General features: G+C 51.6%; 2 protein-coding genes and 1 pseudogene across 2 annotated transcripts in view; 2 read left to right on the plus strand and 1 right to left on the minus strand.

The window, feature by feature from the left end:
* MRPS5 (mitochondrial ribosomal protein S5) overlaps positions 1–5,890 on the plus strand; it is a 21,592-nt gene extending 15,702 nt beyond the window's left edge. Inside the window, exons 8-12 of the mRNA XM_004590752.4 lie at positions 3,381–3,427; positions 3,875–3,932; positions 4,183–4,245; positions 4,908–5,044; positions 5,511–5,890. Coding sequence (XP_004590809.1) covers positions 3,381–3,427; positions 3,875–3,932; positions 4,183–4,245; positions 4,908–5,044; positions 5,511–5,735 — 530 coding nt within the window. The 3' untranslated portion in view covers positions 5,736–5,890. The remainder of the gene's footprint in view (positions 1–3,380; positions 3,428–3,874; positions 3,933–4,182; positions 4,246–4,907; positions 5,045–5,510) is intronic.
* A 27,574-nt stretch (positions 5,891–33,464) lies between these two features.
* On the minus strand, positions 33,465–54,576 carry MAL (mal, T cell differentiation protein). The gene is made up of 4 exons (XM_004590748.2): positions 54,402–54,576; positions 36,782–36,949; positions 35,854–35,979; positions 33,465–33,665 (listed from the first exon to the last, which is right to left on the minus strand). The coding sequence occupies exons 1-4, from the start codon at positions 54,492–54,494 to the stop codon at positions 33,591–33,593; spliced, it is 462 nt and encodes a 153-aa protein (XP_004590805.1). The 5' UTR covers positions 54,495–54,576; the 3' UTR covers positions 33,465–33,590.
* Positions 54,577–67,356: 12,780 nt separating this feature from the next.
* Positions 67,357–67,776, plus strand: LOC131481051 (cytochrome b-c1 complex subunit 8-like; annotated as a pseudogene).
* The last annotated feature ends 2,658 nt before the right edge of the window (positions 67,777–70,434 follow it).

Raw genomic sequence — 70,434 nt, forward strand, 5'->3', positions numbered from 1 at the left:
TCAGAACCTAAGCAGTATGGTGACGTGGAGTGGGGGATCCATACCCTCATTGTCAGAACCTAAGCAGTATGGTGACGTGGAGTGGGGATCCATACCCTCATTGTCAGAACCTAAGCAGTATGGTGACGTGGAGTGGGGGATCCATACCCTCATTGTCAGAACCTTAGCAGTATGGTGACGTGGAGTGGGGATCCATACCCTCATTGTCAGAACCTAAGCAGTATGGTGACGTGGAGTGGGGGATCCATACCCTCACTGTCAGAACCAAAGCAGTACGGTGACATGGAGTGGGGGGTCCATACCCTCATTGTCAGAACCTTAGCAGTATGGTGACGTGGAGTGGGGGATCCATACCCTCACTGTCAGAACCTAAGCAGTATGGTGACGTGGAGTGGGGATCCATACCCTCACTGTCAGAACCTAAGCAGTATGGTGACGTGGAGTGGGGGGTCCATACCCTCATTGTCAGAACCTAAGCAGTATGGTGACGTGGAGTGGGGGATCCATACCCTCACTGTCAGAACCTTAGCAGTATGGTGACGTGGAGTGGGGATCCATACCCTCACTGTCAGAACCTAAGCAGTATGGTGACGTGGAGTGGGGGATCCATACCCTCATTGTCAGAACCTAAGCAGTATGGTGACGTGGAGTGGGGGGTCCATACCCTCACTGTCAGAACCTAAGCAGTATGGTGACGTGGAGTGGGGATCCATACCCTCATTGTCAGAACCTAAGCAGTATGGTGACGTGGAGTGGGGGATCCATACCCTCACTGTCAGAACCTAAGCAGTATGGTGACGTGGAGTGGGGGATCCATACCCTCATTGTCAGAACCTAAGCAGTATGGTGACGTGGAGTGGGGGGTCCATACCCTCACTGTCAGAACCTAAGCAGTATGGTGACGTGGAGTGGGGATCCATACCCTCATTGTCAGAACCTAAGCAGTATGGTGACGTGGAGTGGGGATCCATACCCTCATTGTCAGAACCTAAGCAGTATGGTGACGTGGAGTGGGCTGTCCATACCCTCACTGTCAGAACCTAAGCAGTATGGTGACGTGGAGTGGGGGGTCCATACCCTCACTGTCGAACCTAAGCAGTACGGTGACGTGGAGTGGGGGGTCCATACCCTCACTGTCAGAACCTTAGCAGTATGGTGACGTGGAGTGGGGGGTCCATACCCTCATTATCAGAACCTTAGCAGTATGGTGACGTGGAGTGGGGATCCATACCCTCACTGTCGAACCTAAGCAGTATGGTGACGTGGAGTGGGGGGTCCATACCCTCATTGTCAGAACCTAAGCAGTATGGTGACGTGGAGTGGGGGATCCATACCCTCATTGTCGAACCTAAGCAGTATGGTGACGTGGAGTGGGTGATCCATACCCTCATTGTCAGAACCTAAGCAGTATGGTGACGTGGAGTGGGGGATCCATACCCTCATTGTCAGAACCTAAGCAGTATGGTGACGTGGAGTGGGGGATCCATACCCTCATTGTCAGAACCTAAGCAGTATGGTGACGTGGAGTGGGGGATCCATACCCTCATTGTCAGAACCTAAGCAGTATGGTGACGTGGAGTGGGGGGTCCATACCCTCACTGTCAGAACCTAAGCAGTATGGTGACGTGGAGTGGGGGATCCATACCCTCACTGTCAGAACCTAAGCAGTATGGTGACGTGGAGTGGGGGATCCATACCCTCATTGTCAGAACCTAAGCAGTATGGTGACGTGGAGTGGGGGATCCATACCCTCATTGTCAGAACCTAAGCAGTATGGTGACGTGGAGTGGGGGATCCATACCCTCATTGTCAGAACCTAAGCAGTATGGTGACGTGGAGTGGGGGGTCCATACCCTCACTGTCGAACCTAAGCATTATGGTGACGTGGAGTGGGGGATCCATACCCTCACTGTCAGAACCAAAGCAGTATGGTGACGTGGGTTGCTAAAGGAAGCTATATTTAAGTTACTTTTGTGCCCTGCCAGAGGTTTGGTATTCATGTTCTCAGTGTATACCTTTTTCAGAAAGTTGAGAAATGCATCGTATAATAGCCATCACCTCACACCTTACTTTTCTTGCTTAGTATTGAGTATTGTACTCATGGATTTTCCTATTTTAGTATAAACAGATTCCGCCTGGTTCTTTACACTAGTGCTTGATGTTTCCTGGTATAATTTTTGTATCCTTATTCCTATTGCTGCATGTTGTTTCCTGTTTTTTACCGTCCATAAAGTACAATGAGCGTTTCTGTCATTTGTGGCGCTACTGCAAGCACAGCACTAGGGGAGGTTTGCTGTGGGATTGTTGTCTGGATCCCTGTGCATCGCAGACGGGGTGAGCGCACTGGATTGTCCCCTCACAGGGCAGCCGTCTGTGTTCCTCTGTCTTTCACCTCCCTGCAGACCTGGCTGTGAACCAGCCGTCACTGACTCACAATGATATGTGAAACTCCTCTCTTAGTTTCAATTTTATTCCTGTGAGAGTTTGGGCACCAATTTACATCCTTATTGGCCAGTATTCCTTTTTGAAATCTTGTAAGTTCATGTGTTTTGTCTATTTTAATTTTTTTATTTTTTGAGGTGATTGGCTTCTTAATGCCCAATATAAGTTCTTTGTAAGTTGCTCTTGTCCATCAGGTATGTTGATCAGTTTCACCTCCCCCTCCCCCCGCAGAAGTTTTAACCTTCATGGAGCAAGTGTGTCCGTCTTGCATTACTTCTGACTTTGTGTCTTGCGTAGGAGGCTGTCATTTGAAGGTTATAAACAAGTTCACCCATATTTTTCTCCAAGACTCCCTATGGTTTCATTTGTTTAGTTTAAACTAGAGCTGAATATGGTCTTCAAAATCAGTAGTGGTGGCCGCAAGTAATGGGGGCGTTTCTGTAACTGTGATAAAGCTCCGTTCATAGGGTCAGACATTCATAAGCTGGAGGATCATTGCTTCTATTTCCTGCTTAATAAGAATCTGACTTCCTTATAAAAGTTCAGTAAAACCATGGTTTTACACTGTAGCAGCATATAATTTTTTTCCTATTCTTTCTGGTTATTTTGATCGATTTAAAACTGTCTATTTGCCTTATTTTTTCATAGCATGTTTGATTTCTAAAATTGAGCATATTGAGTCTAAAGATTTATAAGAGATAATGTTATGTGTGTAACCTTGTATTTCATAAATTATCTAGTGTAATATTTCAGGAGTGCCCTGTAACAGATAAGCAAGTATTGTGCTCTTACTGGTTTTGGATGACCATTCTTTGGGGAGGCAGTAGAGAGATGAAGTGCTGTGAAATAGTGTAGGAGCCAAAACTTGGCATGTGATAAAATGTATATGATGTGTGAAATCTGTCTTCCTTTTCATGTTTTTGCACTTTGTCTTAAAGGTTTTGCTGTTGGGAAAGCCACTGAACGAATAGATGCCTTCAGAAAAGTATGTACACTTTTTTCTTTGTTGTCGCTCAAAAAAAGATCTATAAACTATGTGCTATACACCATGGGAACTGTAAAAAAATACAGTATTTTGTCCCATGAAGCATGCTGGTAAAGGTTATTATCTCATAAAAAAAAAAAAAAAAGAAACATTACAGAAATACTTGTGTTTTTTACATCATTTTTAAAATCAGATTTGTGGTTGCTTACTAAATCTATAAGACAGTTGTCTAAGTTAATACTGACCACATGCTCATGGTACTAAGGATTGTTCATTTTTTTAAGGTTTGATGGTGATACTATATTTACTTTTTAAAAATAACTCCTTTTAAAAGTATACCTTGACATTTTTGCATAGGCAAAATATGTTTTGTAAAAAGTACTTTGAAATATCTGCAACAACATCAATTTCAACGAGAGATTTAAACGACTGTTTTCCTTCTTTCAGGCGAAGAACAAAGCAATTCACTATTTACACTACATAGAACGATATGAAGACCATACAAGTAAGTGGGTAGTCTTTTAAACTCTGCTCAAGTGTGTGTGGCAGTCCAGCTCCGTGGGTACCTTTGTGTTTTCTTAGAAATCTCTAACACATGGAAACAAGCCGGAGCGTTGAGTGAGTGAGGGGGAACGTGCCCTTCAGCCTTGGCTGCTGTGTGCTGGCTGTCTAGGCGCGCGTGTGGCGCCCTTGTTCCTGTTCACACGGGCACTGAGGCCCCACTGAGTCGCTGTGTTTGTGCTTTTGCCCTGCAGTATTCCATGACATTTCTTTAAGATTTAAGAGGACGCATATCAGGATGAAGAAGCAGCCCAGAGGTAACTATGAACAGAATCCATTACCTGTTGTTGCAGGTAAAGTGGAGAGGTTAACAACAGTCCTGTCCTCTCCTCTGTTTTTGCTCATCCTGAAAGCACTAGAATGAAGAGGCCCAGGTTAGGGTTGAGCAGGGTCAGGGCCTTGGGGAGATACGAGATAGCCAAGCTGCACAAAGTGCCTGGAGCACCTGCAGCCTTCAGGATGACTGGTGGGGAAGAGCACAGTGTGAATGGGAGAGAGCTGAGGACCCGTTCTTCGTCGAGCATTCTCTGAGCTGTTACATGTCCCTTTTCTTACAGCTTGTGGCCCTTACCCCAGGCCTGCAGAAGTGACCCTTCCTGTCTGGTGGATGAACAGACAGGGTTTAGGGTCATGAGGCTGTGGCAAGAGATATCCAGCAGGCTCTGGGTATAGGATTCTTAAATGTCCTGATTTGCATTGACCCAAAGTTCTGTGGTTAAAAAGTGACTTCATGTAACCTCAGGTTATATAAAAATTTTGTTCCATTTAAATCCATGTCCTCTTGGAAGTATGGGAAGTTGTCAAGGGTCACGCCGGGGAGAAGTGGTCAAGCTGGAAGGTGAACCACTTTCCCACAACCCAGAGCTGAAGGCGGACGGGGTCTAGTGGCTGTGGTCTCACTTGGCCTTCCCTTTCCTAGGTTACGGCCTCCACTGCCACAGGGCCATCATCACCATCTGCCGGCTCATCGGGATCAAGGACATGTACGCCAAGGTCTCTGGGTCTGTCAACATGCTCAACCTCACCCGGGGCCTCTTCCACGCACTCTCCCACCAGGTAACCCTGTCCTAGCATCCGAAACAGAAGTTCTGTTTCTATACAATTGGAGTCAGGTGGCAGAAGAGGTCAATATGTTAGAAGCTTTTGCTGTGTCTTTAAAAGTCTTTTCTAATCTGGAGATACCTTTGTTTTTTTCCTTGCAGCTTCCTAAATTGAGAAATCGGGTTGTTTGTCCTAAGGTTTCCCAGCATGGTGCTGCCTGTGGCATCCCTAATGTCCCCATTTCCCTGCCTTTCCTGCCTGGGGAAAGGAGGCCCTGGGGGCCTCTGAGGACACAGCATGGCACATGTTGAGGGAGTTCAGAAGATGAGGGAGGCGCAGGCCTTTCCTGCGTGCCTGTGTTGCAGAGGGTGGGGGGCGGAGATGGGACTGCAGTGCTTGACGGCAGGTGAGCCACGTGATGCAGCCCTTGCCCAGCATCAGCTGAGGTGACAGAGAAATTTCTCCATTTCACCTTGCCCAGGAAACACACCAACAGCTGGCCAATAAGAAGGGCCTGCACGTCGTGGAGTTTCGCGAGGAATGTGGTCCTCTGCCCATCGTGGTGGCCTCCCCGCAGGGTCCCTTGAGGAAGGACCCCGAGCCGGAGGATGAGGTTCCTGACACCAAACTGGACTGGAAAGAAGTGAAGGCCGCACAGGGCATGCAGCGCTCTGTGTGGTCCAATGTAAAGAGAGCTGCCACCTAGCCTTCCTCTGGCCTCAGAGCCCGCGTCAGAGCGTCCAGCGCCAAGCAGAAATTCAGCCTTTCACCACTCTGGAGTGGTTTGCTTCTGTTTTTGTTTTAATTATTTGATGAGAGTCCAGCCTTGACTCCTTCATTTACAAATAAATAATGTTGGGCTTGGTTTATGGAACACATGGTCTGTGATAGATAAGGAAGGAAGGAGCTCCTTTTTTTTCTTTGGGTGATAGTTTGCTAGAAAAAGTCAGTTACCAAAGAAGTGTTCTGTCTTGCTAAGTTGCCCTCCTTCCTTATATATCTAACAAAGATGAAGACAGTGTACTTTAGAGGACAAAGCACAGTGATCCTTAAAGATGCGAACCAGAAGTCATCTCTCCCGAGTATTTGGCAGGTGCTCACGGCTCCAGGATGAGTGAGCTGCCTGAGTGGAGGACAGGCAGTGGGACCTGAGTTCACAGGAGAGGCCTGGGGCAGAGTGTTGTCTGCAGGTTTCCATCCTGTGCTCCAGTTGCGCGCTGCACTGGATGTATCTGTGAGGAAGGGACCCAAGACCAGGGAATGACCCCCCACCCAACAGGACTGCAGACACAGCATGGGAGCCGAAACTGGTGTCTGTGTTTCCCACAGTGGACAGCATGATCCCGGTGACTCTGACACAGTACCAAGAAGAGTGTTAGCCTAGTGGTGGAGAGATGAACCCTATAGCTCAAGTTCCAAGTCACCAAAGTTTATAAGCAAGTGTTCCGGTGACTGTTCTAGAACAAGGATCGAGAATGTGGGAATACAAAGATAGCTAACACCCAAGATGGTGTTTACAGCAGCTGATGTGATAAGCCATCAGGTGTGCAGGAAGCATGAGTAATGTGGGGATGACCAATCAGAAGTGACCCAGGAAGGACACACGGACATGAGTGCAAAGGATATTCAAGTGAGTTACCATGATTTTTCCATGTGTTTGAAAACGAGCCTAAGAAGCACCTGTTAAGATGGAAACTACCACATCCAAGCTGTAGACTTGGTAATCATTTGAGAGAGGACTCAGGCATTGGAGACCTGTGGGACAACTTTAAGAGTCACATCTTGTGTGATTGAAATTCCTACAAAAACAGGTGTGACACAGTCTTTAAGAAGTAATGGCTACAGTTTTTTCCCAGACTGAAAAAATTGTGTGGTCCAATGTAAAGTGCAGTGAGCTATGTTTTTTTTTTTTTTTTTAAACCAAGGACATCTTAAAAGCAAGAGAAGGGAAGACAAGGTATAGAGGAACTAAGATAACAGCAAATCTCCTGTTAGAAACAATCCCAGCCAGAAGATAGTGGCCCAGGGGCTGACCTGATGGCATAGCTGGTTGAACTGCCACCTGCAATACCAACATCCCATGTGGCACTGTTTCAAGTCTCAGCTGTTCCACCTCTGATCCTGTCCTCACAGGGGACACCCTGATGAAGCTCCTGGCTTCACTGTGCCCAGTCTGGCTGCTGTGGGCCACTTGGGCAACGAGCCAGCAGATGAATGAGCTCTCCCTCTTCCCCATGCTTGCTCTCTTTGTGACTCAGTCTTTTAAACAATTTTTTTAAAAAGACAGTGGCCAGGGCCCGGCACGATAGTCTAGCAGCTTAAGTCCTTGCCTTGCATGTGCTGGGATCCCACATGGGCACTGATTCATGTCCCCGCTGCCCTGCTTCCCATCCAGCTCCCTGCTTGACGGCCCAAAGCCTTGGAACCCTGCACCCGCGTGGGAGACCTCGAAGAAGCTCCAAGCTCCTGGCTCCTGGCTTCGGATTGGCTCCCACTGTTGCAGCCACTTGGGCAGTGACATCAGACAGAGGATCTTCTTCTCTGTCTTTGCTCCTCTCTGTGTATCTGACTTTCCAATAAAAATAAATCTTTTTTTTTTTAAGATTTATTTATTTTTATTACAAAGTTAGATAGACAGAGAGGAGGAGAGACAGAGAGGAAGATCTTCCGTCCAATGATTCATTCCCCAAGTGAGCCGCAATGGCTGGTGCTGCGCCGATCCAAAGCCGGGAACCAGGAACCTCTTCCAAGTCTCCCACGTGGGTGCAGGGTCCCAAAGCTTTGGGCTGTCCTCGACTGCTTTCCCAGGCCACAAGCAGGGAGCTGGATGGGAAGTGGAGCTGCCGGGATTAAAACTGGCGCTCATATGGGATCCCAGGGCGTTCAAGGCGAGAACTTTAGCTGCTAGGCCATGCCGCCGGGACGAATAAAAATAAATCTTAAGGGGAAAACAAAAAAGACAGTGCCAACATGTTTCAGTGCCAGTAGTTCTCCCTTATCCAAGGGATAGTTCCCTCCCCCAGGGATGCCTGATGTTTCAGTATTGATCATTAATACGCTATGTCTGTCTTAAACAAACATACCTACAATAAAGTGCAATTTACAAATTAGGCACAGTCGAGAGATTAACAGTAGTGTTAAAGCAACTAGTACTGTTGGAAATGCTAGTGAGAACTTATCAGTTGTTCATTTCTGAAATGCTTCATGAAATATTTTTGGACTACCAATGAGAGTGGGTAACTAAAAAGCAGAAAACAAAACCATGGATAAAGGAGTAACTATTGCTGTGGAAGAAAAGAATTGCCAAGTTAGAATTCTTTGCATATTAAAAATAACTTTAAAAATGAATACAAAATGGAGAATTTTGCAGACATACAATCTGAAAGCATTAGCCAGCAGATTTACAATACAAGGATTGTTAGAAGAAAATTTCCAAGCTGAGGAAAGCAGATGGAAAGGCAGACGTGCACGAAGGAACGAAGAACGCTGGCAACAGTAACCAGGTAGCTACCACTACAGACATTAATGATTGCATATGCATTTTCACCTTATCTAACTATCTTTAAAATGTTTACTGATAGTAGGCGTTTGGGTGGTGGTTAAGGTACCACCTAGGATCCCTGCATCCCATATTGGAGTGCCTGGATTCACGTCCCAGCTTCGCTTTAGCTCCAAAGTCCTTGGGGTGGGAGACCTGAATGAAGTTGCAGGTGCCTCGGCTCAGCCTGGCCCGGCAGGTGAATTTGCTCACTCTGTCATATGCCTTTCAAGTAGATAAAATATACCCTGAAAAAAGCAGGATGCAACTGTATGCAGGAAGCCCACTGTAAGTGTAGAGATGAGTAGGGATAGGTTTAAAGTGAAAGGACAAAAAAAAATCCCTGTTAACAATACTTAATAGAATGCAGGAATGTATGTACGTATACACTGTGGATTGCAGGACAAAGAGTATTACAAGAGATTAAAAAAAGGGGGGGGCCGTGTCCAAGACTTAATTCACCGAGATTACACAGCAATCCCAAACACTGAGGCACCTAAAAACAGAGCTTCGAATTCATGAAGCAAAAATTAACAGAACTGCAGTGAAAAGTACAGATCCTTGATTAATTAGATTTTTGTACTTCTCTCTCCAGCCATGAGTGTGCACAAGCCCAAGTACTTGGGCCATGGTCCACTACCTTCTAGACACGCAGGGAGCTGGACTGGAAATGGAGCAGGTGGGGCTCAAACCATTGACCCAATATGGGATGCTTGCTCTGCAAGCAGTGGCTTAACCGCATCTTTCAGCTGCAGCTCACTGCATTCAAACCCAGGCTTACCCCAAGCCCAATGCAAATCATGATTGGGAGACAGCTGCAGGAAACACGTGCCCTCTGGGGCCTGCCTCTCTGCCACCTGACTGTGCAAAGTCAGACCAGCGGCTTCACCTCTCCATTGCCCACCCGTCCCTGGTTCCAGCCTTCTAGAAGCGAGCCGTGATCTCCATCGCAGGAACTTTCTGCATGAGCCCCACTCTGCTCACCCCATGCATAGGCGCAGGTGCGGGTGCACGTGAGGAACAAGCTGTGGAGCCTTCCAGAGGGGATCCCCTCCTGACCCTATGGTTCCTGGCCCTGTGGTGCCTCTGCCCGGCAGCACACCTACCTGTCACATCCAATGACTATGGACCCTCCAGAGATTTGCTCACTGCTCGGGTGTTGATTGAAGTCTTTCCTGTTACTCAGACCATTGTCTAGTATGGGTCTATGCCTATGACTTTAGTTTTTTTGTTTGTTTGGTTTGGTTTGGTTTGGTATTGTGAGCACAGTGGTGACTGTCATTTAGTGAGCACTCACCACAGTCTAGACAGTGTTGTAATCCACATCCCACAGGTAAACTAGTACCCTAGAGAATCAAGATCCCTTGGCTGCATGGCTGGCTCCAGCTGAGGTCCAGGTGGGCACCCAGCCAGGCCAGCGGCTGCAGCCAACTCCGCAGATTCTAGCACTCCTGCAGGCTCCTCACTGGGGTGGCAGGAATTCCCTGGAAAGAGGGCAATCCCTCTCCACCAGGGGGCGTCCGCGGGCTGCCCATAGAACAGGGCCCCTCTGCTATAGCCTGATTATGTCCCTGCTCAGTGCATACAGTCCAGGAGCTGTGGTTAAATACCACATGTTTGCCTTAATTTAAGATGACACGATGTTATGTATAACATGTTATGTTAGGTATGTTATATGTTGTGTATGAACTAAAATTGAAATGTCAATGAGGTGGTCACAGAAGGTGGTTAAGAACTCGCATTTACTTTTACCATATTGGTTACTCATTACTATGTCAATTAATTCCATAATGTAAATTTTTGCTGATGGTATGTTGGAGCTTTTAATTGATCAGGATGATACTCTGCTGGCTCTGTCTTCAGACTAGAGAGGGTATACCTAAGAAGCCGTTGAACTTGACTGGACAATAAGATGCTGGACTCTATGTTTGGTATATGCTTGCAATGGGGGAATCTCAACTGAACTTGAGCTGTGGTTATGCAACAAGGTGGAGGAATCCATCATGGTGGGAGGGTTTGGGGAGGGGTGGGGAGAATCCAAGTACCTATGAAACTGTGTCACATAATACAATGTAATTAATGAATTAAAAATAATAAATAATTAAAAAAAAAAGAACTAGCATAGACTAGGGTGGCCAGGGTCTTCATTTCCCAAATGCAGGTGCTGCCAGGGAAGGGTCAGCTCCCCCGGACTCCCACCCCTGAGCACGTGTTTAAGTCACTGCCTCCCTGGGGGCCAGGCACAGCAGCCCAGAGTGAGTCCTCCCTGCCTCCTACAGACTGGAGAGGTCGTGCAGGCAGGTACTAGAAACCTCATCCAGGAGGGAGGAGACTGCCACCAGCATGGCTGTCATTTCTGGGTAGCTAACAGAAACCCAAACATGAGTCACGTTTTTCATGATGCTCGGGAAAGCCTCAGGGTCTTTGTCCTTTGAGAGGGGACTTGCAGGTCCCTTGGGCCCACCAGATCTCCAGCTGGCCAGGGCCAGCCCGCCCTGAGGCCGTCTCACCCTCCACTGCCACCTTGTAACCCTGTAGAGCTGTCCTTGTCCTTTCCACTGTCAGCCTTGTTTTTCCCAGTCCTGCCAGAATACTGAGGGAGCTCGGCTGCCCTACTCGCGGCTGCCCTTATGTCTTCCAGCCGCTCTGCCCGTGCCTCTAGCAACCCTCATTACCTTCTACTCCTGGGTTGGAAGGGGCATGGCGGGGATGGGGTGGGAAGGAGGCTGTGTCTCCCTCCCACCTGCCAGCCCCAGGCATCCCTCCCTCCCACCTCCTACCCCAGAGACTGGCAGCCTGCCCCAGAATGGGAGGAGCTATTGCCTCCCGCCCTTCCCTTCCTCCATTTGAAACGGAGCCGATCTGAGCCGCTGGCTTCCGAAGAAGCCGCTTCAAAGCACTGGAGCAGGGTAGGAGCCTCGCAGGACTGGGAGGTGGAAGCAGCCTGAGAACAAACAGCAAAACTTCTGAGAAGAGAAACACGGAGCTGTCAAGCACCTTAGAGCAAAACAGGATGCCGGCTGACGGGGGCCAGAACAAAGTGGCCCTGGAGGTGTTCTGGAGAAGGTAGCAGCCATTGTTTCTCTGAAACTGCGCAACTCCGAATCCACCTCCTGGGCTGAACAGGGCTTGGGAAAAGTGCTGTGAGGACGGGGGGTGAAGGGTGGTGGGGGAGTGGGGAGCTGGCTGGGTGGGGATCGGTGCATGTGTGCACTCCTACACCCCTCACACATGCCTTGACTATCCTGGATATGCTTTCAAGAGATAGGACGGCAGCCTCGGGGCTTCTCGTGCCCTCCGGATTGCCAGGAACAAAATCCACTTGTTCCCTCCCAGCTGGGAATGGCGGAATATGAGCCTCTGCATCCGACAACTTCCTGTGTGGGAATCCTGCTCATGCTGACACCTAGGGATGGGCCGTGAGGCGGTCAGGTTCACGGTGTCATTGTGGGTCTGCACAAAGTCAAGACCCAGCCACTCAATGTTGGGCGCAGAGAGAAATCTCCTGGGACCCTCCATGTCAGCCTCAGATGCTGAGGTGGAAAGGGTCCTAGTAGGCTTAGGGGTGCTGAAGGCCTCGTCCTTCATCCTAGTTGGTCCTGTGAGCAAAAGGCCCCCTCTGTCCCTGAGCCCTCCTCTCCCATGGAGCTCTCATTGTCACAGAATGGCATGGCTCAAGCGTTGGAGAGTGCCCTGGGCCCAGCTGGTCACCCAGGAGGGCTGACCCAGGGGCCGGGCGGTGGTGGAGACAAGTGACTGCCTACTTAGCTGCTCATTAGCCCCAGGGCCACCACTACCTGCAGGGATACCCTGTGGCCAGCACTTGCCAGTTTGTCCATGTTTGAGAGTCCCTACTTAATACTGCTTAAAACAAGTCACGGATTGGTCCCCTACCCAAGACATACATTACTAGGAGGCACACCATTAGTAGAAGGAGAAACTTGTATAATTTTGCTGTGAACTCAGCAATGTTGTTAGGTGGGCATCACAGACATCTGGATGCCATCTGAAAACAGCACCAGAGTACAGAGGCTCTTGGGCTGTGGGTGCAGGCTCAGACCTAGTCCCCGGGACCCTCAGGATCAAAGCTGCGGGTTTGGGAATCAAAGTCATTGAACTCCACAGGGAGAGCTGAACTTGACCTTGAGCACAAATCTTTGCATGTTCCCACTTGACTTGGGCTAGACTTGGTATTGGGGTCTGGCTGTAAGCCCCAGGTGGTCCAGGTGGTCTCCAAGACCCCCAGCTTAATGGTAATGAGGCTGAGTCAGTAGTTCCTCAACTGTAGCTGTCCACCGGAACTCTCCAATAAGCTTGTTGAAAATAGAGCTCTTGTATGCATCCCTGGGCAACAGGAAGCTGTCTGGGACTCCCAGAGATGAAAACCATAGGCAGCGCCTGACGTGGTAGCCAAGTGGCTAAAGTCCTCACCTTGCATGTGTGTAGGATTCCATATGGGTACCAGTTCATGTCCTGGCTACTCCACTTCCCTTCCAGCTCCCTACTTTTGGACTGGGAAAGCAGTAGAGGATGGTCCAAAGGCTTGAGACCCTGTATCCACGTGGGAAACCTGGAAGAAGTTCCTGACTCTTGGCTTCAGATCAGCTCAGCTCCAGCTGTTGCAGCCACTTGTGGCGTGCATCAGCAAATGGAAGCTCTCTGTCTCTGCTTCTATGAATCTGACATTTCAATTAAAGTAAATAAATGTTTTTTTAAATACCACAGGAAAATTCTGTAGATGCATCCTAAAAGGTAGATAAGCCCAGTGTATTGCAATCTAGTTTCAGAACATGGCTCTTGCTGGGACTGCTGGCACCAGGCACAATTCTCCCTGCTGAGTGAAGCTTTACTTTGATTCTTTTGATATCCGGAAGATGAAGTTTCAAGATGCTAAGGGCCAGAGGCCGGGCCACAGTTCCCCTGGAGCCTGAATTCCTGGCCTTGGGACCTGGCAGCTCCCTCGGTCCCAGAAGTGTACACAGCGGAGTCTGGCACTGTTCCACAGCCAGGCTCAACAGTGAGGACGTGGGGGTGTTCTGATTGCAGAAATCAGAGATCTGGGCCCTGGCGAGGCTGGCTGCTGCTTCCTGGAGGACCTGCTGAGTGTCAGGTGTGCATGCAACAATAAGTAGTCCTGGTCTCTGAGGATTGATTGGAGGGCTCCGTGCACATCCACATGACCATGCAGCCTTCCAGAACCTTCCAGAATAGGCTCCCAGTGAGGGCGAAGCTTGCCCGAGGTCATGGGGCCCTGAGCAGGAGACATTGTTATGTATTGGGCTCAGGCTGGCCCAACAAGAGTCCTAGGACGAGTTCAAAAGCCTGCCAGTGTGGGGATAATCTGACAATCACTTCAGAAGGGAAGCTGAAGAAGCAGAAGTTCACCCATCATTGGTAACAAATTCTTGGCAAACCAGGAGTTGAAAGGACCTGCCTCTGTGTGATTAGTCGTACTCACTGAGCAAACCAGAGACAGAAGGTAAAGGGTTCCTGCCAGGCAGGACGTGCTGGGCGTTCAACTGCCACTCACTTTGGTCTCAGGTGCCAACCTTTGAAGCCAGCCACAGGGAGGGAGTGAGCTAAGCCGTCTCCTCTCCAGGGGCAGTGACAACCACCTGGCAGAGCCAAGAGGATGGCTGATGGGCTCTCGGAGCGAGTGTAAGCCAGCCCGCAGGTGCCTGCACACAGGTGAGCTCACGGAGAATCATCATGAGCACATGCGTTGGCCTGAATTTTGTACATTAAGAGATAAATTTGGGTTGGTATGGTGGCATATCATGCTGAGTCTCTACATGCAGCGCTGGCATCCCAAATGGGTGCCAGTTCAAGTTCTGGCTGCTCCACTTCCCATCCAACTCCCTGCTTGTAGCCTGGGAAAGCAGTGGAGGACGGCCCAAGTCTTTGGGATCCTGTATCCATGTAGGAAACCTGGAAGAAGCTCTGGTCCCTGGCTTTGGACTGGCCCAATTCTGGTTGTTGCTGACATTTGGGAAGTGAACCAGTGGATGAAAGATCTCTTGCTCTCTTTGTAACTCTAAAAATAAACGAATCTTCCCCTACCCCCTTTTTAAAAATAACACTGAAAAGGCAACTCACAGCATTGTAGGAAATGTTTGTACAGCTGATATAGGAATGATACACAGAATACACAGAGAATTCCTAAAACTCAACAATGGCTGGTGTCATGGTGCAAGCGGTTAAGTAACCCACCTGAATGCAGGCATCCCGTATGGTTCAAATCCCAAATCTACTTCCGCTTCAGCTCCTTGCTAATGGTCCTGCTACAGTAGAAGAGGATGGCGCAGGGGCCTGGCACGATGGTCCAGTGCCTAAATCCTCACCTTGTACGCACTGGGATCCCATATGGGCTCCCATTCAATTCCCAGCTCCTTCATTTCCCTTCCAGCTCCCTGCCTATGGCCTGGGAAACCAGTTGAGGACGGCCCAAAACCTTGAGACTCTGCACCTCAGTAGAAGACCCAGAAGAGGCTCCTGGCTCCTGCCTTTGGATCGGCTCAGCTCTGGCTGTTGTGGCCACTTGTGGAGTGAATCAATGGATGGAAGGGCTTTCTCTTTGTGTCTCCTCTCAGTATATCTGCCTTTCCAACAAAAATAGTAAATCTTAAAAAAAAAAAAAAAAGAGGATGGTCTAGGTACTGGGCTCCTGGCACCCGAATGGGAGACACAGATCCCAGATGGAGTTTCAGGTGTCTGGCTTCAGTCGGGCTCAACCATGGCCCCTGTGGCCATTTGGGAAGTGAGCTGGTGGATACAAATGTGCTCTCTCTCTCGCTCTCTCTCTCTCTCTCTCTGTCAGTCTCTCTTCCTCTGTGACTCTCCCCTTCACATAAATAACAAATGAATCTGAAAAAAAGTTTTTTCAACCATAAAAAACCACAATGTGATATAAAAAATGGTCAAAGGACTTCAATTTTTTTTTCACAGAAAATATATGAATGGCCAGCATGTGCAAGGGAACCAGCTCAGCATCTAACCATGAAGGAAGTGCAGTCAGAACTGCCACGAGGCGCCCCCTCGTGAACTCTTTTGGGCATGTAAAGTGATGCCTCCTCCCGGAAAACAGTGTGGTGGCTCATCAAAAGATGCAAAACAAGATTGCCATATGATTTAACAACTCCACCTCTGAAGTGTAGGTATTTGTGGAAAAGTTGAATTAAAAGGCTATCAAAGGTGCAGAAACTCTGAAATCCAAGCACAGTTTTTCATGCTAGGAATTATCTGTGAGTTTTTCTGAAAAGCGCACACACACCCGAAGGATTGCGAGCAGAGCCTCTGAGATGTCTGTCTATACACATGGAAGCAACCCTAACACCCGCTGAGAGAGGAATGGACCAACAAAATGTGAGTGACACTGATGCTGGAACATTACCAGCCACCTGTACACTTACAAATGGCCCAAAATGGCAAGTTCTACACTTTAAAAAAAATTATTCTTATTTGAAAGACAGAGTTATAGAGAAGGGATGAAGGAACTGAGCACACCAAAGGAAACTTATCACAAGCCAAGAACACCTGGCAACCTTGAACCACAGGCAGCAGCCAGAGTCCCAGTGCGATCTCTCCCTCCTGCCTCGCTCCAGTCATAAATAACAGGAGAAAGCGTCCCTGGTCCCAGTGCTATCTTCTCTTCTTGTCTTCCTCTGGTTGTAAATAATGAATCAAAGCATGCCGGCCTCTATGTTAATCTCTTCTTCCTTGCTATTTTTAGGCTTAATTAACCTAAGAAAAACAATTCCAGAAGGCTGGCTTCACATAAGATAAGGATTAACAAGAGCTTTGCATGACACCTGGGTTCTTTGGGGGTATAAAAGACTGTGTATTTTTTTTAAAGATTTATTTATTTTTATTACAAAGTCAGATATACAGAGAGGAGGAGAGACAGAGAGGAAGGTCTTCTGCCCGATGATTCACTCCCCAAGTGAGCACAACGGCCGGTGCTGTGCCGATCTGGAGCCAGGAGTCAGGAGCCTGGAGCTTCCTCCAGGTCTCCCACGCGGGTGCAGGGTTCTAAGGCTTTGGGCCGTCCTCGACTGCTTTCCCAGGCCACAAGCAGGGAGCTGGATGGGAAGTGGAGCTGCCGGGATTAGAACCGGTGCCCATATGGGATCCCAACACGTTCAAGACGAGGACTTTAGCCACTAGGCCACGGCGCCGGGCCCAAGGCTGAGTATTCTTAAACAAAGCGTGGAATCCTGAATGTGTGGGTGATGGCTGCGGTGTAGGTTAATAAAACATTTCCACAAAAAGCAATCATCTCATTCTCTGTTCATCCAAATGTGACGGAGGAGAGACAGAGCTCTCCCACCTACTGGTTCACTCTCCAAATGGCCCATAACGGCCAGAGCTGAGCCTATGTGAAGCCAGGATCTAGGAGCTTCTTCCAGGTCTCCTTCATGGGCTCAGAGGCCCGAGGAGCTGAGCCATCCTGACACCTTCCCAGGCACATTGTCAAGGAGCTGGATCAGAAATACAGCAGCCAGGACACAAATCGGTGCCCATATGGGATATCAGCGCCTCAGGTGGAATATGCTATGGCGCTGGCTCCACTCAACACACTTCTCCAAGGGGAAAAGAGACAATGAAATCCATCCTGCTTGTACCTTGACGTTGAACTTCCAACCTGTGGGATTTGGTCACGGCAGCTCTGTCCAACTCACGGGCTCGTGGTGTACTCTGCATCCCTACAAAGACCACGCTCTGTGAACACATGAATGGCTCCACCAAGGGCTCTCTTGGCCACGGTGGACGGTGAGCAGGCCAAGGGGAAGGCATGGCAGGGGCAGAGGGAAGGCCAGGGAAACCTCTCGAAGAGAAGGTGGGACCTGGACTGCACCTGAAGGGGAAGAGTTAGGGGAAGCTCAGGTGCTGGCCAGATCAGGGGAAGAGTAGGTGCCGGTCAGGAGTATAATGGCCAAGCAGAGGGAAGGCAAGGAGCATCTGGACAAGAGGCAGGATGGGGGCTGGAGGCGAGGAGGGCACAGCCGTGTCACATCTGGACAAGAGGCAGGATGGGGGCTGGAGGCGAGGAGGGCACAGCTGTGTCACATCTGGCCATGTTTGGGAGGCTGGGGTCTAAGGTGGCTGGCTGGTAGCGGTTGAGATGAGCAGTGTAGCTGCATGGAACAGAGTCAACAACCAGCACATAGCCTTGCACCCGCTGCAAGAGATTCATGGCAAGGTGAAGGCAGTGAGTTTGGGACACAGAGCTAGAGTGGTGGCAGTGGCGATGGGGAGAAGGGGACAGTGGCGTGGAAGGACTCGGGCAGCCACTCTGACAAGACTTGGTGACACCTTCTCCCAAAACATCCCTTTCTGGCACAGCCTGCAACTGCAGCACCCTCTGGGAGACCCTAATCCTTACTAATGCTGCCTCCTATCCCATGGCCTCTGCAGTGTGGCTCCATTTGCTCAATTGGGAATATTCCCCCCTTCACTTTTCCTACTCAGATCTGGGAAGCCCTCCTCCAGGAAGCCCTCCCAGACTACCTGCCAGGAGTCGTGCATGTGGCTCTGGAGCCTGGAAACAAAGCAGATGAACAACAGACATGAAGGATGCTGGCATATTGAAGCACCACCTTCACAGACAGTGACAGAAGGTCGGATGCAGCTAGAAGAGGAGAAAGGCCAGCCCAGCGAGGGGCCACTCAGGGACAGGAGGATGTGTCAAAGCCATGTGCATACCAACACAAGGGTTGAAGGGGGCCCACAGCACTCGGTGAAAAGCTCATTAAAACGGAAGTTTTCGGTGGAGTGGAGGAAAGAGGAGGGTCAGTAGCCAGAGTGCATTACACTGTGAAAAAAGAGACGGGGTTCTCTTGGGGAGGAGCAGATACGGCAGATTAAACCCACACCCCCTTCTGAGCCTTCTTAAAACTGTGTTCAAATGTCAGGGGAGGTGGGCTTTAAGCGGCACAAACCTGCAAGGACAGAAGTCGTGGAAGACAAGAGCAACACAGTTTTGGAAGCTTTGCTGGAGAAATCTCACCAGGATTTGCAGATAAGGAAGGAACCCCAGGGCTGAGGAGGCCGGAGAAGAAGCCCAGGACCAACTTGGGCAGATGTTGCTGATATAGGGGCAGGCTCAGAAGGGAGCATAAGAGGCCTGTGCAGTGGTGTAGCGTGTTAAGCCCTCACCAGCAGCACTGACATCCCATATCAGCACTGGTCCAAGTCCTGGCTGCTCCACTTCCAATCCAGCTCTCTGCGAATGGGTCTAGGAAGGCTATGGAGGATGGTCCAAGTGCTTGGGCCCCTGCATCCATGTGGGAGATCCAAAAGAACATCCTGCTTCTTTGTAACTCTGCCTTTCAAATAAACATGAATAAAAAAGAAATAAGTTAAAGTTGTTTAATATAAGTAAAATCTGGGTGATTCCTTCCTCTACTCTGTGTAGCTGGCAATTTCTCTGATGATGGTAAAATTTTAAGGCCTAGCCTTTCAGCTGCCAGCCTCATCCCAACAGTGGACTGGGGACACCTGAGCCTGGATCACATGGGAAGGGCAGTGCTGTGCTCTGACCCTGGGAGACCTGGGAGGTCTACTGATGGCTGCTAACACTCTAGGATCTTCCCAGATGACAGCCGACCCAACCTAAAGGCAGGAGCATAGAGGAAGTGCTGGGGCTTCTGAGCAGGCAAGCAGAAGGAACCTAAGATCGTGACATTCTAGTGCCCCTTGTAGCAGCCCATGCAAAACACAGGACACTTTTGACGCAGGGAAGCCCAGGCCTGTGCTGAGAACTCCCAGCAGTTCAAAAAATGAGAGACAACAGGAGAGAGGTAGGGAGGGCAGAGAGAGAAAGAGCTCTTCCAACTGCTGGTTCACTCTCCAAATGGCCACAGAAACCAGAGCCGGGTCAGGCCAAAACTAGGATCCAGGAGTTTCATCCAGGTCGCCATCTGGATTGTAGGTGCCTGTTTACTCGGGCCATTGTCCATTGCTTTCCCAGGCATATTAGCGTGGAGCTGTATTCAAAGTGGAGTAGCTGGAGCTTGAACAGGTGCCCTATGGGATGCTGGCAACATAGGCAGCAGCTTCACTCACTACACCTCCACACTAACTCCTAAACCAGATGTTTAAAGAACAAAATGACAGCCCCAACTTTCTCAGAAGATGGAAAAGCAAGGTGCTATGGTTTGCATATGCTTTGTCTGCTCTGGAATTACTGTTGAAGTTTGCTGCCCATTGTGAGCTATTAAGATACAGAAACAGCTGGATCTGAGAGAGTGATGCGTCTGTTTACATGATTAGCTGGTTGGTTAAGTCTGCTAAAGGAAAAAAAGCTCATTTGACTGGGCCTCTGGCATACCGCTTTACAACCCCAGGGATCTGCCAACAAGACAGCCATTAGCCCATGTAGTCTTTTGATCTTGGATCAGCATCATGAGCTAAAAGATGCCTTTTCTTCTTTATAGCTTTCCCAGTCCCTGGTATTGTCATTAATTAGCAATGGAAGGCAGACTAAGACAGAAGGGGCCTGTCTTCCTCCACACTACCCAAAGTCCATAAAATCACAAGCCTAGAAAACTACGCCAATAATCCTTATCAACACACACATGAACCTCATCAGCAACATATTTGAAGTTGAACCTAGCAAAAAAACACCTAGAGCACACCCAAGCAGGAGTTTATCCTTGGCATGCAAAACTGGCTTAACATCAAAGAAGCAACTGTCATGAGTCATCCTATTAATCGAATAGAGAAAGTCTATATGAACCTCTCAGCAACTAAAGGAAGTACATTTGACAAAATCCAACAATTATTCATGATTAAAATCCCTGAGATGATTGGAAATAAGAGGGCAGCTTCTTCAGTGTGGTGAAGAGCACAAGAACACTCATTCAACAGTGAGAGAACATTCTGCAAGATGGGAATCACAGCTAGCATGGCCATTCTCACCCCACCTAGTGAAACATTGCGTCTGAGGTCATCCCAGGGCAGGAAGACAGGGAGAAGGGCTAGGAGGCACCCAGACTGAAAGGAAGACAACAACCCTGTCCTGATTTGGAAATAATACGGTTATGCACATTTGCCTACAATCCTAAAGAATCTCTAAAACGCTATGAGAACCAAGAAGTGAGTTTAGTAAGTTAATGCAAGCTCAATCTTTCTCTTTCTAGTACCAAATATTTCAACAATTTTAGACAGTGTTATTTACAATAGCATTAATAATAACAACTTCACAAAAATACGTGCAAGATCTGTATCTGGGAAACAACAAAACGTTGCTGAGGGAAGTTAAACACTAAATGTGTGGAGAGATGCTTCCCGTTTAAAGTCTCCCAGGGGAGGGTGCTGGGTGGAGCTGGTAAGATGCCCCTTGGGAAGCTGGGATCTCCTACTGAAGTGACTGGGGGCAGATTTTGGCTCCTTTGCTGACTCCAGCTCCCTGCTAATGTGCACTGTGGCAGGTAGCAGGTGATGACTCGAGTACTTGGGTCTCTGCCACCCATGTGGGAGTCACAGATTTACTTGCTGGCTCCTGGCTTTAGCTGGACTAGTCCTGGCTATTGAGGACATCTTGAGAAGTAAGCCAGAAGGTGAGGGGGAATATTTTCTCTCTCTCTTTCTCTCAATCTCCTTCCAAATAAATTAAATAAATTAAGATGGAGCAGGTATGAAGGGACTCGTGGTGGGGGTTAAAGTGATGCAGAAACTCTGATAAGCAGACCCTTGAAAACAAATTTAAGGTAGCTGTGGCTGGGGGAATACATGCTGGGCCAAGCTTCCTGCTGGGGATCTTAGCTCCCTGTCCACCACTCCTAAGCGGTGGACAAATCCTGGATTTATGCGTGGCTAGAGCGCCAACCAACACTGGGCTCCACCCACTGGCTGCCTGGCAATGAGCTCTGGGGTCTTGCGGGTATGGAATTGTTGCCTAGGGACATCCATGGGTAAGGCCACTGTACATGTAGGTAAGGAATAAATTCTGAGGGACACCCAAAAATAGGGCCACTGTACTTTCAGGTAAGCTAACTCTTGGTGGCTTGGAGGGGAGAGACTTGAAGATCTTTATGGGTCAGACTGATGCACCAGCCCAGATGGGAGTCCTGAGTAGGGCTTGTTAGCATGGAACATGGCTGACCACTACAGACCAGTGCACATGCCAGCTATGGTTGGGTGCCTGCCTGGCAGGGCTAGATCCCAGTACTCAACAGTGAGTGTCAGATCAGAGGATGAGTCACATTAGACTGGGCCATGACACCAACCAGCAGCCAGGAGAATCAGGTCTGGGGTTGGATTCTGTGGGGTTATATAGGCCCAACCCTACGGAACTACAAGTCCTGCTGGTTAGCTTGAGAGTTGGGATGGTGATGGGTTGAGCTAAGCGTGACCATGGAACTCACCGATGCTCACCAGTACTGGGGCTAGGAACAAGTGAGGCAGGTCCAGGCTGCAGCACCTGCATTAGCACACCTAAAACTGGGCTGTACCAACTCATACAAAGGCTGGGACAGATGGGGCAGGCCATGCCAGGTAACAGCCAACTCCCCCTGGCATGCATGAGATCTGGGTCTGGGAGTGGCTTGAGTGGGGGAATCTGGGAAACTCCTCTAGCATGTCATAGCTCCCGCTGATGAGCATGTGGTCCAGGCCTGGGTATTGGGCAGGATGGGCAGGGTAGCTCCATCCATTGGCAAGTGTGTGAGTTGGTTTTGAAAGACGGTGGACCGGACAGGGCTGAGCAAACCATAGTTCACTGGCAAGTGCAGAAAACAGGCTGGAGTACAGGTCATATTGGGCTAGGCTGCCATACCTACTGGTTTGCACGAGCCAGGGATGAGAGCAAACTGAGCAGGGCCAGATTGCAGCACCCGCCAGCGAGAGTTGGGACTGTGTGCAGGCTGGGCCTGGCCAGGCTACAACATCTAAGGCAAAGGTCAAGACAGGGGAGGGATTATGCCAAGCTGGTCAGAGCCACCACTGGCATGCACGAGATCTGTGGCTGGGAACAGGACTGGTTGGAGAGCTAAAGGGATGCCCTTGCTGGGTTGTGGGTCCCACTGGTGAGCACAGGGGTCAGAGTGGGGCCTGTGGTCTGGTCTGGACATGGCTGCAATCTCCTTTGTGTGTGGACTAGATCTGGGGTTTGCTAGACTGGGCTAGACTACAGCACCCACTGGTGCTTACGAGAATCAGAATGGGTGTAGGTTGGGCTGGGCTAGGTGTCTGCCCCTGCTGAGCCATCTGTGAACTGTGTCTGGGTGTTGACTAGGCTTGGCTGGGCTATAGCATCCAACAGTAAGAACTGGAATAGGTAAGGGTCAGTCAGGAAAGGCTACTGTTCCTGCTATGACAGGAGGTGGACTAAGTAGGGCTGGTCCATGGACCCACTGGTGTGCCCAAGATCTGGCATTGGGAGAGGTTCTGATGGAGGAGCTTGGGGAACTTCTCTATCAGGATACAGTGCCTGCAGGTGAACACAAGAACCACAGTAGGGAGCAGCCCAGACCAGGCCATGTTATGGTACCCACAGGCTTACCTTTGGCTCAGGTCTGGGGCAAGCCAGGCTGGGCCAGTTCATATCACCTGCTGGTAAATCTGAGAGCCAGAATGGTGGGTGGGTCTTGCCAGGTCAGGCCACAATACCAGTCAGTTCACATGAGGGGCAGGACTGGGGGCCAGCTGGGCTGGCTAGGCTGTAGTCCTTACCAGCATGAGCTGGAACTGGGGGCAGTTCAGGTCCAGCCAGGCTATACCACCCGCTATCAAATGCCGATGTGATGTGGGTCATAACAGACTGGCCCAACCAGCACACCTGAGACCCAGGGGAGAGTGGGCAAACCTGGTAGGGGGACTGTAGGGAGCTCCCCTTATGGGCCACTATTCCCACTGGTGCACATGAAAGCTGGGATTGGGGGCAGACCAGGCCAGACAGGGCTGTAACACCTGGTAGCCTAGATCTAAACTGGATTGGGGACAAGCCAAGCTAGGCTGACTACCTACTGGTACATGCATAAGCCAGAGTGGGTGTGGGTTGATTGGGCTTTGCCACAGCATCAGCTAGCAGGGGAAAACTCTGTTGAGTTGGAGAGTGCAAGATCCAGGAGTGTGAGTGGAACCAGTAGGAAAACAGTGGGCACCTTCTTCTTGGGTTGCCACTCTGACTGGTGAGCATGAGAACCAGGACTGGGACAGTTATTGCTAGACAGCAAGTGGCACGCAAAACACATGTGTGGGCTGGATGGCAAGGCTGGTTGGGTTGAACTAGGCTTCAATGCCCATTGACATGCATGAGAGTTTAATGGGAACTGGACCAGTTTGCTGTACATACTGACAAGCATGGACACCAGGGCAGGGGGTGGGCCTGATGGGGGTTATTGTGGGTCGCTCTAACTAGGCTGCAGCTCCCACTGGTTTGCATAGGGGCCGAGTGTGCAGTGGATCCGGCTGGACTGCAACACCCATTAGTTTGCATAGAAAGCAGGGCTGGAGGCACAACTGACCCAGCAATTGCAACTAACAATGTGCATGTAGGCCGATTTGGGTAATGGACTGTACTGGACCCTGTATTGGCATATGCAAAAATCAGGTCTGGGATCACCTCAGATGAAATTTCTTTGGGAATCCCCACAACTGAACTGCTGGACTTAGAACGCCAACCATGGAGAAAATTGCAGGTGCCAAGGTCGGACCATGGAATGCACGTGTCAGAGCTGGGCCTCCTCAGTGGCTTAGATGAGCAGTGGACAGCATATCCAGGTGCACATGGAGGATATGGCAGTACACTGGAGCCTGCAGGGGACACCTGGTACCATAACAGAGGATGGAACACAGAACCAATCGATCAACTACCCCAGCCAAGTGTAGACAGTGAATATCTGGGCAAATGGAGTCTCTAAGGTGGACTATGTCAGCCAGTGGAGTCTGAAGAGATTTCATTGTGATTGGAGTGGCAAGATAGGCAGCAATACAGAACTGTTGAACTATCAAAACCACTTGAGCAGGACCCTCGGAGCATGCCCCACGTCAGGGAACCTGGGATGGGTGGGAGGCTGGGTGTGGCTTCTTCCCTGATCTCTCCCCTCCCCCGAGATACAAGAAGGAAAAAGAATGTGAATACAATGGTCTCACTCACTTTTCTGTAGCCATTGACCCTTTGCACCCTAATCAAATATGTAAAACTTAGCAAAAATAAAATTTATACAATTTTTTAAGAAAGGAAATGAAAAAAAATTTTGAAGCAGGGGTGAGGTTCCTCTCTGTGCCAAGAGGGGGTGCCCAGGAGTTTCAGTTGTTTGTTGAGATCCTGCCGAGATTGGAGGCAGGGAAGGCTGGAGGCACCAGCTGAGAAGAGAGATGGGGGAGAGAGAGAGAGGCAGAGAGGAGAGAGAAATGGAAAGAGAGAGAGTAAGAGGAGAGAAGGAAGAAAGGAGAGAGGGAGAGATAGAACATGCTTTCTTTGACGGAAGAGGAAGGAAGTTTCCCTTTCCCTGGCCTCTAGGTGGGTGGAGCAGAGCAGCCTGGCACCTGCGCGCTTATTCGTGAAGGTGAAGGCCCCCATGGAGCCAAACTACTGGAAACCGGGACACAGAACCCACAGCTGCAGGGCGGCAGGGCCCAGGAAAGACAGGGGCTCTCCCCTCGTCCTTCTGCTTCCCCGCCAGTCCTTGTCCCTTGCTTGCATCTGTCCTTGGCACCAGCAGCCACCACAGCTGTGTGGGAAACTGCTTGTTCTGAACTCACTTGGCGAACAGGATTGCCGGTCTGCTCCTTATACAAGGATGGGGGGAAGCGGTGGTTGGGGTGCGACTTCTCCCAAGCCAGCAACAAGAACAAGGCCCAGCCGTGGGGCAGGCGCTCCTGGAATACCACTTCCCAGGCCAAGCCAGAACTCAGGGCAGTGCCAGGTCACTATCTGTTTTTTCAGCGTGGCCTGCTGGGTTCCTGCTGCAGGGAGCCTAGCTCCGTTCCTGTCACGGTGAGGTGAATGTCAAATCTCGGAAGCAGCTGTGCTGGGGCCCCAGGTACCTCCAACACGCCCTCCTGTGGATCAAGGGTGTCTGGCTCACACGCCCTTTGAAGCCTCAGTGGAGACCTTGGAGTGGCTGAGAACCTGTATCTCGATCAAGCCTTGGGTCGCAGGTGGGATTGGGGAGGGCATGGAGGTGGTGGTTGGCGTGCTTGCACCTGGGGTACCTGACATCTGTGTGCGCGCTCCCGTGGACCCACCATGCTTGTTGCGAGTCCTGTCTCAGCCGCTTGGCAGTGGTGTCAGCTGGATGGGACTCCCTTTCCAACACTCCTCCTTCTGTGCCACTGGGCACACGGCGGCCACATCTCCCCAGCTGGCAGCAGCTAGGGTCCAGTGGGGGCACACTGACCACCTAGGCCCCAGGAGGGAGCATTGTTCTGCAGGAGGCTTCAGTACTGACTCTGTCCATCTTCCCCTACCCCCTCATCTCTGAATCCTTCTCCCCTATTTCCCTGACAAGTGACATGGAAGCCCCTTACCTGCTCCATTCCAGCTGGGGGTGGGAGAGCATCCTGGAATACTCCTTGCAACTGGGGGAGCACTTTTCACCTGCTGGCTCCCGGGTCCCGCAGCACCCTGCCTACCCCTGGGTATGTGGGGTGAAGGGGAGGCTAAGGTGCTATCGAAGCATCTGGTGGCAGAAGCTGGCTTGGCCAGGCGTGCTGTCTCAGGTGAATTCTTGCCATTGTTTGCTCAAGGTGGGCACACCCCAATTCCAGATCGAGGGGGATAGGTGTCTGTGAAAATATGTTGTCTGTCCACCTGCTCTTCCCCTGCAGGCCATCTCTTCCTGACTTTGTGAGTCATGGTGGGGGTGGGTCAAGGTCAAATTGCCTCTTCCTCGCTCTGCAGAGCCCTCTCCAGCCCTCACTCTGGAGGTGGCTGTGGGTAAGCATCGGCAGGGACTCAGGGTGGGTGTCTGCTTGGGGTGCAGGGGGCTCATGAAAGTGTGGTTGAGGGGTCTACAAGCTTCAAAATGGGGGCATGAGGAACTGCCTACCCAGGAGCGGGAGTGGGATGGGGTAGGGAGAGGTGGCCTGTGGGATGGGCAGGACTTGAACATCGTCACTAACGTGCATGGTGCAGAGACCCCACGTCCTTCATCGCAGTCACTGGTGGGTGCAGGTCCCATCTGCCCCACCTCCAAGTGCTGGGCTCGGTGGCCCCAGAGGTCCGGATTCACAGTGACTGGCAGACATTGAAGTCTGATGAGACTCTGGGGACCCTCCTTCCCTCCGCTCGCCTCATCTGCAGTGTGGGTTGCTGTGGCAGTCCCTGCCTCTGTCCCCTGCCCCAGCACAGAAGCTGCGCAACAGCCTCAAAGAAGAGGCAGCGGGGGCAGGAAGCGGAGGAAGCCCCTGAGTTGCTAGCTTGCCTGGTGCTCTGGAGGGTCTGATACCCCCCGGGGTCCTTGAACTCCTCCTCTGCACATGCCCACTCCCCAGTGCTCTCTAGTACCCCTTTGTCCCACAGCTGGGTGAAGCTGGCAGGAGCCATGACCGTGACCCTCTCAGCCTCTCATTTAGTAGTCGTCAGAGGGCTTTGGTGGGAGTGGCCTCCCTTCTCAAGGTCTCCAGCTTGGGTTACAGGTAGGACTAGTCTAGGCAATGTCATGGTTGACTGAACACTCAGTTCTGTGGTAGGGGAAAGCCACTCTATCCATCCAGGTTTACGGCAGGGTGTCAGGAACATGGTTAATGAATACCTATCATGTGTCCCAATCAAAAGCCTTAGGGACCCTTCTAGATTTTTCCTACCATGACATCCACAGCTGAAACTGCCTGAGCTCTCCCTGGTCTCAGGGTCATGCTGAGCCAAGTTCTCAAACGCTCACTTCAACCTCTGTGGCAAGATCAATTTGGGATACTTCATCAAGTTCATGGAAAACAAAATTAGCTGCTAAGTTAATTTGAGGGACAAAGCAATGTGAAATCCATGCATATGAAAGGTCTTCCATCGGCTCACACACACACACACACAAATGTATATTCTGCGCAAACTCTGCATGGATTTCAAAAATTTTGGCACCCAAAGAAAGTGATCTTTTCATTCCATTTTTTCCCCCATGACATTTTGGAAGTTCCTATGAACAGTGTTAGTCTGAAAATAGGCAGCTGAGGTCAAGGAATGTCCCACCCACTAAGGCTGGCATGGGGACCTGGGTCCTTGGCCACTCCCTGCTCTTGGCTGTTTGTTTCTTGGTCAAGTCTACCTCCACCCTGCCTCTCTCAGCCAGACGGCCTGCCCAGGCCCGCAGCACCTCTCAGCTGCATGGTTACCACTGCCCAGCATGCAGACCTGCAGGGTTTGTCTCTTGGGGAGAGCCAAGTTACAGCTCTTGGGAGCACCCACAGGCTTGTAAGCTCCCAGGGTTAACTATCCCCACCCAGCTATCCACTCAGCTGGGAGAGATCACCCTTGCTGTGCCCAAGGAGGATCCTCCTGACATCTGGCCATTGCCAGCTTCTCCAGTACCAGGCTGGCTGGGCTCCAGGCTCCTCCTCCTTTACCTTCAGAATGGGCAGAACCAGCATGGCGACTGTGCAGGAGTTGTTGGTGTGTCTGTGCCTCCCTTTCTCAGGGTCCAGGGGGCAGACAGGAACTCTGGCATGGCAAGACATGAGGCAAGACAATATACCAAGGGGTCCTGGAGCCCGGCTGCAGGACCTGGAATCCATGCTTTCTTGCTGTGTGACCTTGGGGACATGACTCCACCTCTCTGTGGCTTATAGTCATTATCTCTTGGCCATGGAAAGTTGTGCCGAGGATGCTTGCAAGTGAAATGCTTCAAGCTGCACCCAGAGCCTGGTTTGTGGCCCCGGATGCTGCCACCTAGCAGGGCTCCTACTGAGCATGCATTGTAGAAGGAAGTTCTAGGAGGGTGCCCGGTGTTTGTCACACCTCTCTGGGCAGCAGCTAGAGTGTCTGGCACCGTGATTTTATTCCTGCCAGAGGAAAAAGGTCCCAGCCAGGAACTCCAGTGTCCGCCTGCAATGCTGCAGCTCTCAGAAGCTGCCGCGACCTTGTGTGATGGTGACAGAACAAAGGCTATTGAACCAAACAGAGCTTGGGCAAAATCACTTTGAATCTATTTTTATTTCTTCCCAAATCACACTACTTTCAATGTCCTGGGCGGCTGCCCACGTGTGCAGGGCCACTCAGCCAGGCCAGAGGCTCTCTGTCCCCTTCAAAGACCTCATTGTGACCCCACATCGGCCCCATTTGATTCCCTGGAACAACAGGCCCTTGTGTAGGCCCCAAGGCCTGCCCGCTCCAGCCCACGGCTAGCAGCGCTAGCCCTGTGCTGTCCCTTTAAGATCAGTGCATGAATGCCCTGAGGTCCTGTTTGGGCCAGGCTTCTGTAAAGGAGCCCCACAGCTGGTGGGGTTCTTGTGGAGCTGCTTGGTAGGGCTTGGTTCTAGAACACCGAGCAAGCTCAGGTCTCAAATGAGTAGACCCCCAGGGCAGGTGGAGGGGACTGGGGGTGTGGGGGGAGGCATTGTGTGAAGCCCCCAAAATGATGGGTGCCCAGGGGGGGTAGGGTCACATGCAAGCCTGCCCCCAGCTACTCTGCCTTGCATGGGAACGGCTCCCAGGAGGCACCCATGAGCCCCAGGCGGGTAAGGACATTCCAGCTGGTGAAGAATCCCTGCACAAGCCCTGGCTGGCTCTGATCCCTGCCTGCCTCTTGTGTTCGCCCTCCCACAAGACACACCCTCCCCCACAGCTGTCCACAAGCAGCCCTGGGCATTGCTGCTGAGGGCAGAAGGGAAGGAACGAACTGACCCTCCTCACTGTCAGATCAAAGTCAGGCCACCACACTCTAAGTGTTGTGCCAAAGGCTGCACCCCAGGACATGCCCTGCCAGCTGGCCTCTCTCTACAACATGCTGGCCAGAGGCCAGACCTGGGTGAGGCTGGGTGGCTGGGTGCTATCTTGGGGCACAGGGTCCTGCCCATGCATGCCACCCAGGCTACACGGAGCACTGGCCCTGGGCTCCTCCTGGAACCTAGTGGGTGCTGAATGTTCACTTGCATCCTCACACTAATGGCTGGGGACAGTGGTGGGACACGTAGTGGAGAAGGGAGAGGACGCCCTTAGCAGTAAACCTTTAGGATGGAGTTAGGAACAGGGCCAGGCCTTCTCTCTTCTGGGAGCCATGCCTTCATGGAAGCGACAATGGAGTGACTGATGTTGGTTTGGTCAGCTCTGCAAGCTCTGGCTCTTGTCTATGTCACAGATTTCAGCATCTTTGTGATCATTTCTTAGGCCCACAGAATGATTGAAGTCATTGCTGGAGGTACTTAGAAACACTCTGTTCTCTATGTTCTTTGCCAAGTATCTGCTGGACATGGTGTGCCGTTGACCCTGGGGCTGCTTGGTGGAACCCAGGAGCCACCTCACCTGGCACTGCCATGTCTCGGGGCAGTCTGGAGCAGCTGTAAGATGATGAACCCGGGACCTTCACTGGCCCATGTGGTCTGCTGAAGGCCTGCCGGTGCTCCATGGCTGTTCCTTGCCCATGGATGGCACATCTACCACAGCCTTACTGCCAACTCCCAAGATGCTGGTGGACAGACCCACATACATCCAGGTTTGAGCATGCGCAAAGGGCAGGGGGCGCTGCCCCCAAGCCCAGCTCAGCTTCTCAATGGCTGTAGGCATCTGTATTTCTTCTCCAGTGGGATGATGTGGCAGCCCCTGGACAAATGGCAGGAGGCTCTATCTCGTGTTAACATAGATGCGTAGCTGTTTCATGCTGTCATGAACTCTCTGAAGATGCTGTACGTATGTGTCTTTCACATTTTGTTGTACCCAATGAAACTTTTCTTTTGATTCTATTTTCCACAATACTTCAAGGTACCCTTCCTTATTCAGTGCCTGGCCCACGACAGAACCCCAAAGACGCCAGACAAGATGGACACATGTGTGAATTGGCTCCTTTATTTTTTAAGATTTTTTTTTTTTACTTTTCTTTATTTCAAAGGTGGAATGACAGAAAGAGAGGTGGGAGGAGGCAGAGACAAAGAGAGAGGTCTTCCATCTCATGGTTCATTCCCCAAATGGATGCAGGCCAGGACAGAGGCCTGCAGCTCCACTGGATCCTCCCATGTGGGCGACAGGGGTCTAAGTACATTTGGACATTTTCTGCTGCTTGCCTAGGCACATTAGTAGGAAGCCAGATCAGAAGTAGAGCAGTTGGGACTCCATTCAGTGCTCACAGGGACGCATATGGCATGCGCATATGGCTTAATCTGCTACACTGTAACATGGGCCCCAACATGGGTCTTCTTGCAGTTGTATTTGCATGTTGCTGCATCTGATTTCTGATATCCAGGAGGGCCGCTGCTCAGACAGGATCTGAGGATATGCCTGCAGCCAATGAGAAGCTGAGCTGGACATGAGATTCAGAAGCAGACACTAGGCATGTCAGCAACAGTAAACACTGGGGCCAATACCATCTCTCATCCTTGGAGAATAAAAGAGGAATCCATGGCCCGGTGTGGGGAAGTGCTCGGCCCAGGCCAATTCCTGGCAGGCTGAGTCCTGTTGATGGTTGCCTAGTGGGTTTGTTAAATGACTCTCAGTTCTGGCCCTTTCCTCCCCGGATGTCAGAGGCTCCCGGAGGAGCAGTGATGGAGCCAGCAGAACTGACCCTCTGCAGGTGCTTGAAAAGCAGGAGTAAGGGACCTGGGCCGGGATAGGTTCCAGAGGGCAGGGAAAGCCAAGCCAGGAAAGGGTATTATTTAACACTAGAGGTGAAACCTTGCTTATCCCTTTGCAAACAACAGTTGTAAGTCAAATGTGAAATGAAACTACCTTTCACCTACCATTCAGGATAAAAGGAATGAGAGTCATGTTAGACAATTATTTTCAAAGATTTTGATGAATAAAGGCCCAGTGAGATCAATTTGTAACTGATGAAGAGAAAAAATCAGAAACAGCATATCAAAGCTTTTTGTTTTTTTAAAGAAAATAATTAACTTTTCTTTTTGAAAATTTTTTTTTAAAAAAGATCATTTGAGAGGCAGAGTAAAAGGGGAGATGAGAGGAGAAAGGAAGCGAGGAGAGGGGAGGAGAGATCTCGTATCTGTTTATTTTTCCCCAAAGCCTGTCGTGGCTGGAACTAGGCCAGGGCTGTGGTCAAAAGCAAGGAACTTAGAGCTGAATCCAAGCCTTGCCTGTGGGTGTCAGGAACCTAACTATTTGGCCCATGATGGCTGCCTCCCAGGTCTGTACCAGCAGGAAGCTTGGCCAGGATCAGAGGTCTCACATGGCACACAGGTGTGTGGGGGCTAGGCCTAACATTTGCCCCCAACCTCCAATTTCAAAACACTGAGACTGGAAATCAATTTTCTAGTTCTTTCTTTCTCTTCTTCTAATCCTGCTTCTCCTCCTCCTTCTTCTTTCGATGGTGCATATAAAAGCAAGCCTCATTATCATCATGCTGGTGGGCTTACTATAAGGTGATGGAGCAGTTTTATTGAAAACAATGAGCTGTCCTTTAATCAATACTTGATTTCACATTTTGATAAACATGTCATAAACTTCTTGTCACTTATTGTTACCTAATTTTTCATAATAAAGCTCAATCAAACCTTTGGCTCATGATTTGTGACAGTATTTTGATCATGAAAAGTGGCCAAATCCTGGGACCAATGGCCTTGGGGTCACACAGGACCTCCTGAACACGTCACCTCAACCCAATTTAGTCATGGGACCCATCTCCAAGTGGGAAGGGGAGTAACACAGTAACCTCTTAAACCCTCTGCCCAAGGCTTGGATCTTTGGTGTTTGGGCTGCTGGCACCAGGGTGCCAGGCTCCACCTGTGTGGAGGTGCCTCCTGTGATCTGGGACCCCATCTTTACGACATTATAGGCATCTCCAAGCTATGGGTAAAGGAACGCATCACAACAGGATGTGTTACCAGTTTTCTGACTTGGTATGTTTCTTCCTCACCACCCTATCTCCTTCCAACTCACACATCTCATCCCAGATCCATGATGGTCCCACATGCCGCTGCATTCCCTTTCGCTCTGGAGGGAGTGTTGCCTTTCTCTACTCCAGAATGGCGCAAAGATGCTGTGAGCCCAGCTGAGCAGCCCCACGGCTGCTTGCAGCAGAACAGAGAGGACCAGCTCTCCGGAGAGTGACAGCACACCCCTGCACCTTGTTGTGTGTGGGCTTGAGGAAGTTCTAACGGAACACAGACTCCAGGGAAAAGGAGAGAGTCTCCATCTCCAAGCCCTGCCCCACCAGGCTGCCACGTGGAGAGTTTCCAAAGCAGGGACTGCCGGTGGCAGCTGCCAAGATGGTGTGTGCATGGCATCGTTGGGACTGCCCCCGGATGCCGCCTGTTGGGATTCAGGTTAGGTGCAAGGGCTCCCAGGGAAGAAGGCTGATGGATGTGATGCTGGCAACAGAGTACAAAACCCCATGGCAGCCACAGCAGTCGTGAACACAAAGGTACTTTATGAAAGGGACATCTGGAAACATCTGTTGGATGAGTTTTAGATACACAGACTAACCGTGAAGACCTGGAGACAGGCCCCATGTTGAGGTGGCCCAGAAACAGCCCATGGAAAATTTCAGTGCTTCCGTCTCAGATTCAGTCCAAGGGTTCACCGGAGGATCTTGGCTTCCTTCTCAGATCACAGCCCTCACCTCCCGCCCCCCCTACTTCCCCCAACACCAGTCCCTTTCCCAAACAGGAAGTGACCCTAGAAAGACAGCTCAATACTTGGAGGTTAAACACATTAAGTCCCCAACCCCTGAAGGGAAGCCACATGGGAGAGTAAACATGACACCTGCAAGAAACAGCATTGTGTGTGTGAGTTTGAGTGTAGTGAGCACTGTGTGTGTGTGTGTATGAGTGTGAGTGTAGTGAGCACTCTGTGTGTGTATGTGTGGGCTTGTTTTATTTTTCCCACTGTCAGGAGCACTTCTGCATTGTAAAGTGTTGCACTGGAAGGTGGGCCAGTCGGTTCACACTGTCAGGGTTTTCAGCTCAGGTGCTTCTGCCACTTTATGACGATTTCCATCTGATCAAAGAGAACACGGCATGGACCACGTAGAGCAGAGTGGTTACGTAGGAGAACACCTGCAAGCAAAAGAAAGGCTCTTGAGTGGGCCCACGGTGGGGAGATCTTCCACTGGTTCACTATCCCCCCAGTCACAGCGGGGCCAGGCTACAGCCAAGAGCTAGGAATGCTCATCCGAGCTTCCCACATGGGTGATGGGGCCCCCAATACTGGAGTCATTTCTGGCTGCCTCCCAGGGTGCATAACAGCAGGAAGGTGAATGGGAAGCACAGCCGGGACCCTCTGATGTGAGAAGCAGGCTCCCTAGGCAAGGTCTTTTTCACCCCTGTTGATGACGTTCCCCTATCCTGGGTGGCCGGCCTCCCAATGGCTCACCTGCCTGAGCCCAATTCCTGCACCTAGTTTTGTGACCTTGGGTGGGGGGTGTTGAGAGTTTCCAACTCAAGCACAACATTCAGGGCGGCCACGCTTCTGTGACTCCTGAAAATGCTCGTAAACATCAGCCGTGCCGTGCCTCTCCCTGCCCCTGCACCCAGGCGCACGCTCGGGCCCCCACTGGCCAGAGGCGATGAGTAAGCTGAGTTATTTAACAACACATGTCAGAGAACTCATCTGAAAAGAGCAGTCATACGAGAGTGGGCAGCCCCCCAAATGGCACCTGTCCCCAGTAGGTGCGAACCGCAGACCCAGTGAGAACCTCTAGCAGGAGTACCTGGGAAGTTCCCAACAGGAACGGGAAACAAGGATTTATTTTTCCAGTGATATGGCCCCACGGGAAACATCCAAGGTTGGAGACATGCATGGACACGTTTGGCCTCACAAAACCAACCCTGCTCCTACCTCAACTGCTACCATTATTTCCCACCATGGTCAAGCTCTAGAAGAACCCAGGTTTTTCCAGAAAAATCTTTTAACTTTTTTTCAGTCAACTGCCACCAGTCCCAGGGATCCCCTCCAGCACAGAAGCCCTGGCCCCTGCCAAGGAGAGGGGAGTGAAGCTCTGCTTTTCATGTCCGAGTTTGGAGCAGGAGTAGGGCAGGAGACAAACTGGAAGCTGCCAAAGGTAGGGGTGTGCACGCCCCCTGCACCAGGGGCTGTCCCATCACACTCATCCTGTCCAGAGCTTGCAACCGCTGTGCCCACAACAGCTTGGCACAAATGGCTCTCCAGCACTTTCCTGGTGTCTGTTAGCTGTTAGCAGTGGGGGCTCCTAGGGTTGGGTTGAGGGGAGTCAAGGAGCTCCTGGGAGAGGCTAATGGAGCAGAGGGGGAGGGATTCTGTGCACCAGGAGGTTGCTGTCTGCGCATCACACAGAAGCCTGTGTGGTAGGTGGTAATTCCACACTGCAGGATGCCTGAGGGGGCCATGTGGGAACATGATTATAGGTTGGGAGCTTCCAGGGAGCACAGGGCTTCCCTGAGCAGGGGACTGGTCCTCAGGGCCCCACCCACCTCCATCTTCCTGCTGATGGCCTCTGCCTCTTGCAGGTCCCTCCCCCTGTCCCAACCCCAGAAACCTTTGTTCCTGTAACAGATGCCAGCAAAGCACAGGGCCAAGGTCTCCTTTGCTTGTGTCTTAGACACCATACATAGTCAGAGATGTTTTATATCATGAGTTAGTATATGAGCTGGTCTTCTAGAAGTTCATGGAAAATGTCTGTTAGGGCAAAACGACACATGGACTTCAAACACATTGTGCCAAGTGCCTTTATTCTTGAACTCCATTTCCATGAACTTGTCCTGACACCAGGGCACACACGTGCGATGCTGAAAAAAAAATCTACGAAACAGAAACTTCATTTGCTCCCTGTCATGCCAATGCATTTTATTCAGTCTGTCAGACCTTAGTGTCCTTTTCTGCCCCTTGCTGTAGGCTCAGCGAGGGCCAGGGGACCCACGTGGCTGGACACGACTGCTGCTAAGCACCCGAGTGTCAGAATACCTCGTAGTGCAAATCCTCCATGTGCTCTGTGCTTCACCCTTCCATCTGTGAAATGGGTATAACAACAGTGCCCATCACGTGACAGAGTTATGGTGATAGTAAAATGAGATTGTTCCTCTCACACCTGCCCTGCGCAGCCCCGCTGGACGATGAGCCCCTGGAGGTCCAGCCCAGCCCTGACCACACTGTTAAGGGAGGAAAGGGAGACCTCGTTCAACAAGTTAATGAATTCAGAAATATGATGAGCCGGGCTGGGTGGGCTCCGTCAGTGCCTCCGCTTGTGGGCGAGGATCCCACAGCACTTACCACAGCCGCGATGTTTTCATGGTAGTGCTTGTAGGTGAAGCCGTCCCGCATGGAGATGGTGGCCAGGGCTTCCAGGACCGAGGCGCTGAGGTAAAACAGAGCAGCGGTGCAGTGGTAGGCTGCATCCTGTGGGCCAGAGAAGGCAGGGACCAGAAAGATGAGGCAAGGCAAGACGGGCAGGGCTCAGGTCCCCTGTCACCACCACTCCCCAACCCCTACCCCACCTCCTCAAAGGGATTGTGTGTGACCAGGACTGCCCATTTGAGGGCCACCTGCCCAGGTCTGGAGCCAAAGAAGGAGGCAGGCTGTTCCCATACATCTTTGGTTTCGCTGGGTTCCCCACCCTCCCCAGGGTCCTGGGATATGTGAAAGAAGAAACAAAAAAATTAACAAGCTCTACAATAGCGTGCTGTGGGGCTGTAACTGGGAGTGAAAGGCCCCACCAAATGACCCCCACTGCTGTTCCAGTAGATACCAAGGCAGGCGTCCCTTTCATGGATGCTGCCCCTTTTCTGGGCCCCAAAGCCAAGTTCATAGAGTCAAGTCAGCAGGCCATTTTTCTGCTCCCAAATGCTCTCCGGCCACCTTGCGTGAAGGTAGTGGAAAGCAGCTGAGTGGGTAGGCACAGCTTGGGTCGCCCTCCAGGACCCTGCACACCTCCCAGATGATGGCAGGTGCTAGTAAACACCTGGCAGGTGCGGGAGGTGAGGGCAGGGCTTGGGCTACTGATTGTCCCTGAACAAGGCAGTCATGTGAGAAAAAAGAACAGACCCAAAGGGAACCTGCGCATACATGAAGCTGTGCCTCCTCCTCCTGCTCTGCCCTCAGTTGCTGGAGGTGAGACTTGCCCCGGGGAAAGTTACCCTCCCAGGCATAGAGGGACCAGTGTGGGCCCACCCCGCCTTGGGCTACTTGGACTGCGACTCACCAGAGTGATCCAAGAACTCTCTCCTCCGTGGGCGCCCATGATGTACAGGACGAGCAGGGAGGTAGTGGCCACGAAGCAGAACACAGACACAAACATCACCCAACCCTGCACCAGGGGGATGGGCACCAGGGAAGAAGCGATGAGGATCCAGACCAGACCCCCGAAGACCTGCAGCAGAGGGCAGGGAGGAAGGGAGTGGAGTCAGCAGAGAGCCGAGCCAACAGGAGAGTCCCCAGCCCAGACCCCGCAGTCACAGTGAGGCTCTGGGGGGGCCTAGAGACCAGGAAAACATCCCCAAGGCCCTCCATGCCTGTTTAATCCCAGACTTGCCAGTGCCCTGCTGGCTTACTTGTATTATTTTTCAAATACAATTTCATTGTTTGAAAAATTTAAACACTTCTAGCACACCAACGACGGAGCACTTTACGAACAGCACCTCCACTGATTCTCACAATTTGTTGAGGGAGTTATGGATCCGATTTCCAGATGGGGAAACTGAGGCACACGGCAATTAAGTGACTCCTCAGTGTTATTATTAGAATAGCTGTCCTTTTAAAAAATGCATACTTTATTTATTTATTTGAAAGGGAGAGTGGGAGTGGGAGAGAAAAAGAGAAAGAGGGAGCAAGAGAGAGAGAGAGAGAGAGAGAGAGAGAGAGCACACTTCCATCACTGGTTTACTCCCTGAATGCCCACAGAGCCAAGACTGAGCCAGGCCAAAGCCAAGAGCCTGGAACTCCTTCCAGGTTTCCCGTGAGAGTGGCAGAGACCCACGCACTTCACCCATCACCTGCTTCTGCCTCCCGGGGTGTGCACCAGCAGCAAGATGGATTGGAGGCAGGGAAGGAGCAGCTTGAACCACACACTCCTAGGTGGAATGCGTGTCTGAAGCAGTGTCTTAACTGCTGGGCCAACCACCTGCCCCAGGCTCGCTCGTGCTCTCTCTTTTTCTCTCTTTTATGAGATTCTATCCCTTCTACTTTCTTTGATGTTAAAAAGCTCTTCCTGTTAAGAAATGGCAGTGACCAACGGATGCTTTGCATTTTTACTTGGTAAGACAAATTGGCTGCAGTGTGTCATTAGAGGTTTTTTGTTTGTTTTAACGGTTGTTGCTGAAATTTGACCCCTTGCATTCCCCAGCTCAGGAAATACCCTGACTGTGCAAGTGGAGAGGCCCAGGTCAGCCCTGGCTCCTGGGATGGCCAAAGATGGGTATGAGGCCAGTCCACCCTCAGGATTACCCTGGAGACCCAGGTCAGACACAAGGGCCAGCAACAGCCCCTACGACGCCTTGCTGAGAACAACCACACACAAATCCTGGCTGGGGCCTTCTTTGCTTGCCTGCCTTCTCATGTCCCTCTTCACCCCAGCCTCATCCATGTTTCCCCAGATAAGGAGTGGGCTGCGGCACATGTGGAGGTGGCTTTGCAGCCACTGTGGGACATGGCATCTTCTGAGATCTGCAGCTGAGCATGGGGTTGCCTTCCTGTCCTACGTTTCCCATGCTGGGGACCCACAGCTCCACCACTTCTCCTGGGATCTCTTGCCCACCTGCTACATAAGAGGCACATTCTCTTTGCAGGTGCTTTCTGAGACTCTTGATTGGGAAGCACCGGGAGAGAATCCCAACTGAGTAGTAAAATCAGTGTGACAATGGACTCATCAATATCAACTTGTGCTGAATGAATCACAGGTGGGCACCTCCACATGGGTGTCCTGGATTGCATGATTCATGTGATACAGCCAGTGAGACGTACAATTCCTTAGAAAAATAGAAACCCTTAAAGGGAGGTCATAGAATAGGAAGTGTATGCAGATTTCACCTATGGTTGAGTTCAAGTTCAAGTAGACCAATTGGCCTTTCCAGGATGGACACCAGCAAAGGACATGGGTGGCTCGAGGGCTGAACATTTCTGCCAGTGGACAGAGGCAATGGTCAGGAGCCCAACTCCTGAGTAACTTTGGTGGATCAATTCAAGTCAAGTTCACATGCTCCTGGGGACCCTGCTCCTCAGTCCTTTGAAGCTCTCAGCATGGACACAGATGCAGCTGGTTGGGGATAGAATGTTTCATTTCCTGGCCAAGTGATGGTGGGAGCAAGAGGGGACACAGGAAAGACCCATGCGGCTACATGTCAGTGTCTAGCTCGGGTAAATGGTCTTCAGTCCACTGGTGGATGGACAAACCAAGCCCCAGGGTTTGTTAGTGGCTGGAAGAGTGCCTTGTTATGGGACCCAAGGGCGCACCCACTGGGTCAGAGGTGCTCCTGATGCCCCCCGGAACACTGCAGACCAAGCAGGATAGCACGTCTCTACTCTGCTTTCCTCACTTGTGCAAGGTGGCTCAATAGGGAGGTGTGAAGTCCTCTTTAAAAACAGGTAAGCAAAAGCAATCTGGAGGAGGCTTGGAACCAAGTACTAAAACCAAGGTTCAGGTCACCTGGCCTGAGTGACAAGATCTGAGACGGTGGCTCTCGGGCTCCAGTCTACAGAGTCTCCTCCCTTCACCTCTCTTTGTGCCATTCTTCCAGAAGCAGGGCAGGATAGACAGCAGGCAGAGTGAGAAGGCACCCTGCTGAGTGCTTGCCAGGGACAGGCATGTGCCCGTACCTTGCCTGGTGCTGCTCTCCCAGCAACCCTTCTTGCTCACTTACTCGCTCACTCGCTCGCTCTCATTACACACACACATACGCCCACACCCTCATGCAGATTCCTACACTCTATGGTAGCCATCTCTGCTCACAGTTGTCGTTTGACAAAGCCCACGCTGTACTCCACCCCAGCCCCAAGCCCCAGGCAGACCCCAGGACCCTACCCTGCCTCTGGCCATGTTATGAATGGCATCTTTTTTAAAAATGAGGTCCACTCTTGCTTTTTTTTTTCCTTTTTGCAGGTCTTCTCTCCAGCAGCAGGTTCACATCAGGGGATGTATTTCATGGACTACACAATGCCTCCTCCGAAACTCAAAATCCCACTCCGTGGGTCATCAGTGTGTTTGCAGACAGGTGCAACCTCACAGTTGCCAATCTCCGGACATTCTCATCACCTCTAAGAGAAACCTCATGTTCACTAGCCATTGCTTCCTGCTTCTCCCTCAGCTGCCACTTATGGGCTTCCTGTCTGTCTAGATGTCCTATTCTGAATCATGTAACAATCTATGACTGCGTTCTTTAATTCATAATGTTTAATATATTTTTATTTGAGAGGCACACAAAAGGAGCAATGAGTGATAGAATCATGAGCTGATTCATTCCCCAGATGCCTACAGTGGTCAAGGTTGGGCTAATGCTAAAGCCAGGAGCCAGGAACTCAATCCGGGCATCCCATGTGGGAGCCAGGAACCCCAATAACTTAAGCTATCACCACTGCCTCTGAGGGTCTGCATTAGCAGGAAACTGGAGTCAGGCATGGCAGATCAAACTTGGGCCTTCTGGAGTGGGTTGAGGGCATCCTAACAAGGGTCTTAGTCACTTAGGCCAAGTATCCACCCACCGTAAGGTCTTCAAGATGAGACATTCTCTGTCAATGGTGATTTTTACAAAATAGCTCTACCAACACAGCCCCTGCCATGGTCATTCTGGTCCCCTACCGTTTGGGGGGTTCCAGGTGAGTGTATTTTATCTCTGTGGAGCCAGACAGAGCTGAAGAGCCACTGGTTCCCAGGGACGCTGCTCCAGGAACATACATCACCCAACCGCATGTGCCCACAGACACATGCTAACCTATGCATCACATGGAGATGGCCTTCTGAGGTTGGATGAAACCCTTGCAAATGAAGGCAGTGCTCCCAGGAGAGGCATCCCACAGTTCTGATCACAAAGAATGCAGGAAGCCAGCTGGGGCTGGGCTGGACTGGGTGTAGAACAGTCAGGGAAATAAGAAGAGTAAGGGAAGGGGAATGGGTAGGCTGAGGGACTGCTCGGAGCCAGCTTTTCCCCGCCCTGCTTCTCCACAGAAGAGCCATGGGCTGCAGGGAGAAATCCAGCTCAGAGAGGCAGGCTGGAGTGAAGGCCCCCTGCTCCCCACCCAGGCTGGGCTCCAAAGAGGGGCTGGCTCTCCACACCCAGGAAGTGGAAGCAGGTGATTCAGCTCTGTACTACAGCTTCTGTGTCCATAAATGGCAAAGCTGCAGGTGTTTCTTCGCGTTGTGGGCTGGGGCGAGTTGGCTGAGCACTGTCGACACCACCCAACCATTAGGAGTAAGACACTGCGCACCCAAGGGGCTGACTGCCCAGTGGGAATAGACGCCCAAGCAGCCAATCACAGCAACTCATGCCTGTCCATCCCCAAATATTTGAGGGTGAGTGGGAATTGCATCAGCATGGAATATGTATAGACTCTCCTTGTTGTCTGTCTCTAAATGATTGAGTTTAATAACCACATATGTAGCGTGTCCATTGTATTGGGTATTACTGGTAAGACAGACATGGCTTAAAAGTATACTGGGCGGGGGCCAGCACTATGGCTCAGTTGGATAATCCTCCCCCTTGTCTACGGCCATACCACCCTGAACGCGCCTGATCTTGGATAATCCTACCCCCTGCAAGTGCCAGGATCTCATATGGGCACTGATTTAAGTCCCACTGCTTCACTTTCCATCCAGCTCCCGGGCCCGGAGAAGCAGCAGAAGATGGCTCAAAAACCTTGAGACACTGCATCTGTGCAAGAGACCTGTGGGAAGCTCCTGGCTCCTGGCTTCTGGCTTCAGACTGGCTCAGCTCCAGCCGTTGCAGTCACCTGGGAAGTGAACCAGCAGATGGAAGCTTTTTGTCTCAGTCACTATTTCTCTTTGTAAATTTCTCTTCCCAATAAAAAGTTAAAGGAAAGGTATACTGGATGATGCAGGGAGGTTATTTGCAAGTTTAGACAAGTTCATTGAGCACAGGGAGCTGTTGGCATCTGTAGTGTCCTGGAACCACGCCACTCTGTGGATGCTGACAATCAGCCTCGAGTGGCATGTGGTCCCAGGGGGGTCTTGAAGGCAGAGGTGAACTTTACCTGTTACCCGGTGAAAGGGTCAGGTGGACAACGCCAGGGGATGCTGCCATGACTGTGCAGCCCAAACTGCTCCCCGCCCCGCTCCACCTCCTAAGTGCACAGTGGGCCTAGAGGCCGGGTGCGCCATCCACACCCGCAAAGATAAGGCACTCCTGGGCAGTGAGTTGTCCACTACAGCCTAGCCTCGGGTTCTCCTGGCCAAATATTTGTTGAGAGCAAGAGGGTAGGTGAGGGTTCAAGCATTTCCTTTTATCAAAAAGCCTGTAGGTGGCTCCCAGGTTCCAGGCAGCAAATACACAGAGGCCATGATTTTGACAGCATCTTACCCACAAGCAGAGGCATGGTCCTGGGATCTGTTCATCTCTGTCCAAAGCCAGACTTCCTATTGCCCCCACCCCCCGCCACCCGCACCCATCACCATTCATTGGAACAGCGAGGTATACCTGTGATGGGTGTGTGTGTGCTCAAACACAATTCTCTAAGTTGGGCTGAGTTCTCTCTGGGCCTCAGAACCCCAGGGTTGAGTTAGACCAAAGTCATAAGCTTAGAACGCCAGGCAAGTCTTCTACATGGGTGCCTGGGAGCAGCAAGCTGGGATGAAGAGTGACAAAGGGACTCACATCCAGGCAGTCTGGCACTGGGTGTGGTGTCCCCGAGCCACGGTCACGGTCACTGTGCCAAGTGCCTGCCCCCACTGGGCCACACCCATGCCCAGGAATCACGCACAGGGTCTGATTCCACTAGAGAGAAGCAAAACAAGGAACCTGACAGCCCAAGCTCTCTGCCAAGGTCCTGCTATGTGTCTTCCTAACATAGGGTCTGGGTGACGTCCTTGTCACTCCTGTCCAACAGAAATGGAAATGGGTCCCAGCCCAAAGGGACCCAGTACGGCTGCAAGCACTACCCTTAGGTTCTGGAAGACCTTTGGGCTATAAAACCAGGGTGGTTAAGGGTCTGTAGACATCAGAGGCAAGGTCTATGTGTTCGAATCCCAGCACTGTCACTTCTTAGCTGGGCAACCAAGTCACTTAACCCCTTGGCCTTCTTATCTGAACAGCAGTGACAAGAAACAGCAGGGGGGCGGACCTGGCACAAGCAAGCCCTCTGACTTGATGCTGCTCCATTGTTACAGATTGGAGCCAGGTCTCACCCCTACCCAGTGGTCACCCACCATCTTCATAGGCACAATAACGCCACCCCACAAATGCACTGAGAGCCAGAATTTAAAATTGACCTCAAAAATGAGAGAAAAATCCTAGGAGCTCCCAAAACCTGACAGTTGAGACAGATGTATGTGTGTGTGCGCGCATGTGTCTACAGAAGGAAGCACAAAAGGCTTAAAATGTGAGCAAGGCCTCCTTCAGACAATGCGCCCCAGTGACACAGGGGCCAAGGAATGTTCTGGCACATTCTCAGGGTCGGCCTGCATGTGGCTGACAGCTCTCCTTCAATCACCAGCATTTCTGCCATGAGACTTCGATGGCGAGGTCAAATTCTCAGCATATTTCCCTGGGTCTCTGGAAACTCCCCCAAAGACACACGCAGAGGACATTGCCTATGTGGCTTTCCGCCCACTGCCCTGGCGTGTGGTCTCAGAGCTCAGCTCTGAGTGCGCAGCACGGCCCCTCCTGGCGCGTGGCTTCAGTTCATCGCAAGTAACAGAACAGAGACTGTGCCCCAGATGCCACCACTCTGGTCAAGTGATAAAAGCCACTTTGCCAGGGGAGACTATGAGAGGGCCTTGGGGGAGGGGTGCTGCTGTGAACCCCAGGCCCTCTGGAGTTAGCCCAACCCCAACAGGTGCCACTGGTAAAACCCTGTACTTTGGGAGCAGCCCAGGCTAACTGTGACATCAGCAGGATGTTTGGTGTAGAAGACCTGGGCGGCGACTGCCACTGTGCACCCAGGAAGGGCTCAAGAGCTGGGGCTGCGACCAGCCAAAAGATTCAATAATTTTGTGAATCAGAAAGAGGGTAGTGGGCTTTCTCTCACTTTCTCTGTGTGTGTGTGCGAATGCTCTTATATACATGTGTATGTGCATATGTGTGTGCATGCTTGTGTGTACGTGCATATGTGTGTGCTTAGGTATATATGTATACAGGTGTATGGGTCTATGTGCATGCAAGATCCCACATGCACACATGTGTGTGCATGCGTAGGAGAAGGGACACATGACAGGAGAGGATGGACTGCTGCAGAACTGGCTGATGACATCAGGGTACAACAGCTCTGGGGTGAGGCGGAAGCCCGAAGGGTGGGAGGATGAACGTATGCAGACAGGGGCACAGTCAGGGATCCCCCAAGACCCTAGACAATGATGCCTTCCCTCCAGATTGAGGGTCAGACAAGGGGCTGGGGGCCCCTTTTCCAGACAAGGCAAAGAAGGCAGGGGCAGACACAGCCAGGCCTCATCAGCCCCTCCTCATTGGTGCAGAGGAAGTCAGTTGCCAGCAAGTCAGAGGGAAGCAGCCTTCACTCGCTTGCTCATCTTTTATTCATTTGTTCATTCAGGCCTGCAATGAACAGGTGCTGAGAGTGCCTAGGGCCAGCACTGGGGCAGGTACACACAGGGCAGTGGCCGTATTCCAACACACCCACCAGGCCAATCTCCCATCTTCCCCCTCTCCTCTCTCCTGCAGCCTTGTCTCTAGTTGCTACTGGTTCAGCTCTGAGTATGCTAAGGGCTGGCTCAGGCTCCTGGGAAAGTGTCAGGGCCCCAGCTAAACACCTCACACAGGATGGAAAGGATTCTGTGTGTGGGGACCCTTGTCTCTTCTCCCAATTGGAAGGACAGTGAGGGTGAAGAGCAGGAGTGATGCTGGAGCTACCTGACTCAGTTTACCCACATCAGATGTTCTCCCCTCCTGGCCCCTTCCTTCCAGAGAGCCCTGTCTTTGCTATCACCTCTCTCCAGATCCCTTTATCGAACCTGAAGGTAAGACCAGAACCCAGGGAGTCTTGCATCTGTTTGCAAAAAGGCATAGAGTTACGATCCCAAAAGACTTCAATCAAGTTCACAGCCGTTGTCGATATTAACAGAGCCAGCATAGCCGGAAAGAGCCTGCTGCTCAGGCCTCAACCCTACCTGTCCCAAATCCCTTCTGCCCACAGCACCCACCCCAGCAAAAGACCTGGGACACTCACTGCTTCTTAAATGAATGAAAACTCTCGCACCCAGACACAACAGGCATGCCCTGGTATGGATGGAAAATTTCACCTGCCACCCCTATTCCCGCTCACTCTACCCTGCAGGATCAACAGGAACAAGGGGTTTGCTTGGGAAAAAAAAAATACCAGGTAAGCCATCTGTAAAAAAGACGAAATCCATGGAAACACCAGACCAGAAAGGAGTGGCTTCTGTGTAAGAAAAACAAGAAGGACTGATAGGAGTCTAGGTTGGTTAGTCATGGGGTGAACAAACAGAACAGGTATACACCTGTAGGCACGAGAAGCAACTGCCCACCCAGGGGAGAACGGGGCGAGGGCTGGTGCCCCCTGGGGTGTCCCAGGAGTGCTCCTGTTGGCAGCAGGGACCATTGTTGGTTTCACCTTCCGTCTGTCTGCCCTGGAGGTCAAGGACTCACCTTTGGGCTGGTGAACATCAGCCAGGTGGGAGACACGACACTAGCTCTGAGCTTTGTAGCTCAGCATGTTAAGCTCTCACCTACAATGCCAGCATCCCATATCAGCACAAGTCGAACAGCCAAAAGGCAGGATGAAGGCTGGGAAAGTGGGGATGCCAGAGGCGGTTCCTGTCCTGCACTCATGCCATTCCAGACTCTCAGTACACCGACATGGAGGACAAATCACATTTGAAAACGTTTAGGCCTGGGGCCCACAGGGCAGGGCTCCTGTGCCTGCAGGCAGATGTAGCGATTTGTGTTTCACTGCAGATTCACCAAGTTCTCTTCTCCCTTCCTGGCACCAGGCTGGCTCAGCAAGCACCACACACCCAGGGCAGTGGGCAGGCAGGTGCTGGCCATCCATAGGAAAGGCCGGGGGCAGCTTCTGGCAGAAGGCAGGTGTGCATGCGCGCACGCGCACACACACACACACACACACACACTTATTCCTTCTCGATGACAGGAAAGCCCTACAGAAGGTGACCCCAGGGATGAGTCAAGGTGCCCCCCATAGCCTCGTCCAAGCCCAAGTCTCACTCATCCACTGCCCTGAGAATGGCATTAGAAGGACACTTAAGGCAAAAGGGGATGAGGGTTGGGCCCCTGTGATTGCCCTGCATCGGTACAGCTTGGCCAATGGGTCCCAGAGCAGGTGTTTGGAGGATCAGTTCACTACTAACAATGGTGCCCAAATGGTATTAAGTAGCAAAGATGTCATGTCATAGGAACTGTGCATGTGCTATAGGACACTCCAATCAACACTAGGCCACATGTGACAGCAGGGAGCCCCATGTGATTGCATCATCACAGCTGTGCTCGTCTGCGTCAAGCAACTCTGCGGATTCCACCAATGGGCACCCTGTTGCTGATGCTTCTCTTGGAAAGACATGCCAATTCTATTATGACTCCATTGTGTTGAGGCAAAAGTTGACGCTCCATTGTCTGCCTGCACTCCCCACATGGTGCTGCTGGCTTGAGAGTCCTGGTGAGCGTGGTCCCTACCCATCATGCCCCACCACTGTTTCACCTGCAACTAGACTTAGCTTTAGAGGTGGCCGTGAAACTATCAACAGCAAAAAGAGGGAAGAACAGCCCATGAGTCTACACCTGACTCCTAGCTGGTGGGAGGCCGATGAGGTGGTGCTGCAGTGGGCTTCAGAGGGACATTATGTCCCAGTGGACCCTTACCACAAAGTGGGTGCTCCCTGTTCCCAAAACAAACCTGCACATCCTGTCCCAAGGGTCAGAGAGGAGACCCCACTGTCACCCTGTCACCTCCTGTCTGATGTCATCTGCCCTTGTCCTGGGGTCCCCAGCTCTAAAAGCCAGGACCTTTGGCCCCTCTAGAGACCTTTCTTGAAGTTGGAGAGCTTCCCCTCTTTTGGCGAGTCCTTCTCCTCTTTCCTTCCCAGTGGATCTTGTGGGATTTCAAATTGACTGTGCCACCCACTGCCTCATGCACCCAGACATTTTTTATCAAGCTGTAGAACCTTTGTATGTTACAATGATTTAATGCTGGAGCTGTTTTGCCTACCTACAAGGGAAGAACATTAACTAAGGACCAGATGGGAACAGCAGAAAGTCAGGGGCTAAATGTGGCAGAGACTCCACGTTAACACCTTTATGACCCTGGCAAATAATTACGCTGCTGGTACCCAGCCAGGGGCTCCCCAGGAATCCACAAACCTCCCCACAGAAATAGAAGACAATCTGGAGCCACAGTGATCTGGAGGCATCTGGGGACCTGCCCCTGCTCTGCACCCAGGGAACGATCTGAAACCTGTGACAAGGAGTCAGGCATTCCTGCATCAAGGACATAGGGTGCTGTTTCTGTGTCTTCCTGTGCAACAACAGCCGGAGGGTGCACCTGTCAGGGTTCCCTGGTCAGTGCCTGTTTCCGGAGATGGTGGGTAAAAAGCAGGGTCCAACGCTCGAGGAAGTACCCAGGAGGGAGTCCTGGGCTGGCTAGGGTCAGGGCACCACCTGATCAGACCCTTATATTAGAAAACAGGGGGTGTTCCCCGTGGAATCCATGGTGGGTTGCCCATCCAGACTGGCAGGAGGTCCCCCCCTCCCCTACTGAGTCCCTTCTCTCTCAGGGAACGTGTCTTGAGTCTAGAACAAAGCCAGCCTGGCCCTGGCCGGCAGCACCGCTTCCTGAGGCCCTCAGCCTGGTGCAGCAAACATCCCCTGGCCCCCCTCCCCTACCCTGCCTTCCTGAAAGCATGGAGAGGGTTGCCAGAGGCGCTCTGGCCCCCCTTCTGGCCATTTCCTCATCTCCCAAGGTGGCAAGGGGATTTAATCTGAAAATACACCTGGGTTCTGATGACACCAGCATGACAGGCCTGCAGAGCCCAGCCTGCTGTCACCGTTTCCAAGGACCCAAGTCACCCAATCCCCGTCCAAAGCAAGCTTCTGGCTTTCACAAAACCAGAAAAGTCACTTTTCTGTGCTGTTACCTGAGGGAGTCCCTGGGAGAACTCTCACTGTACTCCTCTTCTCTTTAGAGAGAAGGCCAGGGCAGGACAGGGTGAGAATGCTCTCTACAGCTGCACAAGCAGGGGACAGGCCTACGGAAGGGCCAGCCCCACTCCCTGGGGACTGTTGGGGACGTTCCTAGCTGTGACAGCAAGGAAAATTCTCTGGGAACAGAAGGGGGGTGGTGGGTGGGGTATGTGGCTGTCTGAACCTGTGAGACCGCCAGGACCCCTGGTTTGTTGTGCAGCCACCTGCTGAGAGCTGTCCTTACCATTCTGTCACCCCTTCCAACATGTCACCCCTGGCCAGTGCCAATCTCACTGGATCTCTGAGGGGCATGAGGTGCTTATCAGCAACAGGCTAGGACCCGCCTAGACCAGCGTGACTCAGACCTCAGACCACAGGGTGTGTTTTGACAAGAAGGTCCTGGGGTGCAGGGGAGAGAAGGGACCCAAGCCTGGCCCAGGGCTGCTGGGAAGGCAGTTACCTGCTCCTGAGCCTTCTGTGGATGAGGTCAAGTTCACTCTGGGTATTTTGAGTGAACACAGAAGCCTGCAGGAGACCTGCTAGTCCAGGAAGAATTGCTCCTGGGAACCTGAAGGCAGGGACACTCCTGGGGCAAGTTAATCAAATTTCTGTGATTCTCCATCTTTCATCTTCTTGGCAAGCCCTGCTTTTGCTCTAGAACCAGGAAAAGGGCTCACCTAATGGCAAGCTGCTTGATCAAAGAAAATGAGGTATACAGGGTGGGAAGATGGAATTAAAGACAAGATTTCTTGGGTACAAGAAATGTTTCAATTCCATGCATTTTTTAAAAGATTTTACAAACTTTCTGGAACCCAGAATATGCTCCACCAGCACAAACACATCTTTCAATTCCATTTCCAAGTGTCTTTGTGAAGCATTGCCTTCTAGACACAATAGAATATGAGACATTCAAAAATCCTGGCATTTGTAGTAGCGAGGCTGGAATCGAGGAAGTACAATGGGGTCCCCAGAGGACATGAAGAAGAAGGATGAGGAGGGAATGGCCAACGGGTGCGGAGGTGCAGGTGGACAGCACAGCTCCTCAGGGTCTGTAGGCCGCTAGGATGACCATGAACGGCAAAACACTAACTGTGCATTTCAAACCAGGGAGTAGAGAAGATTCCAAATACAGAGATGATACATACATGGCGTGATGGATCCGTCTTTCATCTTCTTAGCAAGTTGTACCATCCGATCTTAATATGTGTATACATGGATTGAAATTCTATACTCTATGCCATAAATATATACAAGTACTATTTGTCAATTAAAACCGAGAACCCATGTTAAAGACATTCAAAAATAAAAATAAAATTTTGCAAAGAACTAAATAAAGGAAGAAAGGAAAGAAAAAAAAAGAAGAGCAAGAAGAGAGAAAGGAAGGAAAGAAGGACGGAACAAAAGGGAAAGAAAACTGTTTTACCACTTGGAGGTCCAGACCTGCCTCTGTGGGGCTGGCTGTTCCCCAGTCAGGTAAAAATCCAATCTAGGGAGGTTCCAAGACTTGCCTGGTCATTTTCAAATTGTAAAAAGTCTCTGGTAATTTTGAGTCACAGGAAGGATGTCAAATTTTAGTCACGGCTGTATCTACTCCACTGTAGGAATTGAAACTGCAAACCTACCCTGTCCTCACCCACAACATGTCCCCTGAAAGTGCTGCCCCTTACCAGCTGCCCTGCCTTCTGCCCACCTGCTGAGCTGCACACACAGAGAAGGCAACCCCTGCACCTGCAGCCCCAGAAGGCATTCTTAGGACATTTCCACCCTAGACATTTATTCTCTGAATTCTCAACCATTTCTTTTTTCCCCTCTGGCTCCATAGCTTGGGGCTGGCGAGAGGGGAGCTGGAGAAGGAGACAGGTGGGTTAATGATCTCAAGAGCCTTCTCAGGAACTCCCTTTGTAAGACTTGAAGGGGGTTGGATGGCTGGGGCAGTCGGTGTCTCCTGCTGACCTTCTAGACTTGGCTACAGCCCACACAAGCAAGAATCCCATGCCAACACCCTGCATGCAGAATGGGGGCACCAGGGGAGGAAGCCGCTGGCTCAGGAGAGAGAAGGAGGAAACACACACTGTGTTTCCCAAGACAGAAGTTCCTCAGTGGGTGGAGCTATTTTTACAAGGATTAGACCAAAATCAAAATTCTTGAGCAGTTATTGGAGGAGGAAAGTACACTTTGATTGTTTCACTTCCAAGGCCTTTATGGTAGGGCAAAAGATAAGCCTGGGGCCCATTACCGGCTGCATCTGTGTGCCCAGGGGCATGCTGCCTAGCAGGTGCCACTTCTACCTCCTGTGAGCAGCCCCCACCCACCACCACCACATCCTATCCCCAAGCTTTCAGACCTAAGGAGCTGTGGGATGGGGACCCTGGGCTAAGGTGAGGTTGTCAGGCCCCACCCGGAGCTGCCACTAGTCCTTGTTCCACAGGGCAGCTGCCCCTGCCATAGGAGTGGCATCTAGTCCCACCCTGCTGATCAACCCTGGGCAGTGGCACCTCCCAGGCTGCTGGGAGGTCAGCCATGGGAAACTGAACGTTGAGTCACCTTCTACCCACTGGACTAAGATTTAACAAGTAATCAGCCATTTCACACCCATTGGAGGAGCAGAAAATTACCAAGCCTGGTGCTATCAAGAGTGGCAAGGAAGATCAATGGAGCACTTTCATATGCTGCTGGTGGCCCGAAGCTTATTCTAGTAAAACATCAAGGTAAAATCTTGGAAGGGGCCCCAGTCAGTGGGTATCCCAAGCATAACCCGATATTGTCCGTTTCCTGGTAAACCTCAATTGGGATGTGTGAATGGGACACTGGGGGTTTAGAAAGCCAAGATGTACACACCCTGGACCCAGAAAATCCAGTCTTCCCTGGAGGTGAAACAGGCAGCACCTGCAAGGTTCGGGGTTGCAGGTGCAATGGCAGAGGGGGTCGCCCTAAGTCCAGAGGCAAAGAGTGCAGCAGAGTAACAGGACTCAAGGGACTTAGGTGTAAATGGCAAGTAAGTCAACATGCTAAGATTTGACAAATTTCAGCAATAATTATGTGGCTGCCCAAGAAAGTGTTACTAGAGGGGTTTTTCAAAATTCAGAGACAATGTAAATTATGAGAAAACTGAAACTATGCATGGATCTCAACAAGTATCTGGCACCAAAACACACTTATCTTTTAAATTTCACTTTCCACCACCTTTTTGAATGCCTTAGTCTTACTCTGGTATAGGATTTGAAATTTTTCTGTCTTTCTTTCTTTCTTTTTTTAAATTTTGAGAGGCAGAAAACTATCTGCTAGTTCACTCCTCAACTACACTCAGCTGAGCTGGCCTGGGTGAGGGCCAGGGCCAGGAGCTGGGGCTCAATATTGGTTCCTCCATGGGTGGCAGGAACCCGTCTACTTATTGCTTGCCGCCTTGCAGGGACTGCACTAGAAGGCAGCCGGAGTCAGGAGCCAGGAGCCTAAGACAGGTACTGGGTCCACACACGCCAATGCAGAACTCAGGTATTCTAATCTTTAGGCCAAATGCCCGCCCTGTTTTTTAAAAAGATTTCCAATGGACCAGGCCAGGTGCCTTTCATACATTCATCATGCTGAGCACTCACCATGTCCTCCATGAGGAGACTCTGTGTGCAGCCAGCGCCTGGTCCCCACTGCCTCCTCCTTCAGTCTCTGGCAAGTCCCAGGGCCGAGTTCTGTGTCCACTAATTGACCTATTTTGGATGTTCTAAATAAACAGAACCGTCCACTGTGTGACCTTGTCTTTCCCTGAGTATACACTGCACACGGTTTACCAACTGTTGCAGTGTGTCCCAGTACTTCATTCCCCTCTCTGACTAAATACTCCAAGGAATGGGTATAGGACATCTTGTTTAGCCAATTCGTCTGTTACTGGACACTTGGGCTACTTTGCTCTTGGTTGTTGGGACACACGAACTCACTTGGGTCCCTGCTTGGAATCTTCTCTTTCTTGACCTCCCAGGAGAATTGTTGGCTCACCGCGTAATTTTTTGGAGGGATGACCACACTGGTTTCCATAGCAACTGAACTACCCATTTCACATTCCCACCAACCACATACTGGCATTCCTACTTCTCCACATTTGGGCCAACATTTGTTACTTTCCATTAAAAAAAAAAAGCCATCCTGGTAGGTGGGAAGTGGAAGCTCATTTGGATTTTGATCTCATTTGGATTTTGATTTCATTTTCCTAATGTGTTGACAATCTTCATGTGCTTGTTGGCCATTTGCATATTTTTGTGGGGGGAATATCTGTTCAAGACCTTTCCCAGTTTTCCAGTGGGTTGTTTGTCTTGGTTGTTGAGATGTAAGATTCCACTGTTGTAAAGAACCCTTCCCGGAAGTGGCCAGCGCCTCTTCTGCCCTTGAATCTGCACTCCTGTGCACAACACAGCAGGGACAGCCCCACCTGGTATTTATAGTCCACACAGAGGACAGGTGAAAAGACTCGTGTCTGCTTCTTTTTCTTGTGTCCCAGGCACTTAGGGAGCCATCCCCAATCTACAGAGGAGGAAATTCAGAGACAAGAAGCTTGGCATCCAGGACCACTCTGCAGATGGGAGGTTGGGGAGCAAAGGAAAAAAGGGGAAAAAACAACAACTAAGAAAAGCAAGGGGTCCCCGAAAGAGCAACTAGTTCTAGAATTTTCTACTACCACAAGTTGCAAAACTGGTGGTGAGGAGATTTCCCACCCTCCTGATTCTCTCTGAAAAGGAGAGTGGGTTGAGTGGGATCCTCTTGTTTCTTGTCCTTGGGGGCTGTTCTCACCCTCAGGGCCACTCCTTCCCCTGCTAAACTAAGAGAAGGCAGCGAGAACAGCAGCAGACTGGCCCTTCCAGAAGGCTCAAGCCAATCCCTGGCCACTGCTGAGCCTAGCTCCCTTGAGGGCAAGAGATTGCTCCTGCCCTGGAGTGTTTGGCTAAAGCAGCAAGCCCCTTGATTTTTTTGACACTTCCAACCAGCAGCAGGGGGAGGCTAAATCCTTAAGGCAACTTAAGAGACCCTAAGTCATTTTTTTTTCTTTGTTTTTGGTCTCAGTCCATTGCACCTACACAACCTCTTTGAGTCAGGAAACTCTCTCCCCACAGCCAACTTTGGAAGCCCAATCCTGAGTCCAAACAGGCTAAGAAGTGATCAAAAGAAATGCTCAGGAGAGCTGCGTGGGGAGAGAAGCTATCTGGAGGTATTCTCGGATAAGGGCGGGTTCTATGGAATTCCTGCACCTGTCACTGCCTGGGTCAAGCACAGCCCACTGGTTCCTGGGCTAAGACAGTTTTGCCTGGCAATCTTGACCTTGGACTATGCAAAGACAAGTGACTGAGCTGAATAGCGGACAGACCTCGGGCAAGTCCCTGCTGTGTGTCAGTGTTGGAGCCTGCCCGCAGTGTCTTTGATTCTGGTTCTCTGCAGGGCTTGAAGGCACTCTGAAGATGCTTGGTTTGGGCTGCTCTCTCCCCATACAGTTTCAAAGATATCCCTGCTATGCTGCAGCTGTGGCCCCCTATTTTCCTTTCCCCAAACCCTTCAGGGGAGCAGTTTGCTCCCTTTTGGTCATTCTTTGCCCCGTCTTTCCCAGATCTTAGGAATCTTGGGTCCTGTCTTTGAAAAAGTTTCCGACATTTTCTTTCCCACAGTTCTCGCCAGTTCACTGCCTCTAACTGGGGACTGACACAAAAGAAAGTCTTCCCTTGGCCTGAACACACCACCCGCCATAAATGAAGCACCACACCCTTCTAGGTGGCCCCCTGGGGAATGAGCGGGGAGGGTTGAAAGCCAAGCAATTCATGGAGCCCTTGACCAGGAGCCGGAATTAGGAGAGGCTTCGCAGCAGCGACAGGTGGAACGTGGACCCCTCCCGCCAGCTCCCTCGCTCCCTTGGCAGTCTGCCAGCCTCCACTCAGGGCCCGATCCTTGCAGCGGCGCTGACGGTGGCCTCTTTTCTGGTTGCTACATCAAGTTTGTCCTGAATACTGGCCAGAACCAAGCCACCGAGATCCAGCTCCTTCCAATCTCCAAACCAGTTTCCTTTGCTGGTTTTCTGTTTATTTGTTTGTTTTTCCTTTTAAACGAACACGTTTCCTCCCCTACTCTAAGAAATGCCAGCCCCTTCCACAAAGACCTGATTGGCTCTGTGGTAGAGGGCCTGTCGCAGGGTGGGGGTGTGAGCTGTCCTGCACTCATGGGAAGCCAGTGGGACACACAGTTTGGGAAAGAGAACTCCCAGGCTCCAGCCCGCCTGGCCACTTCTAGCTTCTGACCACCTGTTTACCTCCTGGTCCTGGCTCCCGGAGAGGACAAACTGCAGGTGCATGTGTGTGGGCGGTGGGGTTTCCGGGAGCAGTCCCTTCTTCCCCAGACCCCAGTCCTTGATAGGAACCCAGGTACCTTGAGGCTCCTGCCCCACAGTGGTGCAAAGCCCACCCCCCCTGCAAGAACACACCGCTCAGCTATCCCTTTCCCGCTTCCCCCCCACCGCAAGCCACTCACAAACTCAAAGATGAAGAGCAAATCGGGGAAAGTGATGAAGACGGAGAAGCCGCTGGGCAGGCTGCTGCCACCCGACGTCGCTGCGGGGGCCATGCCGGCGTCACCCGCTCTGGCTCGGCGCTGACCGCTTGCTAGTTCGCTCGCTCCGCGGAGCCCAGTGCCCGGCGCCCTCTGCGCGCGGGTTAAGAGCAGGAGAGAGGCCGGGGCAGAGGAGGGAGGAGCCCCATCCGCCCGCCCCGGTCCCAGCCCTCCACCCCACACCCCGAGGGACCTGGCTGGGCGCTGCGCGGGAGCCGCCCTCTAGCACACACAGCCAGGGTTGGGTGGAAGCCTGACTCCCGCATCCCACCCCTGGGTGCCACCTCCTGAGCAGCGAGACAAAGTCGCTTGTCCAGGCGCCTCGTACGCTTCGCAGGTGATGACTACCTCTGAAGAATGACCGTTGCCATCAGTACCTGAGCCCCACCCTGGCACCCCTGGGATGTCCTTGCGCCTTTCTCCAGATGTGTTCCAGGGTGCGGACTACTCTTTCAGGCTCACGATGGAATCGGTGTCCAGTTCCCACTGGCGCTGCAGGCAGCGCTGTTTCCGGGCGCCGCGGCGACCCGGGCTCTGGAGGCTGACCCTGTCTTGCGCCCTCCGGACCCACGCTGGGTTGGGGAAGGAAACGGCCGGTGCAACCCGCGCCCCGCTGGCAATGGCAACGACGCGTGCAAGCGGTTGCTGTGTGCAGGGCCAGGGGCGTCCTGAGTTGAATCCCCAGGACTGCAAGAGGGACGACGGGGAGAAATTTCTCTCTTTGGGAGTGGGAAACTTCTCTTTGGCAGTGTCTGATGGGACCACACCTTCTTCCTCCCCCCACCCCCACAATGTCCTTTGTTGACTGCTGGGTTTTTGTTTATTTGGCTTCCCCCTCCACTTTCCTGTACTGCAGTTTCTTTATATTAATCAAAAGGAAATTTTTTTTAAGATTTATTCATTTTATTACAGCCAGATATACACAGAGGAGGAGAGACAGAGAGGAAGATTTTCCGTCCGATGATTCACTCCCCAAGTAAGCAGCAACGGGCCGGTGCGCGCCGATCCAAAGCCTGGAACCTGGAACCTCTTCCGGGTCTCCCACGCGGGTGCAGTGTCCCAATGCATTGGGCCGTCCTCAACTGCTTTCCCAGGCCACAAGCAGGGAGCTGGATGGGAAGTGGAGCTGCCCGGATTAGAACCAGTGCCCATATGGGATCCCGGGGCATTCAAGGAGAGGACTTTAGCCGCTAGGCCATGCCGCAGGGCCCTCAAAAGGAAATTTTTAAAATTTCTCTGCAAGGCAGACAGGGAGCTCTTCTGCCTTCTGGGCCACTCCCCAGACACTCCAGTGTCACTCACCTTATTTTTCCCGGATTCCAAAGCCAGGATCTCACGCCAGGAGTTGCCTGTGGGGTTTAATGCTCACAGTGTTATTGCTGAATTTTCTGCTACAGATGCCAAGGCATAAACTCTGCCACCTGCCCAGGACCTTCCAACAAGGAAAGAAGCTCTGTGCCTGGAGCTGGCCCCCAGCCCTCATCTCCCACTGCCACTGCTGTTCGGGACTTCCCCTGCTAGAGCAGGTGTCTCCATCTCTCAGGTGGAACCCTCGCCCTCTCCCTCAAGACAGCTCTTTGTCCTTCCCAGAGCCTAAGGGGAGAAGTAAATTCTGAACACACTTTCTAAGGCAAAAACCCATGCCCCTGAACTGGCCATTCTAGCCATGGATGGACGGGAACCCAGGATTTGAAAGCTACTGTGGCCATGTTGGTGTCCTTGGGGCCAGCATCTCACCAACCCTGGGCATCTCACAGCCTATCGTTGGCACCCAGGCAGGATTGCTCCTTCCTCTCAGGATGCTATGCGCACCAGCCCAAGGCAAGGTGGCCACTGCTGGAGGGGTGATGACCCCCAGCAGTTCCTATCATAGTAAGAATCCCAGAGCTCTGATCAATACAGTACTACTTCTGCCTGCTCTTCAGGGCTTGCTGCCTGCTTCCTGGCTCTCTGAAGCCAGGTTTTATGGCTCAGTCCCTCACCTGCGGGCCCCTCTGTGAAGCTGGGCCACAGCTCCAGCCCTACTGGGAAAAGGAGTCTCCCAAAGAGGTGGCTGACAAGTTTGGAAGACATCCTGGTCAAGGACACGGGGACGTGTCTCTGTCTCTGGGAACTGCTGTTCCGCACCTTCCACCTGGAGCTCCCCCCTCCACCTCCTTTTGAGATTTATCTTCCTGGTCAGGCAAACTGTCTTCTCTTTGGGGCACCCCCACCCACGCCAGTCTGTCCCATCCCCACCTGACATAGGACCTGGCCGCTGGGAGGTATTCAGGAAAGCTCAGACTGGTGCAGGGGTGGCCGTGCACTGCCTGTGCCTTGTACCCCAGGAGGACAGAGTGACCCACCTTGACCATGAAGAACATTGTTGAGAGCTTCCTCAGGAACTCTGGATGGTTTGTGGATGATTTAATTGACTTATATTTGTAAGAAGTCCTGGGGGCAGGTGTTGTGGTGCAGCGGATTAGCCTGCCACCCCTTGGGGGCACCCATATCCTATGTCAGAATGCCTGGGGGCATGTCCTGCCTCTGTGTCGGATCCAGCTTCCCACTGATGTATGCAGGAGACAGCAGAGGATGGCCCAAGTGCTTGAGTTCTTGCCACTCCCATGGGAGACTTGGATGGGACTCATCGTCCCTGGCTTCAGCCTGGCCCAGCCCTGGCTCTTGGCAGGCATTAGGGGACTGAACAGCTGATGAAAAAAATCTCTCTCACCTTCTTAAATAAAAGAAATAAATACTTTTAGAAGAAGAGGAGGAAGAGGAGGAAGAGAAAGAAATGGTAGTAGTCTTCATCCTCATCCTGGATCATACTTCAACTGCCTGCAGGGTATGACACAGCAAGCTCAGGCAATAAAAACTCATCGTAGCATCCTCTGTCTTCCTAGCAGTGTAGTGGGTGTGAATATGGGTATCGGTGCGGTGAGTCTGGGTTGCTGTCAACTGCATGGCATTTCCCAGGGCAGAAACTGGAGATTGGTGATTGCTGTAGCAGCATGCTGCGGGCAAGAGGTCACTGCCGGGTTGTGGGAAGGAGGAGGAATGAGCAGATTGCAGGAGAGGGACGTGTTCAGGGAAAGACATGCCTATAAATAGTAGCAGGTGCGGTTTGTGTCTGAGGCCGATGAGGTGACTCCCGTTTGATGGAGAATAGTAGAGGCTCAGAAATGTTGTGGAGTCTCACTGGCCTTGGTTTGAGTCCCCACTCTGCTTTGCTGATGCACACCCTGGGGAGTGGGGCAGCCCCTTAGCCCCTGACACTCTCCTGGGGTATCTGGATGGATATCCTGGGTCCCGGCTTCAGTCTGGCCCAGCCCAGATAACTGCCGGCATCATTTGGAGGTTGTGGACCAGTGGATGGGAGATTGCTCTCTGCCTCTTTCACTCCCTCTGCCTTTCAAATAAAAACCACAAAGCAAATGTTCAATAAAGGCCATGTTCAAGACAATCAGTTGCCATGCCCTGTATGGCCCCATCAGCAGTCTTCCCAATCCAAGTTTGCGCTCTTGTCTTGGCCTCGCTGGGCCTGTAGACTTATCTTCACCTGAACAGAAACACAAGGAAGTTGGATATCTTAACCCTCATTCATGGACAGGCAAGCTGGGTGCAGGCCTGAACTCAGAGAGCTCCCGGTGCCTACCCCAAGACTTTCTGTCCGGCCCAATTGCCCTTAACCACCCATGCCCATAGCTGGCCTGAAGCACTGAGGTCCCCTGCTGGCAAGGTGGATTAACACATCTCCCGGTTCCCAAGAGGCCCAGGAGTGGGCATCACTGAGCACCTACTGAGGATTCTGCAACCCCCAAGCACTTTGGCCATGTGACCTTGTTGAACCTCTTGTCTAGCAGGTGTCTAGAGACCATACAGGCTCAGGGTAGGAGGTGAACTACTCGAGCCGTGGCTCAGGCTCTGTCCTGAGCGCCTCTGTCCATGCTTCTCCAAATGCAAACATTTGACCCCTAGATGTGGTGTTGTTTGCTGGAAGACAGTCTTCACTGGCTGGGCCCACAAGATGTTGTGTGCCTTATGACCGCTGGTAACAATGAGTGGCAGTGGTGCTCCGTCATAGTTTCCCAGTTTCTCTAGGCTCCACAGCTCCTATCCAGAGACACATGGCACCCTCCTACACTCTGAAGAAAGTCATGGCTTAATCCTGAGATTCTGTACACAAAGCAGGGGCTGGCGTTAGCTGGGTGGTCCTCTGACAGGAAGCGCTGATGAGCAGAGAAGATAAAATCCTTGTTCCCTCGGACAGCTCCCTCTAAAAGGATACCTGGCCAGGTATCAATGCCAGGATATCGATACCTGGCCAGGCCTTTTTGGGAGCTGGGCCTACACAGGCTAACTTTCACTTCACTGCAGGCCAAGCGCTGAATGTAGGGTCTTGGCATGTCCAGGCTGCTATAACAAAATGCCCTAGGCTGGGTGGCTTGAGAAGAGCAGAAGCCTACTCTTCTGTATTCTATAGGCTGAGAAGTTCAAGACCAAGATTCGGTGTCTGCTGAGGGGCTGCTTTCCGACTCACAGATGGCACCGGTGGCTGTGTCCAAGAGGCAAAGGGTCTCTCCAAGGCTTCAGTTATCACATATCAATCCCTGCCATGACGACTCAGCCTCACATAGGGAGGAACTTCAGAGGGCTAGGAGAGCAGGACATAGCATACAGAACACAGCAGGTGCACACACGGACCAGCGTTTCCACAAGGGTATGGTGAGGTAGGCTGCAGGAAGGGACCCTGTGTCTGAGCGCACCTGTAGGACTGCCTCTCTGTTTCTACCCTGAAGATGCAACAGTCAATTGAATCGAGGTCTTTGCCCTCAAGTCCCACCCCCCACCACTGCCACCCTTCGTTCAAGTTCAGCAAATCATGCTGGGAGTCCAGGGCAGAAGAGAACAGGCAGAGACGACAAGCTTGGGAAGACAGAAGCTGGGGCGGGCAGCATAAGAGGGGCCTGTGAGGCTGGGTTGCAAGTAAATGTGAAAAGAGAAAGGGAAGACATGGCCAGGTTTAGCAGACTATATCAGTCTCGGTTGCAGGAGGGCGTTGATCTGGGGTTTGGGGGTGGGTGGGCAAGGGCTCCCAGCCTAGGACAGGCTCAGGACAAGATGCCAAGCAGAAGCACCGTGGCCTGTAGTAATTTCTTCAAGCCCAGCATCCCTTTCATCTTCCTGCCTGGAGCTCTTCCCCTCTGCCCCAAAGAGCGGCCTGACCTTGGGCCTCTACATGGGAGCTCACCACTCGCCCAGCAAGTCGGGCCTGGAATTTGGCCCAAGTTGGCCGACACATGGGGAAACATAAGATACGCAGAGCAGGGCTGGGCCAGTGGGTCCCAGGAATGCAGCTTTGGCAGGTTTGCGGCCGGTGGCCTCACGCAGGTGTTAAGCGCCTTTCGGGTTTCACTTGCAACACTCTCTGGGCAGCTTTTGCCACTCAGCATGACTCTGGAGCCTCTGAAGCTGAGGGTGAGTAAGTGCCAGAGTGCGCAAGACGTGTCTGGAAACAACTGTGGCCTCCAGGCAGTTCGTATTCAAACTCCTACTTCTTTTCTTTCTTGAAATTTGCTTATTTATTTGAAAGGCAGCGTTAGAGGGAAAGAGGGAGAGACAGAGAGAGAGAGTGCTTCCACCCTCTGGCCCAGCCTATACAGGGCTAGGCCAGGCTGAAGCCAGGAGCATGGAACTCCGACCAGGTCTCCCATGTGGTTGCAGGGACCCAGGAGCTTGGGCCATCTTCTGCTTCCCCAGGCACATTAGAAGGAGCTGGAACTGAAGTAGAGCAGCCAGGATTCCAACCAGTAGTCCTATGGGATGTAGGTGTCCCCACCTCATACATCAATTGTACCTGTAGCCATGCCAGGATGGGGGCCATCGTGGCCTTCTCCAAGGTCAGTGTGAACCCTCGCCTGGGGCAGGAGGTGGAGTTATGCAAACATCAGAGTTTCTCCAGTCCTTGGAATGCCAAGCCAATGCCAAGGGCTAGGGACACAGGCAAGAGAAACGGACAAGGCAGGGTTAGGACCAACCCAGATGCCTCTGCAATGATCCAACAACTCTGGACACCAGCAACTGCCCTGGAACCATAAGGATTCACCCAAGCAGAAAAGACAATCTTACTGCCAGATGAGTCGCGTGAACTCAGGACCTCAGCTCTCTGTGCCCCAGTTCCAGCACAGGGCCTTGTCCGTGGAATGCAGGGGAGATAGTGGTGCTTGCTTACAGTCAGGGAGAAGAACCAGGGCACAGGCAAGTGGGTGGGCAAGTGCCTGGAAAGCCGAGGAACCCTCACGTTCTGCAGTGCTGGATTCCATTAGTTTCTTGCATTTCCAACCTGGGACATGCAGTGTGCCCTCTGACTGTGTTGGTTCTGGCCATAACCAAAAGGGCCATTTTTTCGGCTGTACAGCCTTAAGGAAGAGGAAGAAAAAGCTCTTCCCTGCCCTGATCTTGATCTCTCACTCTGAGCCTTGGAAGGAAGGGAGGAAGCTGGCCCTGCCCCGCCCAATGACAAGGAGCCCAGTGAGGGGCACCCAGAGGTGTGGAGGAAGCAAAGCCAGAGAAGCAGGTGGAAGGTGACAGCAGCCTGCTGGGAGGACGGGTCCTCTCCTGGCTGGCCCGGTTCATGTGGTGAGCATCTCTGACTGTGCAGAGCATACCTGTGCGTCACCAAGTGATTCAGCCCCATTACCCAGCATCTCCTCCCACACCCCCATCACCTCTTGCAGACCCACCCTGTCCCCCACTGAGTCCTAGACCAGGATCCTGGCCCTTCCAGAGCCTATGAGATGGGACGGCCTCGCTTCACATCTCCCTCCTGATAGGATGCTCTTTGTATAGAAAAGGATATTGCACTGTCACCAAGCCCTAGCTACAGTCCTCTCCAGGTAGCACTGTCACCCAGGCAGAGGTCCGTGTTCAGGCTGTGTGGCAGCAGGGACGGCAGGAGAGTGACTCGAGGCAGAAGGGGGAGTACAATGTGGTCTTGTTTAAGAATGTGTCCGTTTGTAATACACAGAGCAAGAAGTCCCTGGTAGAAGCTGGGCGTGATGGGAGGGTAGAGAGAGGCAGGGCTTAGGGTGTGACACGGAAGCAGTGGACATGGAACACAGAGCCTATAATTGAAAAGCCTATGAAAGGAAAGCAGGCATAGGAGGTAAATCCCCTCGCTCTACAGGTAACACCCACCTGCTGCAGACCTGGCTGCGGCTTGGGGGAGAACTTGACCCTTAGAGTTTCCTCAGAGCAGTCTTTTTCTTTCCCCATCCCTGCACGGTCACCACATATAAGACAAGGGTCAGAAGCAGCCACCTCCCTGAGGTCGGGGAGGGCAGCCTGGGTGCCATTCCCAGGGCTGGGACGAGCAGCCTGGGTACCGTGCCCAGGGTTGGGGTGGGCAGCCTGGGTGCTATCCCCAGGGCCAGGACAAGCAGCCTGAGTACTGTTCCCAGGGTTGGGGCAGGCAGCCTGGGTGCTGTCCCCAGGATCAGGGCGGGCAGCCTGGGTACTGTCTTCAAGGTTGGGATGGGCAGCCTGGGTGCTATCCCCAGGGCCAGGACAGGCAGCCTGAGTACTGTCCCCAAGGGCAGCGAATACTCCATCTATCCTCTTGGCTCACTTGGGCTTCCTCTGGCAATGAGGCTGTTACTGCTGCCCCAGTCCCACCCCACCCCCTTTAGGCTGTTTTCCCAGCGGGAGGACCCAGGCACACAGAGAACTCTGGCCTTTCCTTCTCTGCGGTCAGCCTCAAACTGGGTCAGGCCTGGGCTTCTCTGTTTGCTTATAGCCCTTGCCGTCCTTCTGGTCCCACCTTGAATGCACAGAGATAGCTGAGAGCCATCATATTCTACAGTGAACTTGAGGCTGCATGTAAAACCTCCCTTCTGGGGTGGCCATTGTAGCACATGGGATAAGAGCCACTTAGGACACTTGTGTCCTGCATGGAGTGTCTGAGTTCAAGTCCCACCTCCATCTCCAGCCACATCCAAAGATGACTCCAGGACTTGGGTCTCTGCTCCCCAGGTGGCTCCTGGTTCAAGCCTGGCTCAGCCCCAGATGTCCAGAGTATTTGAGGAGTGAACCAGTAGATAGAAGATTCTCCCCATGCCCTCCTCTCATTAATGGTTGCTTTTTCAAATAAAAAAATCAATAAATAATAAAATAAGCTCAAACGTTTCCAGCTGTTCATTTACTGTGCACTTTAAGCAGATCACTCAACCTGCCTGTGCCTCCGTGTCCTCTCCTTTATAGTGGCATTGCCAGTCCTGCTCTCTCTGGGCTATTTGTGGATTAAAGGGGATCACTCATGCAGAAGCTGGCATTGGCACTGCCAGAGACTGTCACCCAGGCGTGTGCCCTGTGTCATAGTTTGAGCTGGATTTTGCTCCACACACTCATGCAGATGCTGACACCCCAAACCTCATGTTCCTCACGAATGGATGAATGTTCATGGTTGATGCATTAAGGGCAGAGACACAGCCTCTAGCAGGTGGGCCTGGGTAGTGTGGGGGTGGGAGAAGGGGGCAGGTTTGAGGTCCCTCAGAGGCAGACCTGGGCAGGTGGTTCTCACTGGAGGGCTTGGGATAGAAGCTGAAGGTGGCTCAGTAATCTCTAGGCCTCTCAGCTCCTGCTGCGGTCCTTCCGCAGCCTCATCTTCTGGCATCAGCAAATGCCTGAACCCAGGGGCTGCTCAGTGTGAATCCCAGACTGGGAGCCACAATAAGCCTTCTTTCTAAGAAGCTCCTGGCAGGTAGAGCCGACTAATACCCCCTAGCAGCAGAGCTGGGCTCTCTGGCGTTTCCTCACCGGGGTGAGTTTCCCTGGGAGAACACACTGACGCGTGCTTAACACCTGCTTTTCTGCCTCATTTCCAGGCGGTCACCTCCCACACCCGAGGCTCTTTCTGAGCCTCTCCTCCCTTCGAGTGAGTGGAAGTTCCTGTTCTGGTCACTGCAGGAGCACCACACTGTGAAATCTCACCAAGTGGAAGATGAGGTGCACCCCCCACCACCTCTGTGCCACCCCACGAAGCCGGCCCAACCTGCTGTTAGACCAGAGGAGGTCAACACGAGGGTCACGTTGGAAGGGACTGTGGTTTCGCAGCATGAGTGTTACATCCATGGAAGTCTCAGTTCCCACCAGCTCCAGTGGACACTCGACCCTCAGGGGTCTGTCTGCTCCCTTCATCACTGCCATTAGTTGGCACTGTGTCCTGACCTACATGAGCTGGACAACACTGGGCTCAGTCACCTTGTCGGCTGGCTCCAGAGGCTTCACCTGCAGGTGGCCTCTTGCGAGGCTGGACAGGGACCTGTTGAGCTTGTAGAATTGAGTTGGCCTCCATCCCAGAACGTCCCCACTCAGTCTCTGGGACAACCCCTGACCTCCTGCTCTGGCACTGCCAACTCAAGGGGACTGAGTGCTCTTGCCCACCCTAGGGAGGCACCTGCTGGCCTTGAAGTCTGGCCCTCAGGGTTCCCGCCTTGTCCCCCTGCTCCCCCCTAGGACTGAAAGGTGTCACAGTGAGAATGATGAGAGGGTAGAGAGAGTCCTGGGGCCCCGCATGTCATGTGCAGCATCTGCTTAGCCTACCTGGAAAGAAGGCCTCAGCTAGAACGCAAGTGTGATAGTCAAAGAGGCACAAAGAATTGTGTTGGTTAGTGGGGAAAAGAGCAAGCTGTGGTGCCAAGGTCACCCGGAAGGCGAGGTGACAGGGGGTGTCAGTATTCAGTTTTGGGGGTAGGGTAAAGACAAACAGCTGCCCCCAGAGAGGTCCTGAGACAGGCTGTTCCTCTGTCCTGTGTCAGGCACAGCCACAGGGGAGGAAGGGAGAGAGGAAAGGAGGATGAACTGGCTACACAGAAAATGCTTTTCTTTTTCTTTTCTTTTTCTTTTCTTTTTTAAGATTCATTTATATTGGAAAGGCAGATATACAAAGAGGAGGAGAGACAGAGAAAAAGATCTTCCATCTGATGATTCACTCCCCAAGTGGCCACAATGGCTGGAGCTGAGCCAATCCAAAGCCCGGAGTCTGGAGCCTCTTCTGGGTCTCCTATGTGGGTGCAGGGTCCCAAGGCTTTGGGCTGTTCTAGACTGCTTTCCCAGGCCACAAGCAGGAAGCTGGATGGGAAGTGGGGCTGCCGGGATTAGAACCGGTGACCATATGGGATCCCAGCACATTCAAAGCGTGATAGCTGCTAGGCTATCACGGTGGGCCCAGGAAACGTTTTTTTAATCTTGTCTCATTTTTAAAAACATTTTAAAAATTTTTTATTGGAAAGGCAGATTTACACAGAGAAGGAGAGATGGAGAGAAAGACCTTCATCTATTGGCTGGGGCTGAGCCAATTGAAGTCAGGAGCCAGGAGCTTCTTCCAGCCTCCCACACAGGTGCAGGGTCTAAAAGCTTGGGCTATCTTCTACTGCTTTCTCAGATGATGCGCAGGGAGCTGGATTGGAAATAGAACAGCCAGGACACAGATTAGCACCCATATGGGATGCTGACGCCACAGGTGGAAGATTAACCTGTTGAGCCACTGGGCTAGCCCCAGAAAGTGCTTTTTTTTTTTTTTTTTTTTTTTTTTAAGGAATTGGCATGAATTTTCCAAAGATCTCCATCATACCTGCCAGATCTCTTCCCTGCAGGGCCCTTTCTCTTCTGGAGAAACCCCTTCCCGATGGTTTCCCAGGAGCTCCCCTCTGCTCTTTTCAGTAGAAGTCTTTTGGTAAAAATTGCCTTCTCACCATGGGGGGGAGGGTACGGGAGGGGTGGGGGGAATCCCAGAGCCTATGAAACTGTGTCACATAATGCAATGTAATTAATAATAATAATAATAATATATATTAAAAAAGAAACAAAAATGTAAATGTTTAGGCATAATATCTCCATAAGACAAAATAAATAATAACTCAAAAATGAAAAAAAAATTGCCTTCTCATTTGGTGTTCACCTGCCTCATGCTTCATTGCAGATAGAACAAGCTACTGGGGTGCAGATCAGCTGGGGCATTAAGACCCATGGGAGTCTCTCAGGGTCCCTCGTGATGGTGATGGTGGGGGATCTCCTTTTTTCTGGTCCTGGTCTAGATCAGTTTCAGACCACTTTTTTTCTCCAAAGCTCTTGAATAGTGCACAAAACGGGCGTCTGTGTTTGGTGACAGTATGCAGTATGGGCATGGGTAAAAGCAACCCTGGCTTGCTCAAGGGCACTGAGGTGCCACAGGTGGTATCTCACGTGACGGTCCCAGAGTTGGGGTTTCAGGTGGATGAGCTGTCGTCATTTGTATGAGTCAACTTTGCATCACGCTCTTGAAGTGTCAGAAGCAGCCTAAATGGGTAAAGGAAAGAGGTTTATTTTGGCTCACTCTTCTGCAGGTTCGTAGTCGAGGATTGGAGTTGGGACTCGGCGGATGGACAAGAAACGGGGACATGCTTGCCACCTGTGTCTTCTAAGACCACCAGGATTCAATCCAATCCCCTCCCAAAGGTACCAGCTCTAAGCACCATCGCTGGATTACTGGAGAAAAGTAAAAACATTGGCTGAGAAAGTAGATCTGCAATATTGATGGTCTCTGATAGTAATGTGGAGTAACTGTAAAGTGCATTAAAAGCAACTGTCTGTGTTTTTCTCTCTGAAAAAAATAGTAGCAATTTTTTATGGTTCCAATTTGAGTATATGTGCTGCTGAAGTGAGCATAGCAGGTTTTATGGAAAATTCAAAATGTAGTTTTCTGAAAGATAATGTATCTTCACATGGAGCAAAAGCTTGCAATCCAACCTAAATGTTTAAATAAATGCAAATAATCAAAACTAACTATATAGTTGCACCCTTTAAGAGGTAACTCTACAGAAACAGTTTGCAGAAGTTGAAGTTGGCAAGTCAACGATCTCAGAGAAGCTCTCCTTTCCCCGCGAGGAATCTCTGGGAAAGTTCTAGAGACACAATTGCAGGTTGATGCATTCAATGACAAGTGTCACCATTGTGTTCTTTTCCTGATTCTTTGACATCTTTTCCCTTCTATCATCTTCTAGGAAGTTGGTGCCTCCTGAAACCACAGCTTTTAAATGTAAGTATTTCTCCTTTTTCGGAAGCATTTCCCTGGGGGGATATTTCAAATATTCCAGAAAGCGAATAAGGTGATCCCCCAAAGCAAATTCTCTGCCATTAAACTTAAATTCTTGAACAAAAAACTCCCGATGCAATGCATGCGGTGCAATGATTCATCCGGTGCATGTCGTAGGTTGAGCATTGCCAGCTGGTTAGCCCCCACCATGCTTCCGTGGTCTTGTCCTAAGGCCATTCCCACCCCTATGGGTGTTTCAGCAGCCCACCTCACTCACTAACCACCAGGCAGCTGGGCCGCTTGAAGTGTCCAGTCACCCACTGGAGTTCTAGAAAGCTCTGGTTTGGGGGTTTTCCACCACAGCCTTTATGAAATTGGACAGGGTGAAAAGTCCAGAAAGATGGGAGAAAGATATTAAACAATCTTACGCATAGTGAGTCTTTTCACACGTGGACATATGACACATGTCCCATGAAACTCACGCAAGGAAGGTACGAAGATTTTTATTTTTTTTTAAAGATTTATTCATTTTTATTACAGCCAGATATACACAGAGGAGGAGAGACAGAGAGGAAGATTTTCCGTCTGATGATTCACTCCCCAAGTGAGCCGCAACGGGCCGGTGCGCGCCGATCCAAAGCCGGGAACCTGGAACCTCTTCCGGGTCTCCCACGCGGGTGCAGGGTCCCAATGCATTGGGCCATCCTCAACTGCTTTCCCAGGCCACAAGCAGGGAGCTGGATGGGAAGTGGAGCTGCCAGGATTAGAACCGGCACCCATATGGGATCCCGGTGCGTTCAAGGCGAGGACTTTAGTCGCTAGGCCATGCCGCCGGGCCCGAAGGTAAGAAGATTTTTAAAGTCGGTGTCAAACTGACCCCAGCGTGTCCGTCGTGAGGCTCAGGTGGCTGGTGGGGGGGTTCCCCTGGAGGTTGAGGGTGCTGCCTGGCTGGCTGGGCCTGTGGCACATCCCGAGGCCGAGCCAACGCTGCTTTGTCTGCTTTGGTTCCCTTAGGGCCGTGAGTTCGGGAACCTGGCACAGGTGTGGCAGGTAGTCAGCCACTGTTTGTCGCCCTTCGAAAAGCAAGCCTTCCCGCACTTCGTCAGCAAGGGCATCCCCAACGTGCTGTGCCCAGCTGTCTGCCCTTCACGTGGTGCAGCCGTTCGTGGTGTTCTGTCTGGTCTATATCAGGAGTTTGCCAAGTCCAAGAGGAAGAACCCAGCCGCCTTCGAACACGACAAGTGAGCTCGCAGGGCTGGCGCTGTGGAGGCCTCGATGTTTCTGTGAGCTGACCCCAGTTCCTGCCACTCCCCTCCTCAGCGTGAATCCCGACAGGGCTCACCCTTTGTTCTGTCACCAACAGAAGTCCCTGCAGCATGCTGGTGGTAGAGGGATGTGTAGGTTGTCACCTTCTGTTGCCATGATAATAAACTCAAACAAGTGTGTTGTAACTCATACTACTACTGCTAATAAAATCAGTGTCAAGTGTGAGTGGGATTTGGATATCTGCATGCTGAGGAAGGCAAGGAGGAACTCAACTGCCTCTAGCAGGCACAGCAGCAGCCACGGGGTCAAGATGCTAGCTCAAGCTCTGTCCTGGGCCCCTCTCCTGGCAGCTAGGAGCCAACCAGTCAGCCGGGAGCTGCCCGAGAGTCAGCGGTCACTGCACGTCACCCTGATCACAGCACTGATTGTTGGATGAAGTTTAAAGCTTCTTTGATGGTGAGCACAGCACAAAGACGCTCAGATGAAAGGCAGAGCTCTGTGTGAGTCACAACTGCAAACCAGAGCAGGCTGGCAGGCAGGGGTGCGGGAGGGGGTAGTGTGTACCCGAGACAGGAGTCTATGGGGCAGCTTAGGCATGCAGGGGTGGCTGAGGGTGGGTGAGGATGGCAGCTAGTTTCCACAGGCTCCCTAGAGCATTGGTTCATTTCAAGGCTTCATAAGACATAGGGCTGTTCCCTGGTGTCTAATAATGCTTGGATTTAGGTGATGGGGGCTGGTGCTCAATGGGGTTGGACCTGAGAGCCCACCAGGGAAGTGGCTGGGGTGTGGGGTTCATGAATTGCTCAAAAGAAGAGAAATTGACTGCGCTCCAGCCAGGGCCTCCATACCAGGCCAGACGATAAAAAATAACCACAAAATCCACTCACAATAGGTGCAGGTAACTGGGGCTTTTGTTCCCTCACACCCTGGAGCTACTTGTCCCTGGCCAGTACAGCTCATAAGATGCTCTGATCTGGCCAATCTGGCACTGCTCTTGCCTTTGCCAGCTCTTAGCTCTGGGGTGAGCATGGGCAGTACCCCAGTCCATGCCAGATTTGATTTGTGCCACCTTGTTTTTTAAAGTTGATTCCACACTTGGTGACAATCTACTCTTGCCTAGGCACAGTTGTGGCATGGGTTTGAGCGTAGGCCTGATGGGTAGGGCTGTTCTAATTGCCTCCCAACGTGTCTATGGGTGAGGAAGGGGTAGTTGGCTGACATCTGACCTTGACACATGACATTGGCTGATGAAATGGATCTCAGCATCACACAAACTCACAGCCTGGGAGAGGAGGCATCCAGGGCCTGTGGGGACATACAAATTGTAGGTGCTCCAGCAGGGGCTGCAGGAGATAGGCTTCATGGTAACCAGGGGATGGGGGAGGGGACCTCTGTTCCCACCTGATGCTGTGATGGGCTGCCAGAGATCAGCATGGATCTGCACGCCTCCCGGGAGGGGGAATGTGTTTGGCCAGGAGACACGGGAGATGGGAGAGGACTTTGTGGTTAGGCCCCAGGACAAGGCAGCACATGACATGTTCCTACCAGATTGAAGCCTTGCAGAGGTGACTCCGAGGTGTTCCCTCTGCGTGGCCTTTGCCTTCCAGTGTGAAGGTCTGATGGTTGTGGATGCAGCTGCCTGCCTGAAATGATGAGAGAAATCCATGGGCACGACAGAGGGGCCTGCCCCGGCCCGACTGTGCTGGGGTTACGGGTTCTCCAGGCTGGACTGTCGCCGGTCTTCTCATTCTGCAGAGATGACATGGAGTCCCTTACTGCAGCAGCCATGCTGGCCAGAGATCCTCCTTCTTGCTCAAATGGAGTGACTCATGGAGGGACTCCACCAGCTCCCTGGAAAAGCTGTCCTTGCTTGTGGTCCAGGCCTCCAGACACTCCAGGTAATTGGAGAGTAGATTTAGCAACATAATGATGCATGAGAAACTTGTTAAGTAACACGTATGTAGTGTGGACCTGCAGTCAAGTATACTAGATGTACCTAGGAAGATAATTGACATGACAGCACTCTGCTTCCCGTGTGTGCATAGCATAGTTCAGTGAAGGCGGCCAAAGCCAATGCACTCTGCCTTCAGGGAGGGGCCAGTCCCCCAGCATGGAAGGAAGAGGACCCAGTGCAACCTACTAAAGTGGAGACGCCTGATCTTGACATCCAACTTGACCATCACATGACACGGAGGATGGACAGAAGCTGTGACAGAATGATAGTGTTCTATGACACACACCGGAGCACCCATGGCCACCCTCTCTCAGCAAGACAGGCAGTGCCTTAAAGAGGCAGAACAGCCCCTTGGTGAGTCCTATGTGGCTGGACCTTCGCCATGCAGCTCCTGGGGTGCCTCTGCTGCCCCCCGAATGCTGAGACCCCATCATCCACCATTTCATTTGCAAACCAAGTGAGGAAGGAATTCCCATACCAGAAAGTTAACACAGGTGACTAAATTCATGGGTCACGGAACATGCCGAATGATTGCTGCTTTGACTGAGTGGATCCTGGGGTTCTCAGAATGATTTAAGTTTCTATAATTTGCTAGTTCTGTAATGAGATTTTATTTAAAAACCTGGTAACCCTCTGGAGTCACTGTTCTCAGACACACAGACGTCAGAAGGGAGGTCAGTAGC

This window comes from Ochotona princeps, chromosome 8, assembly GCF_030435755.1.
Source record: "Ochotona princeps isolate mOchPri1 chromosome 8, mOchPri1.hap1, whole genome shotgun sequence".
Classification (NCBI taxonomy): domain Eukaryota; kingdom Metazoa; phylum Chordata; class Mammalia; order Lagomorpha; family Ochotonidae; genus Ochotona; species Ochotona princeps.

Bases quoted from the DNA above. Each gene is read 5' to 3' on its own strand.
- MAL (XM_004590748.2), bottom strand. From the start codon at position 54,494: ATGGCCCCCGCAGCGACGTCGGGTGGCAGCAGCCTGCCCAGCGGCTTC. The intron at 36,950-54,401 runs GTGAGTGGCTTG...CCTCTGCTGCAG, and splicing joins TGCTCTTCATCTTTGAGTTT to GTCTTCGGGGGTCTGGTCTG. The intron at 35,980-36,781 runs GTGAGTCGCAGT...TCTGGCCCACAG, and splicing joins AGAGTTCTTGGATCACTCTG to GATGCAGCCTACCACTGCAC.